The sequence below is a fragment of the Mizuhopecten yessoensis genome, unplaced genomic scaffold, assembly GCF_002113885.1.
Source record: "Mizuhopecten yessoensis strain PY_sf001 unplaced genomic scaffold, ASM211388v2 scaffold11099, whole genome shotgun sequence".
NCBI lineage: Eukaryota > Metazoa > Mollusca > Bivalvia > Pectinida > Pectinidae > Mizuhopecten > Mizuhopecten yessoensis.
Genome location: NW_018408879.1, coordinates 1,136,470 through 1,208,558, shown reverse-complemented (window position 1 = coordinate 1,208,558; position 72,089 = coordinate 1,136,470). Strand labels below are relative to the sequence as shown.

General features: G+C 38.3%; 3 protein-coding genes across 10 annotated transcripts in view; 1 reads left to right on the top strand and 2 right to left on the bottom strand.

Moving 5' to 3' along the window:
* Nucleotides 1-11,749: 11,749 nt before the first annotated feature.
* LOC110465698 (forkhead box protein O-like) lies at nt 11,750-41,823 on the bottom strand. The gene is made up of 2 exons (XM_021521691.1): nt 41,244-41,823; nt 11,750-14,415 (listed from the first exon to the last, which is right to left on the bottom strand). The coding sequence occupies exons 1-2, from the start codon at nt 41,589-41,591 to the stop codon at nt 12,796-12,798; spliced, it is 1,968 nt and encodes a 655-aa protein (XP_021377366.1). The 5' UTR covers nt 41,592-41,823; the 3' UTR covers nt 11,750-12,795.
* Nucleotides 41,824-52,510: 10,687 nt separating this feature from the next.
* Nucleotides 52,511-72,089, top strand: part of LOC110465699 (testis-expressed protein 11-like) — a 36,312-nt gene continuing 16,733 nt past the window's right edge. Inside the window, exons 1-13 of one of the 5 annotated variants that reach the window (XM_021521693.1) lie at nt 52,512-52,835; nt 54,200-54,443; nt 65,762-65,904; nt 66,207-66,291; nt 66,603-66,682; nt 66,976-67,006; nt 67,356-67,405; nt 68,422-68,550; nt 68,921-69,001; nt 69,394-69,531; nt 70,016-70,111; nt 70,472-70,553; nt 70,688-70,769. In XM_021521693.1, the coding sequence (XP_021377368.1) occupies nt 65,833-65,904; nt 66,207-66,291; nt 66,603-66,682; nt 66,976-67,006; nt 67,356-67,405; nt 68,422-68,550; nt 68,921-69,001; nt 69,394-69,531; nt 70,016-70,111; nt 70,472-70,553; nt 70,688-70,769 (926 nt within the window). In that variant the 5' untranslated portion in view covers nt 52,512-52,835; nt 54,200-54,443; nt 65,762-65,832. Of the gene's footprint in view, nt 52,836-54,199; nt 54,444-64,307; nt 64,545-65,761; nt 65,905-66,206; nt 66,292-66,602; nt 66,683-66,975; nt 67,007-67,355; nt 67,406-68,421; nt 68,551-68,920; nt 69,002-69,393; nt 69,532-70,015; nt 70,112-70,471; nt 70,554-70,687; nt 70,770-72,089 lie in introns of those variants that run through there. The other 4 variants (XM_021521695.1, XM_021521694.1, XM_021521692.1 and 1 more) reach the window with 4 other exon arrangements.
* Nucleotides 56,335-64,212, bottom strand: LOC110465700. Of its 4 annotated transcripts, none has more exons than XM_021521697.1 (8): nt 64,080-64,212; nt 61,628-61,868; nt 61,111-61,479; nt 60,638-60,743; nt 60,361-60,485; nt 59,277-59,412; nt 58,617-58,656; nt 56,335-56,701 (listed from the first exon to the last, which is right to left on the bottom strand). In XM_021521697.1, exons 1-8 carry the CDS (start codon nt 64,187-64,189, stop codon nt 56,611-56,613), a joined length of 1,218 nt encoding a protein of 405 aa, XP_021377372.1. In that variant the 5' UTR covers nt 64,190-64,212; the 3' UTR covers nt 56,335-56,610. The 4 variants fall into 4 exon arrangements, with proteins under 4 accessions (XP_021377372.1, XP_021377373.1, XP_021377374.1 ...); XM_021521698.1 differs by having other exon boundaries at nt 60,638-60,740; XM_021521700.1 differs by having other exon boundaries at nt 56,678-56,701; nt 58,617-58,670.

Below are 72,089 nucleotides of genomic sequence, written 5' to 3'. Positions count from 1 at the left end.
TTAACTAAGTTTATCACAATGGTATCTAAAATAATTAAACTGTCACAGACACTCCCACACAAACATGCACAATTACTCTCACATTGTCACATTGTAAAACAAATCTTCTAAACAAATTCATTTTTTGAAAGGTTCCAAGCCTTTGATTAAAAATAAAACAAAAAATCACACTACAAAAATAAAATGATGCCTTGACTGAATGTCAACAAATGTACAGTACAACTAATTGTACAAAATATCATACGCTCCATTCATATTAAAAACGATTTTCAAATTCTTTAAAAAAGGCTAGAATTTTGTTAAAATTATTGAAATAAGAAACATCTTGACACTCTGAATGTATTGTCTCAGTACAATTTCACGGAAGTCAGATATGGGGCCTTCAAATGCATGGTGCCTCCAGCTGAATGGTGCCCAGATTTGGGGTCTCCAAATTAATGAAATTAAACATAGTTTGCTGCCTAATATCACATAACAAGAACACAATATAAGGATGAATACAATGAGAGTTGACAAGGCTGTTGACCTGTGTACTAGATGATGTGTGATAAGCTTTATGTACAGTACTATGAAACATACAGCGATAATGTATAACACACATTGTATTACAACTATTTATATTCTGTAAACTGTGATTATTTTGCCTTGCTAATAAAGTCCTTAGGGCGTTAACAAATGCTGCCCAGTATTTAATTTGTGCTACCATTAGAAAGTTCTACTTTACACAGGATCACACTCTGTATTCATCGTCTTCATGATGATGGAGAAAACAACAAAAATATAACTGGGGGTCAAATCTCATGTTTTGTAGTACATGTATATATTTCAAGCATGCTCATATCAGCATCCAGAGTTGAAAGGGGTCTTAACTTAAAATCAGTTTGTAAAATGGTGAATGTTTTAACTTACATTTCAGTCAAAGGCAGAGAATTATTGTGTAGAGTACACTCCAGGAATGTCAGTTCCTGAGGTGTATAACAGGGCCCTATGTAAGTCATCACTCCTTATACATAACATACAAAACAGGTAACCTTCAACATAACAAATCATCATTTCTTAACTAGCATGCCAACACAAATTGTCTGTAAACAAAACAGATTTTTACAAAGTTGAAGCATGAAAAATTATTCAAATCAGTATATTAGAATTAAAGAAAAATGTGTCACATTAAGAAAACAGCAAATATGTTTCACCTAGAAACCACATGCAACATAATATATAGATCAAACTAAATTTTATCATTTTGTTCAAAATACATTTTCACTTGAAATGCAAACATTACACTTTAATACTGCATATCCATCACAATCTTATCATCTACAGTAGCTAGTGCTTCTAAGCAGTCCTACACTACGTAGCCATTCTGTACATTTTTAACCAGCACTTTTCATATGCATAATTATGTGGAATAGTATTAACCTAAAATATTGCAATTTGATAAAAAAAAAAACCACTTTCATGTCATCTGCTGATGTCCTCAATCAAAGTATGTATTTGAGATTGTGTTAATTATGCCGGTCCAATGTAGACGATTGAAGTTGCCAGAAGTTAAAGGGAAATTCCTGTTCACCACTGCGACAGTTAGGAGCTATGTTACCTCACATACCATTGACACATAACATCTCTCAAAAAAACCAAAATCATCTGGTGCCCAACTTTTAATCACACTTCAAACTTGAAACAAACTGCAAATGTTACTATCGTTTTGTTTACTTAACAACGAAAATATTTGATTTTTTTCTTCATTATTTAACAAACATAGTTACATCAAGTCTATATTCATTTCAGAAAGCAATAAAACATTTGTTAAAGAAAAAACATTGACAGACTGAAATGAAATGATAACCAACCCCACAAGGCTTCAAGTATTTAGCCTGTACAGCCCCACTAGGCTAAACAAATGCTAGATTTACGTAGTGTTAGCCTGGTACGGCTATAAACTTTTTGAATTAGGAAGCGATGCTTGGCTACAAATATCTGGACCGAGGTAGCGATGCTTGGCTACAAATATCTGGACCGAGGTAGCTATGCTTGGCTACAAATCTCTGGCCGGACGTACAGCCATGTAAGGCTTTGAATATCTGAGATGTGTTGCAAGATGACAGAACACCTAATGTGATACCAGACAAGACCGTTGGTGTTTGTAGCCAGGTGACGCTACAAACCTGTTTTTAGCGATAAACCTTTGACGCATGTAGCTAGGTGATGCTATGAACCTCTCTGATGTGTAGCTAGGTGATGCTATGATCCTCTCTGATGTGTGTAGCTAGGTGATGCTGTGAACCTCTCTGACGCGTGTAGCTAGGTGATGCTGTGAACCTCTCTGACGTGTGTAGCTAGGGGATGCTATGAACCTCTCTGATGTGTGTAGCTAGGTGATGCTGTGAACCTCTCTGACGCGTGTAGCTAGGTGATGCTATAAACCTCTCTGACATGTGTAGCTAGGTGATGCTATGAACCTCTCTTATGCGTGTAGCTAGGTGATGCTATGAACCTCTCTGGCGTGTGTAGCTAGGTGATGCTATGAACCTCTCTGAAGTGTGTAGCTAGGTGATGCTATGAACCTCTCTAATGTGTGTAGCTAGGTGATGCTATGAACCTGTCTGATGTGTGTAGCTAGGTGATGCTATGACCCTCTCTGATGTGTAGCTAGGTGATGCTATGATCCTCTCTGATGTGTGTAGATACGTGATGCTATGAACCTCTCTGACGTGTGTAGCTTGGGGATGCTATGAACCTCTCTGATGTGTGTAGCTAGGCGATGCTATGAACCTCTCTGACGCGTGTAGCTAGGTGATGCTATGAGCCTCTCTGACATGTGTAGCTAGGTGATGCTATGATCCTCTCTGATGTGTGTAGATACGTGATGCTATGAACCTCTCTGACGTGTGTAGCTTGGGGATGCTATGAACCTCTCTGATGTGTGTAGCTAGGCGATGCTATGAACCTCTCTGACGCGTGTAGCTAGGTGATGCTGTGAACCTCTCTGACGCGTGTAGCTAGGTGATGCTATGAACCTCTCTGATGTGTGTAGCTAGGTGATGCTATGAACCTCTTTAGTGTGTAGTAAGGCAAAGTAATGAACATGTAGCTCAGAAGGTAATTAACCCCTGGCCATGTAAAAATGTCTCTAAACAGTGACCACAACATGATGCCTAGTCACTGAGCAGCGAGCACTGAATATATACAATAGAGATCTGACATATCAAAGATGACATTTCTTCAAATACAACAAAACAATCTTAATAGATTACAACTAACAATCTCCATCCACCTGTTGTTTATTATATAAAACACAGGGGTCAGAGGTCAGATGCAGAATGACATTAAAAGTGAAATTAAGAATAATGAGATATGATCAACAAAGGCAATACATCAAATTATATTGAATATATTTTAATCTTACATAAAAATTACATCTACAGTTTAACAATCTCACATACACAGATACAGGTAGTTTTAACAATCTTACATACAGGTACGGGGAGTTAAATAATCTTACATACAGGTACGGGGAGTTTTAACATATTCACACACAAAGGTATGGGGAGTTTAATTGTCTTGCTCACAGATACAGGAAGTTTTATAAACCACAGATACATAGGTACAGGGAGTTAAACAATCTCGCACACACTGGTATGGAGAATTCAGTCTCAAAAACACAGGTATGGGGAGTTAGGCCGTCTTCACACACATGTACGCAGGTACTGGGAGTTTAGCTTTCTCATACACACATGTGCGGGGATTAACAAACTTGCATGCAAGTTAACACTAACTATGATATACTTCTATGAAAAACACTAAATTCAACAAACGAAAATATTTAACCATTTTTGTAATTCTAAAGAAGCCACACTCATAAATGAGATTGTTTGAGCAAAACATTAAAATATATACATTTAGCTGGTAACAAATATTAATGAAGACTATATATATATATATATTTCCTCAAGAACTATGTACAAGCACAAAACATCCCAAGAACATGGTTTAACAAACAAAGGCAGTCTTTGATTGATACAATTGTAAATTAAGAATTCTCGCAAAACAAATGTAGGGAAATAATTCCCAAGGAAATACATATTAGTACCTATACTGTTCTAACTATTTTCTTCCTAATTCACTGGTATTCAAATGTTGTAGTTCTTCTTCAGCTTGCACAGCCATTTTTATTATTCTTACTCCATTTGATGTTGAATAAATAAATAGTTCAAATAAGATTTGCCTTGCATCTCCTGTGACTCCCAAGTAATTACACATACCAACACACACGGACCATTCTACAACAGTAAATTCCTATCCATAGCATTCTTATTCTGTACATCTCTTACACTATCACTGCATTAAACATTCATATATTACATAATATGAATGACAACCCTTTTGAATGATAATCCCTGATTATTTTGTGTGGGTTGGTAACTACCATCAACCTTACTGGAGACAGTACATCTTAAGTTACCAGTAAAAAAAATCCTCTCTGACCCAAGTCCTGCTTACTGAACCCTTCCCTAAACCCTTCCCCAACACTAAACCCTTCCCCAACACTAAACCCTTCCCCAACACTAAACCCAAACCCTTCCCCAACATTCCATCTGGTCTACAGGTACCTGCCTGCTATCAAATCTACATCTTCTGTAAATATGGGTATTTTTTTTCTTTATTTTTAACAGTGCCAAGCCAATTCACTGTTCATCACAGCTTTTATCATTCAACAGTGATAACAAAGTACATTGTCTCTTTTACCAATATAAAACAGTTTTGCCCTTATTGTCTTCAGAACAGAGAATATTTTATGTAACAAAAGAGTTAACAGATTCATAAAATTTATATATTTCTACAAATAAAGCTCAATATAAAATTTTCAGCTTAAAATAACAAAGTTTTAACATTTTTTTTCTCCGTGGCAAATCTAAATCAAGTTTACCGGGTTTATTCCACCAGGTAACCCTATATCATGTTTATTCTACCAGGTAACCCTATATAGTTTTTTTCTTATCATTTCTTAACATTTATGATACCACATTTAAGTACATAAATGTTTCTGTAACTTGGAAGAAAAAACTTCTACCAAGTTACTTTTTTAATTAACAATTTGTCATGAAATTGCACATAGCTGCCTTATTTTCATGAAAATAGCCTACATCAGCAACTACCTAGTAACTTAACACTGGCCTTGAGTAAGCAGTTCAACAATTAAAATCACATCAATTTTATAATGGAAATTAGCTCATGTGATATATATTTCCAACGTGCAAATAATGACAAGATATTATTAACTACTCCGTCAACATGCATTGGTGGTAAATCTACTGAGATAAGTTGCATGAGTCGTTACAGAATCCTGTCTAGAAATCGTTTCAAGTTCTACGTGAAATCATCTTTGATCCTCGACAAGTTGAATTTAAACAATTGTTACTACAAACTTAAAAATAATTAAGTTTTTATCAAACAAAGTTGTACAGGCAGAACAACACTGGTACCCTGAGATTTAAAGTAACAAGCCAAGTACTTAACTGATCTCCGTAAACCTCCCAGTCTACAGATCCATATGCCTCAATTATGAAATCGGGTTTAATTCAAGAAAAATTAAACTAATTTCCTTATAAAGCTTAGGTGTTCACCCTAACTTTGCCTTTACTTGCCACCTGCCCCAATGTTAGATTGGATAAAATAAAAAATTGATGAAACATCCTGTCTCAACTAAACTCAATGGTTACCTGGTGAACTACATAGGACTAGGCTTCTAAAATGCCAATCATTTAATAAAGAATTCTACAATCTTTCATCACACAAAAAAATGTTTCAACAGAGGTTTAACAAACTGACAACTAAGAGAAGGTGAGAGACAGTAAGATAGTTGACAAAAGGCTAGCAGCATGTCTGTGGTTGTTACTAGTTAGGTATTGTGTTGACTGTAGACACCTTTCCCAAGCCTTCCATTTATAGCCAGTCCTATTTTTCAGCTTGCTGGAGAAACATGAGTCCCCGAACACCCTAGCTACACGAGGCATGTGATAACTTCTTATTAATGACAATTATCACACCACTTTCCGCTGCCCTCTATAGGAATAACAGTGCCGCGTGACCCATGTTGATATCCATGCCACTGCTGTCATCAGCCACAGGGCAGTTCTTAACCATTCAAATCAAAGCACAAATTCACTTAAAAGGAATAAGACATGGCAAGTTCTATAAAACTAATTCACATACCTCCCTTGACAGTAGACCTAATCAGAATAATGTTGATACCACTGCTCCCTAACGGGGAAACAACAGTAATGCTCGACTCTACAAAGCAGCTACTGCATCACCTTATCTGGGTGTCTTTCAGCACTGAACCCATAATGTACCTAGAGCCCATATTTGGTTGAAAACCATATTACAAAACTATACATTTCTACCTTGTGTTGCAGGCCAACCGACAAATTTAAACCAAACTACTTATTTCTACCTTGTGTTACAGGCTGTAGCCACACAAGGTTAAACCAAACTATTCCTTCTATTGTGTTACAGGCTGTAGTCACACAAAGTTAAACCAAACTACTTGTTTCTATCTTGTGTTACAGGCTGTACCCACACAAAGTTAAACCAAACTACTTGTTTCTATCTTGTGTTACAGGCTGTACCCACACAAAGTTAAACCAAACTACTTGTTTCTATCTTGTGTTACAGGCTGTAGCCACACATGATTAAACCAAACTATTCCTTTCTCCATTGTGTTACAGGCTGTAGCTAGCCATACACACATACACTGCACCGTTACATATACACTATATTACACTGCAATAATAACTACTAATCGTGTTGTCAATTATTTCCTGTCACATTATTTGCTGTACTAGCTTGATGCATTCACTATTATGGAGTACCTTCTGTGTCACTAGTTAAAAAATGTTTGGAACCAGAAGATATATATATATATGTATCCTGTTTTGTTTGACAACCAGATGTTTTGCAAGGATTGTCTGTTTTCTTCACTTGTTTGACGTCAGTTTTTCTGTCACCACATAATGAGCAGCTAGTTAAGTAGGAGTAACCTATCCTCAGCAGTTCACTCACTGTGAAAGAGTATCTTACATCAGTACTCCACAAACATGTACATCATTACTCTACACACATGTACATCATACATCAGTACTCCACACATGTACATCATACCTCAGTATTCCACACACATGTACATCATACATCAGTACTCTACACACATGTACATCATACATCTGTATTCCACACATGTACATCATACAGCAGTACTCTACACACATGTACATCATACATCAGTGCTCCACACATGTACATCATACATCAGTGCTCTACACACATGTACATCATACATCAGTGCTCCACACATGTACATCATACATCAGTGCTCTACACACATGTACATCATACATCAGTGCTCCACACATGTACATCATACATCAGTATTCCACACATGTACATCATACAGCAGTACTCTACACACATGTACATCATACATCTGTATTCCACACATGTACATCATACAGCAGTACTCTACACACATGTACATCATACATCAGTGCTCCACACATGTACATCATACATCAGTACTCTACACACATGCACATCATACATCAGTACTCCACACACATGCACATCATACATCAGTACTCCACACACACGTACATCATACATCAGTACTCCAGACATATGTACATCATACATCAGTATTCCACACATGTACATCATACAGCAGTACTCTACACACATGTACATCATACATCTGTATTCCACACATGTACATCATACAGCAGTACTCTACACACATGTACATCATACATCAGTGCTCCACACATGTACATCATACATCAGTACTGTACTCGACACACATGTACATGATACATCAGTACTCCACACACATGTACATCATACATCAGTACTGTACTCGACACACATGTACATGATACATCAGTACTCCACACACATGTACATCATACACCAGTACCTAGGTTGACTGTAGATAGAGATTACACTAGCATACACCAGTACCTAGGTTGACTGTAGATTGTGACTACACTAGCATACACCAGCACCCTAGGTGGACTGTAGATAGTGATTACACTATCATACACCAGTACCTAGGTTGACTGTAGATAGAGATTACACTAGCATACACCAGTACCTAGGTTGACTGGACATAGTGATTACACTAGCATACACCAGCACCTAGGTTGACTGTAGATAGTGATTACACTATCATACACCAGTACCTAGGTTGACTGTAGATAGTGACTACACTAGCATACACCAGCACCCTAGGTTGACTGTAGATAGTGATTACACTATCATTCTAGGTTGACAACAGAAAAGACTGTTATGAGCCTTAAATGCTACACGAATAGAAAGACTAACAGTGTTTTGGGATAAGATGGGTTTACTTAAACTATTCTAACCTAACTTACCTATATTAGTATTTGGGGAAGGTGATTAGCATACAACACACTAGGTTTTGGAGAGCCCTACATGGACAGCCAGCCGCCTGTGGCTAGTCGGATCAATACCAGGAATCCCTGGGTGACCTGCAAACTGCCAGCATCTGCAGCAAGCTGGCCTTTATAGGTCAGCTCCACACATTAATGAATTCCACTTACTCAGAAAAATCAATGGCAGTGTGGAAGGGACACCTGTACCATTGCTCTCTGCCAGCCATATAGCTACTCAGTCAGACATGGGGAAGCACCATAGTTCAGTCAGCCAGGGGTCAGCACCACAGAGTTTGGCAAGGAGAAGCACCATCCCAGTCAGCCTGAGGTCAGCACCACCTGAGTAAGGCAGGGGTCATCACCATCCATCAGTCATGCAGGGGTCAGCACTATCCTTCAGTCAGGCAGGGGTCAGCACTATCCTCAGTCAGGCAGGGGTCAGCATCATCTCCCAGTCAGGCACGGATCAGCACCATCCCTCATTCAGGCAGGGGTCAGCACTACCCCAGTCAGGCAGGGGTCAGCTTCACTGTTGTAACCAATCGGTCAGAACTGCCCTTTTCAGACAGGGGGTAGAAACAACCAAGGTAGACGGAGAGTAACTAGTAGCATCCAATCTTGCAGATACAAAAACATTACATTTACTCCAAGGCCAGTAATATCTTAAAAATTACAAGACAGAAAAGGAAGATAAACCTAAAAATGAAGTCCTATTTTGTCTTTGACTGTGATTTGATAATAAGGACTCTCAAATATTTTGACTGCTGGTTGTGGGCTCAGTAAAGGCCATCTGTTAACCCTTTCAACACTGCAGACCATAATGGACTCATCCAGATCAAAGCATGATAGAGTCCACTAAAGTTGCATAGGGGTGAAAGGGTTAATAAGAAATTCATTTAATTAACTTTTACAATGATAGAATTCATATTTATAACATACAACATTGTATTTTTATAGTGAAAACCTTAATCTTTTTAAACCATGCACACTTCTGTTTCTTTTTCAAATATCATATTGCATTGTGAAATGATGGAAAATTTTACCATAAAGTAGCCTAATGTGATGACCTACAAGTCAAGCCTAGCTATACAACACAGCAGTCAGCAGGGAAAATCAATAAGTTTTTATATATAGGCAAGTCAGACTACTACCGCTGCTATTGTCATGTAAATATACTTACCGGTAGTTGTGTATGCAGCATTTAGTATTGATGACTTATAAATAGTAACACATTCTTTCAAAAGCAGACAATCAGGCCTATCTAAAACCACTAACTAGGGCAGTACTCATACAGTGTCACCAGTGACCTGTCATAGGCTAGCTGCACTAGAAATAAGTCTCTTACCACCCAGAGTTCAGCTTTCGAATCTCAAAGCCAAACTTTACGGAAATGGATACATTTTGAAGTTCATTATATCAGCGTCGGTATGGATTATGGCCATAACAGCAAAACCAACAATTTGCTCACCCTCCATTATGAGTGTGAATTGATAGCAAATACAAGTATGCAGCATACCATGTATGGCAATTTCAGCTGATTGGGCGAAATGAACACCCTGGGCAGACATGGATGTTACTACTGAAGAGTGAAGACTTGACTGATATACAGTAATCCTACAGCCACCCTCCTCCAAATGATAAAAAGTCCATCTTAGTCAACTAATAGGTGTTTTGTTTAAACCAGTAACGCATGCCAATCAAGGATCAACTAATAGATGCTTTCACCAAAACCGTCTCATATTCAGAATATTCAAAATAATTCTAAAATGAAAAGAAATACTTATAATCAAAATAATTAAAACCATGACCAGTCATTCAATGGCCATGCTTTTTCATCATTTTCAAAATAAATAAAAAATATGTAATATTTAATAATCCTGGATTCGAACACCGAGCTAGCACACATGGCACACACCTAGCACAAATCTGAGACAAGATATACAACAGCTAACATTACTCTCAACTTCCATATATACAGTATATATAAATTTCATGAAAACTTTTAATTTGAAACAGGTATCATTTTTCTATAGCATGATCTTAAATGTGATCACATTTCACATTTATACATATAAGACATCCAAGCAGTCCATTTGGATGAAGATGATTGCAAAGTGTGAAAAATATATTTTCAATTTGATACATCTCATGAAAGCTACATCATGTGTGAGTATGTGTATGATACATGGATGACATGTGTATCAGTATGTGACGTGACCCTCCCAAGGGATGCCATGTACCAGTATGTGATAGAGCTGTTCTGCCCTCCCCAGGGATGACATGTACCAGAATGTGATAGCACTGTTCTGCCCTCCCCAGGGATGACATGTACCAGTATGTGATAGCACTGTTCTGCCCTACCCAGGGATGACCTGTACCAGTATGTGATAGTGCTGTTCTGCCCTACCCAGGGATGACATGTACCAGTATGTGATAGTGCTGTTCTGCCCTCCCCAGGGATGACATGTAGCAGTATGTGATAGCGCTGTTATGCCCTCCCCAGGGATGACATGTACCAGTATGTGATAGTGCTGTTCTGCCCTCCCCAGGGATGACATTACCAGTATGTGATAGCACTGTTCTGCCCTACCCAGGGAGGACCTGTACCAGTATGTGATAGTGCTGTTCTGCCCTCCCCAGGGATGACATTACCAGTATGTGATAGCACTGTTCTGCCCTACCCAGGGAGGACCTGTACCAGTATGTGATAGTGCTGTTCTGCCCTGCCCAGGGATGACATGTACCAGTATGTGATAGCACTGTTCTGCCCTACCCAGGGATGACCTGTACCAGTATGTGATAGCGCTGTTCTGCCCTCCCCAGGGATGACATGGAGCAGTATGTGATAGCGCTGTTCTGCCCTCCCCAGGGATGACCTGTACCAGTATGTGATAGCGCTGTTCTGCCTTACCCAGGAATGACATGTACCAGTATGTGATAGCGCTGTTCTGCACTCCCCAGGGATGACATGTACCAGTATGTGATAGGGCTGTTCTGCCCTCCCCAGGGATGACATGTACCAGAATGTGATAGCGCTGTTCTGCCCTCCCCAGGGATGACATGTACCAGTATGTGATAGCGCTGTTCTGCCCTTCCAGAGATTGATGAGTGTAACAGTATGTGATAGTGCTGTTCTGCCCTACCCAGGGATGACATGTACCAGTATATGATAGTGCTGTTCTGCCCTACCAGAGATTGATGAGAGGAACAGTATGTGATAGTGCTGTTCTTCCCTCCCCAGGGATGACATGGAGCAGTATGTGATAGTGCTGTTATGCCCTACCCAGGGATGGCATGTACCAGTATGTGATAGTACTGTTCTGCCCTCCCCGGGGATGACATGAACCAGTATGTGATAGTGCTGTTCTGCCCTCCCCAGGGATGACATGAACCAGTATGTGATAGCACTGTTCTGCCCTCCCCAGGGATGCCATGTACCAGTATGTGATAGCACTGTTCTGCCCTCCCCAGGGATGACATGTACCAGTATGTGATAGCACTGTTCTGCCCTCCCCAGGGATGACATGTACCAGTATGTGATAGCACTGTTCTTCCCTTCCAGAACTGGTAGCAGGACCATTAAAACACAGATCTCAGAGTAAAGCATGATGTTGTACAGTTGCAGCACAGGTCTGTAATACAATAGAAGTTAGAGTACCGGATATATTAGAATGTATTTATGTACTATCGTACTTCCATATGTTGGAGTATAAACCTATGTGGTCAAAAAACATATTTTGTCCTAATTAGTAAAAACACGATGTGGTTATACTTATTTTGAATCCGAGCTTGAGCTTACTTGTATCTGACAGAAATGAACACTGTGACAATGAAGTGCCGAGCTAGACACTGAAGTACTACACCACTATACAGTATGCACCTACAATAAACACTCCTCTTCACAACATATCCCTTTCCAATGTTAACACATTATAGACAACAATTGTCAATCTGGACCCCCGGGATACCAGGGATCACAATAATGACGAGGCCACTTTTACCAGTATACAACATGATTCTGTATCAATACACATTATTTCTGAACTCCAACCTCAACATACATATATGTATTGTACATATAATATGTATTGTATATTGATGCTATTCGTGGCAAGGAGCACAAGACAGATTCGTCAGATGACGTAGGGTGAAATCGCCCCACCAACAGGACTGGCCCACTTTTGGAGTTCCCCACAGTAAGGCTCCATTGGTACAGTATCCTAAAGCACAACACGCGAGACTCGCCAGGTGAGACTGGTCTCAACACACACAGGTATGCATGCATTTCTCCAGTTATCACCACAACTGGCGAACCACTAACTACAGAAGTTCTAAACCTCAACCATCATTATCGTACCAAATTCTGAGCGTCTGTTCCAGAGGAAGCTGAGGAGCTATTATTCATGGTATCGAAGTTGAAATCTAGATTGCCCTCAAGACTGAGTTCATGTTGAAGCACCTGTTCCATGTCACATCCCAAATCAAAGAAGTCGGCCTCAATTTCATTAAGGGAGTTGGAGCTTGGAGCAGTGGGTGGCATGTTGGCCATCCCTTGCTCCTGAGGTGATATGTTCTGTCTGTTGGATGAAGATAGCACAAGTTGAGGACTGTTAGAGGACTGACGAGGAACACTTCCGATATTACCCAACAGACCATGACTCATTTGCTGCGGCTGTTGTTGTTGTTGTTGTTGGCGCATTGTGGATGCAATATTATTGTTGATTCCATTAATACCTGGAGCAGGTTGTTGTGGCCTCATGTTGAGCTGCGTGCTGCCATAGCGCACATTGAACTGTGGCTGCGAAGAGGGTGATGATGACATGGGCATCTGTTGGTAGGATAGGGTTTTCTGCTGGGTCAGACCTGAGTTCTGTGTGAGGGCTGCCCTTAACAGTGAGTCTGAAGGTGCCTCAAGACACTGCTGCAGGATAGAGTGCTGCTGGCGACTGGTGAGCTGAGGGGACAGTTGCTTGGACTGTGGGGAGGGAGAAAACCCCACCCGACTGTCATACTGGGAAGGGCTGATCTGCTGGCAACCTTGGGGAGATCTGGCTGGGGAGGACAACTGTTGCTGTTGAGTGTTAACACTGAGCTGACTGGAGCTGGGGCTAATACGGGCCTGCTGCAGCAACATGTCCCCAGTAAACAGACCTGCATCAGATGTCTGTGCATAAATTCTCAGGGCATTCTGCTGGGACAGACTCAGGTCTGAAAAGTTCCCATTCTGTGGGAGCTGGTCCACACCCTGCTGTTGTGGGCTGCGGCGCATGGCATCCCTGTAAGGGGGTGGGGCAGGCATGTTCCTGTACTGAGCATCATCATAGTTGGCACTTTGATCACTATACTGGGAAAGATTTATATTGTCACTTGGAGGCATGAGCTGTTGTTGTAAGCTGGACTCTGTCAGCATTTCTATATCACCTTCACAGACCCCCAGTCCCACACCATTGTCAATACCTAAGCCCATGTTACTTTCCCCCAGCTTCATGCTGTCAACCAGAGTGTCGACCAGCTGGTCATACTGTCCCATCTGGTCATAATTAGGCACAGAGCCCTCCTCACTCCCCCACGGGATAGGGGACATGGGCGGTACCTGGTTGTCATGGAGATCAGGCTCAATGCCAGCCTGTATCGGGGAAAGCCGACCACAACTACTGGCATTTGAACTCGTCCTCTGTCGGAACTCTGGACTGAGCTGGAATCCCAGCGGAGAGTCAGTAAGATAGTCGTCCGTCGTGGACGATGGACTGTTGTTATTCTCGAGTGCTGCACGTAAAGCTTCTACTTTCTTCTTTACCCTTCCTCGCCGTTTCTCGTAGCTTTTTGTTTCCATGCTACCAGCCCGCCTTCGTGGCGTTTTACCAGGTTTGGCATCAGGGTTGATGACCCACCAAGAACTCTTGCCTGTGCCTTCATTTTGAATCCTCATAAACCGACTGTGTAGAGACAAGTTGTGTCGAATTGAATTCTGAAAAGAGACAAAAATAATTAGTTAAACAAATTGATAATAATATTCTCGCTTTTAGTAATAATCAACTGATTAATTTTATAAGAGTAAAATAGAATCATGAAAATATCAACAAGTATAGGTCAAGTTATATCACCTTGTTTCAGATTTCTCTTAAACTCACAGCTCTCATATATATACACTAATGCCTTTAAATTCAGTCTGCTTTTTTTCAGTCAATATGATGTATGTCAACATGAAATAGCTTATTGCATTAATTGCTTGCTGAATTTGTAACTAAGTGTATCATTATCGGTCATGGTTTATTAATTACTGTCAATGCCCTAGATTAACAAGAAGTCTATTGGACCTGTATTGCTCACCTGGTTTTTATGTATAAGTCATTACAACTGAATGCATTTTTATATGAAATTTCCTCAAAACCAGACAAGATCTATGTTCTAACCCAACTGGGACCACAATATCTGACTTTCAACTAATCAGGGGCCTCCATTGAGTTACCATGTTAACAGATTTTGTAATAAGTAATAAGGGTGTAATTAGACAATACTATAATTTTCATTCAACTATAAGCTTTTATAAACCTTGAAACCAATTTTTAACAATTTATGAAAACTACACCATAGAACATGATAATCTAGCTGTACCATTTCTTAGGACCACAGGGGTCAAATCAACCTCATTCAATTAAGAAATGTTTGTTCTTCCTCAATAATGTTTTTTGCCAAATTTTGTACAATCTACACAGGCAATTACCCGGGGATGGGGGATGGGGGTTATGAGCGTCTTAAAGCAAAATATTAGATAATTTTCCTCTTTGGAGCCCGGCCTTCCTAGCCCTAGGGGTCGAACCAGCTTCATTTATTTAGGAAATGATTGGATTATTTGCCCTCCCCCAATGAAGTTTCAGAGCAAATTTGGTTAAAATCGTCTCTGGTTTTAAGGAGGCTTTAGGTTTTAAATTTAAATCTGAGCTAAGTTCCCCTTTAGGGCCCCGCCCCCCTGGCCTCAGGGGTCGAACCAAACTCATTTAGTTAAGAAATGATTGCCCACCCCTACTGATGCTTCAGACTAAATTTGGTTGAAATCCTCTCTGGAGTTTAGGAGGAGATGGGTTTTTTAACAAATTTAGCTAAGTTCCACTTCAGGGCCCAGCCCCCCCTGGTTTCAGGGGTCGAACCAACCTCATTTATTCAAGAAATGTTTGCCCTTCCCTACTGATGCTTCGGAATTTGGTTGAAATCCTCTCTGGCATTTAGCAGGAGATGCGTTTTAAAGCAAATTTAGCTAAGTTCCCCTTCAGGGCCCCGCCCCCCTTGCCTCAGGGGTCGAACAAACCTCATTTATTTAAGAAATGATTGCCCGTCCCTACTGATGCTTCAGTCCAAATTTGGTTGAAATCCTCTTTGGCGATTAGTAGGAGATACATGTAGGTAAGGACACTGCGCCACAGCAGAAGCTCACTATGGTCCATTAATTTTTGGACCAGGTGAGCTAAAAATGAAGAAAACACCAAATCACAAGAGGTTTTATATGTATATTAATTTATCTTATGTCTGTCTGTCATCTTATGCTGCAAGATATCAAATATACACACTTTCATTTATGTTTACACATATTTCCACTATTGGTCCCCTTTCCTCTGCCTTCATGCATATGGGAGCCATACATGCATAGTCTCCATTTATAATGTTCAGTTACGGGATATTTCTAACAAACATTTTGTCAAAATATGTTATTGTATTTTTTATTATACATGCAGAAGTCTGGGTTTAGATGAAAAGTTTAAAAACAAGACAAGTGATGATGAGCTTAAAAAGAATCTTGATTCTCTGTTGTTACTTACATATATATATAGTAGAACTTATGTAAGCAAACATGCCCTTTGTGAGGTTGGACATGTCCACTAACAGGGAATTGTCTCCTGAACATGAAACTCTATAATACACTTTGTATATAACACACTATATAGTTTCTTTTAAAACAAGAGGCCCAGAGGGCCTGTATCGCTCACCTGAATATGTTTAAAATAATTGGTATGAAGTAAAGATAGAGCACTCCATGGTAGGTGCTGTAAGTACATATGAAATTTCAGAAAAATCCATCCAGTACTTGAGATATAGCGATAACAAACTTCAAACAGAGCCCCACCCCTATGCCCCTAGCGGGGTCATACCCACCAAGTATACAAAATTGAGTCCCCTTGACCCAAGGATGCTCCAGACTAAATAAGGATAAAATCTCTTAATCCTGAATCCTATTGGGACCCCGCCCCCTGGGAGACCACACCCACTGCCTATACAAAATTGAGTCCCCTTGGCCCAAGGATGCTCCAGACTAAATTAGGATAAAATCCCTGAATCCCTATGGTAGAAGAAGGATTTTAAAGGTTTTAACTCTATTTCCCCTATTGGGCCCCACCTCTCTGCCTCCAGGGGGCTCAGACATACTGTTTATACAAAATTGGTTCCCCTTCACCCAAGGGTGCTTCATACCAAATTTGGACAAAATCCTGTCATTCTTACAGAAGAAGAAAGGATTTTGAAGAATTTGCTATGTTTTCCTTATTGGGCCCCTCCCTTCTGTCCCCACGGGGGCCACACTCGCTGTTTATACGAAACTGAATCCCTTTTGCTTAAGGATGCTCCAGACTTAATTAGGATAATATCCCTTAATCCCAATGGTAGAAGAAAGATTATTAAGGTTTTACCTATATTTCCCTTTTGGGCCTCGCCCCTCAGGCCCTTGAGGGGCCAGACCTACGGTTTATACAAAATTGGTTCCCCTTCACCCAAGGATGCTTCAGACCAAATATGAAACAAATCCTTTCATTCCTATAGAAGAAGGATTTTAAAGAATAATTTGCAATGTTTCCCCTTTTAGGCCCCGCCGCTCAAGCCATTGGGGAGCCAGACCCATGGTTTATACAAAATTTGTTCCCCTTCACCCAAGGATGCTTCAGACCAAATATGGAACAAATTCTTTCATTCCTACAGAAGAACAAGGATTTTAAAGAATTTGCTATATTTCCCCTATTAGGCCCCACCCCTCAGCCCTCAGGGGGGCCAGACCCCCTGTTTATACAACTTTTGTTCCCCTTTATCCAAGGATGCTCCACACCAAATATGAACCAAATCCTTTCATTCCTACAGAAGAAGAAGGATTTTAAAGAATAATTTGCGATGTTTCCCCTATTTGGCCCCGCCCCTCAGCCCCCAGGGGGGCCAGACCCACCATTTATACAAAATTTGTTCCCCTTCCCTAAAGGATGCTTCTGACCAAATTTGGTCAAAATCTGCTCAGTCGTTCATTTTAAAGTTAAAGCTGTATTAATCATGAAATATGTTTACTTACACACTTAAACATTAAATTGCAAATGGAATTCACTTGTTTGATCTTAATAAATCCAGTACAAAGGCTAGACAACAGGGTAGGCATCCTTAACTATAGCTGTCTTCCCAACACCAAAGGATAGGCATCCTTAACTAGCTGTCTTCCCAACACCAAAGGTAAGGCATCCAAAACGAGCGTCGCCCTAACACCAAAGGTAAAGCATCTAAAACTAGCTGTCGCCCCATCACCAGGCATCCTAAACTAGCTGTCGCTCCAACACCAAAGGAAAGGCATCCTAAACTAGCTGTCGCCCCAACACCAAAGGTTAGGCATCCTCAACTAGCTATCGCCCCAACACCAGGCATCCTAAACTAGCTGTCGCTCCAACACCAAAGGAAAGGCATCCTAAACTAGCTGTCGCCCCACCACCAAAGGTAAGGCATCCTAAACTAGCTGTCGCCCCAACACCAGGCATCCTAAACTAGCTGTCGCCCCAACACCAAAGGATAGGCATCCTAAACTAGCTGTCGCTCCAACACCAAAGGATAGGCATCCTAAACTAGCTGTCGCCCGTACACCAAAGGTTAGGCATCCAAAACTAGCTGTCGCCCCAACACCAAAGGTTAGGCATCCAAAACTAGCTGTCGCTCCACCACCAAAGGTTAGACATCCTAAACTAGCTGTCACCTCAACACCAAAGGTTAGGCATCCTAATCTAGCTGTCACCCCAACACCAAAGGATAGGCATCCTAATCTAGCTGTCACCTCAACACCAAAGGTTAGGCATCCTAAACTAGTTGTCATCCAAACACCAAAGGTTAGGCATCCTAAACTAGCTGTCACCTCAACACCAAAGGTTAGGCATCCTAAACTAGTTGTCATCCAAACACCAAATGTTAGGCATCCTAATCTAGCTGTCGCCCCAACACCAAAGGTTAGGCATCCTAACTAGCTGTCACCTCAACACAAAAGGCCCCGCATCCTAATCTAGCTGTCACCCCAACACCAAATGTTAGGCATCCTAAACTAGCTATCGCCCCAACACCAGGCATCCTAAACTAGCTGTCATCCAAACACCAAAGGTTAGGCATCCTAAACTAGCTATCGCCCCAACACCAGGCATCCTAAACTAGCTGTCACCTCAACACCAAAGGTTAGGCATCCTAAACTAGCTGTCACCTCAACACCAAAGGTTTGGCATCCAAAACTAGCTGTCGCTCCACCACCAAAGGTTAGACATCCTAAACTAGCTGTCACCCCAACACCAAAGGTTAGGCATCCTAATCTAGCTGTCACCTCAACACCAAAGGATAGGCATCCTAAACTAGCTGTCACCCCAACACCAAATGTTAGGCATCCTAAACTAGCTGTCACTCCAACACCAAAGGTTCGGCATCCTAAACTAGCTGCTGTCTAGTACAAATTCTATACACTTAAAACAAATCAAATCAAACTTTCATAATGAAATTTTCAAAGCACTTAATATATATATAGCTACCAGGTAATCTTTGCTAACAGGTAGTTAATTATGTTACTATATATCTACATACAATGATGTTAGCGATACAGGTAGGTGTATATACACAAGCCACATCTGGCTTAGGTGTAATTATGTATGCCATGGAATACACAAGGTATGTATATATATACCCACATGTGTAAGTCTATATTTTGTAGGTAAGGTTCTATATGCCTCAAGACTTGTAACCTTCACTCCAGCAGAAAGTTCACTGTGCTAGGTCATCACTTCAAACCTTATCTACAAACGCTATTTATAAACTCTTGCTCCTGCTCGATCCACCACCAATACCTATAGTATATATAACATTACAGATAGAGGGCCAATTATACCCCCTGATAAGGTGGTCGCCATTGTGTGCTCATGGCATTGTGTGCCCTGTCAGATCTGACAACTGGTGTGTCGGATCCTGATCACATTGGACCATTGTCCCCACAACTTCATGTCTGTAATACATGTCAGAGCTGTGGATATGTGTGTGTAGCTTGTTTTATGAGTATACTGTGTGTGTAGCTTGTTTTATGATTATACTATGTATAATACAAATGTACTTGAATGTTTACCTGTAACTTGTATGCAGCACATGTATAGGTACCACTCACTGGCCAGTGACCGGACAGTGGCCTACATACACTGGCCATAGTCTAGAGTACCCTTGCATTGCAATTGGTCAGTGACCAGATATGTAATATTTTACCATCCCTTTGCCTGTGTACATTTTATCTAAGATCTAGCTGATTTATGAATCTGTGATCACTAAACAAAACCCTCTGACAAATGTCAGCTTTGGCCAGATATTTACAGTCCCTACAGACTGATCATGACCAGAGAGTGCCATAACTATAGCCAGGCCTTTGATCGGTTACATTCCAGACTGACCAGACAGTACTCTGCCCCAGGCCTAGGCCTGTGATCAGTCAGTTTAATTTGCAGTCCCTTTAGACTGACCATGACCAAACAGTACCCTACCCCAGGCCTGTGATCAGACAGTTTACAGTCCCTAGAGACTGACCAGATGGTACCCTGCCTCAGACCTGTGATCAGTCAGTTTAATTTGCAGTCCCTTTAGACTGACCAATCAGTACCCTACCCTAGGCCTGTGATCAGACAGTTTACAGTCCCTGTAGACTGATCATGACCAAACAGTACCCTGCCCCAGGATTGTGATCAGACAGTTTACAGTCCCTGTAGACTGACCAGATGGTACCCTGCCTCAGACCTGTGATCAGACAGTTTACTGTCCTTTTAGACTGATCTTAAAGTACCCTGTCCCAGGTCTGTGATCCGACAGTTTACAGTCCCTGTAGACACAGTCCCTGTAGACTGATTATGACCAAACAGTACCCTACCCCAGACCTGTGATCCGACAGTTTACAGACAGTTTACAGTCCCTTTAGACTGACCAATCAGTACCCTACCCCAGGCCTGTGATCAGACAGTTTACAGTCCCTGTAGACTGATCATGACCAAACAGTACCCTACCCCAGGCCTGTTATCAGACAGTTTACAGTCCCTGTAGAATGACCAGATGGTACCCTGCCCCAGACCTGTGATCAGACCCTTTAGACTGATCTTAAAGTACCCTGTCCCAGGTCTGTGATCAGACAGTTTACAATCCCTGTAGACTGATCATGACTAAACGGTCCCTTACCCCAGGCCTGTGATCAGACAGTTTACAGTCCATATAGACTGACTAAACAGTACCCTACCCCAGGCCTGTGATCAGACAGTTTACAGTCCCTGTAGACTGATCATGACCAAACAGTACCCTATCCCAGGTCTGTGATCAGACAGTTTACAATCCCTGTAGACTGATCATGACTAAACGGTACCTTACCCCAGGCCTGTGATCAGACAGTTTACAGTCCCTATAGACTGACCAGATGGTACCCTACCTCAGACCTGTGATCCGACAGTTTACAGACAGTTTACAGTCCCTTTAGACTGACCAATCAGTACCCTACCCCATCAGGTTTGTGATCAGACAGTTTACAGTCCCAATAGACTGACCAGATGGTACCCTACCCCAGGCCTGTGATCAGACAGTTAACAGTCCCTGTAGACTGATCATGACCAAACAGTACCTTACCCCAGGCCTGTGATCAGACAGTTTACATTCCCTATAGACTGATCATGACCAAACATTACCTTACCCCAGGCCTGTGATCAGACAGTTTACAGTCCCTGTAGACTGATCATGACCAATCAGTACCTTACCCCAGGCCTGTGATCAGACAGTTTACAGTCCATATAGACTGACCAGATGGTACCCTGCCTCAGACCTGTGATTAGACAGTTTACAGTCCCTTTAGACTGATCTTAAAGTACCCTGTCCCAGGTCTGTGATCAGACAGTTTACAGTCCCTGTAGACTGATCACGACCAAACAGTACCCTACCCCAGACCTGTGATCCGACAGTTTACAGACAGTTTACAGTCCCTTTAGACTGACCAATCAGTACCCTACCCCAGGCCTGTGATCAGACAGTTTACAGTCCCTGTAGACTGACCATGACCAAACAGTACCCTATCCCAGGTCTGTGATCAGACAGTTTACAATCCCTGTAGACTGATCATGACTAAACATTACCTTACCCCAGGCCTGTGATCAGACAGTTTACAGTCCCTATAGACTGACCAGATGGTACCCTACCTCAGACCTGTGATCCGACAGTTTACAGACAGTTTACAGTCCCTTTAGACTGACCAATCAGTACCCTACCCCATGCCTGTGATCAGACAGTTTACAGTCCCTGTAGACTGATCATGACCAAACAGTACCCTATCCCAGGTCTGTGATCAGACAGTTTACAATCCCTGTAGACTGATCATGACTAAACATTACCTTACCCCAGGCCTGTGATCAGACAGTTTACAGTCCCTATAGACTGACCAGATGGTACCCTACCTCAGACCTGTGATCCGACAGTTTACAGACAGTTTACAGTCCCTTTAGACTGACCAATCAGTACCCTACCCCATCAGGTTTGTGATCAGACAGTTTACAGTCCCAATAGACTGACCAGATGGTACCCTACCCCAGGCCTGTGATCAGACAGTTAACAGTCCCTGTAGACTGATCATGACCAAACAGTACCTTACCCCAGGCCTGTGATCAGACAGTTTACATTCCCTATAGACTGATCATGACCAAACATTACCTTACCCCAGGCCTGTGATCAGACAGTTTACAGTCCCTGTAGACTGATCATGACCAATCAGTACCTTACCCCAGGCCTGTGATCAGACAGTTTACAGTCCATATAGACTGACCAGATGGTACCCTGCCTCAGACCTGTGATTAGACAGTTTACAGTCCCTTTAGACTGATCTTAAAGTACCCTGTCCCAGGTCTGTGATCAGACAGTTTACAGTCCCTGTAGACTGATCACGACCTAACAGTACCCTACCCCAGACCTGTGATCCGACAGTTTACAGACAGTTTACAGTCCCTTTAGACTGACCAATCAGTACCCTACCCCAGGCCTGTGATCAGACAGTTTACAGTCCCTGTAGACTGACTAAACAGTACCCTGCCCCAGGCCTGTGATCAGACAGTTTACAGTCCATGTAGACTGACTAAACAGTACCCTGCCCAAGGCCTGTGATCAGACAGTTAACAATCCCTGTAGACTGATCATGACCAAACAGTACCTTACCCCAGGCCTGTGATCAGACAGTTAACAGTCCCTGTAGACTGACTAAACAGTACCCTGCACCAGGACTGTGATCAGACAATTTACAGGAAAAACAATTGTCAGATTGTATTCAGGAGTAGGGTACCGGTATTAAGATTTAGTTTTATTTTCCCTATGAGGCCCTTTCTCTTTCGCAGAAAGGGGTGCAAAATATCATTCATCTTCTTAGCCAAAGAATGCTCCATTTATGGCTTGTTCAAAACCCCTACAACTATTCTGGACTGATTTGTGTGGGTTTTTTTTTAACAATTAACAGACTACAGAAGGATTAATACATACAATGAATCAGCTCATCACAATCAGGCACTTAAAGACATATTTGTGCCAGGTCATCATGAGTGAATACAAGTTTCAGTGTAGTTTTTTAAAATAACAAATGCAATAACTTGCATCTTAAATTCAATATCAGTCAGAAAGCATATTAATGTTTATATTGGGACAGCAAATGTGAAAACCTTAAATTTTCCAACATTAGAAACAGCCAGCTACAGTAAGTTGTTACAGTTGTATGTACACATGATACCAAAGTACATAATCAGTCTTGTTTCATTCATTGATGTACATGTGTTCAATGAGGAATTTGAACAAGACATATGTTAATATGTATGAAATTTAATTACCTCATTTCTACACCACTGAACCTGATACCTATCAGAATGAGGTCAACAGGATAAAATATCAAACAATGTCGTCTCAGAATTTTGTGACACTTACATAGATCAAATGAGCAATACATGTATAAACATAATATAACCTGGCATGGTATTGTACTGATGTGTTATTCTCTACAGAAGGGAGATAATGGAGTAATGGGTAGCACTGTTACAGCTACTGTGCCCCAGCTTCCTCCTCACTAATCAACTGACCGGTGATCAATACTGTCAGTAGGAGGTACACATGTACACACTAGTCATTCCCACGGAAACGGGATAAGCTAATCAATGCTGGTAATTACATTTTACCATGTATAATTGATGTCAGGGGATGGATGGAAACTGTTTTTTGTCTATATGAACACCAGGAAGAGATCTAGTCTCCATGGGAAGGAGCATACAAAAATGTACTTGTCAGTCTATATAATTGCGGTAGGGAAATCACTAGGTATCTAGTCTCCAGGGGAAGGGGCATACTTGGTTAGCCTGAATACGTTTTGCAGGATTAGGTCTAGTCTCCAGGGAAAGGGACATCCACTGTACTTGGTTCATCTATATAATTGTGATAGGGAGAGGTCTCTCGTCTCCAGGGAAAGTGCAACCAGAGGTCTTGTCTCCAAGGGAATGAGCAAACTTGGTTGGTCTATATTATTTTTGGTATCATCTCCAGGGGAAGGAGCATACATGGTTGGTCTATATTATTTTTGCAGGTACAGAGGTCTGGTCTCCAAGGGAATGAGCAAACTTGGTTAGTCTATATTATTTTTGGTCTCATCTCCAGGGAAAGGAGCATACATGGTTGGTCTATATTATTTTTGGTCTCATCTCCAGGGGAAGGAGCATACATGGTTGGTCTATATTATTTTTGCAGGTACAGAGGTCTCATCTCCAGGGGAAGGAGCATACTTGGTTGGTCTATATTATTTTTGCAGGTACAGAGGTCTGGTCTCCAGGGGAAGAAGCATACTTGGTTGGTGACTATGTAATTGGGCAGGGAGAAATCTAGTCTCCAAAGAAGGGTTATATGTTGTGGCAGGGAGAAGCCTATCATTGGTGGGGGTTAGGATACTCTACTGCCTATATTTGTACCACAGATAAGCTTAGTGCCCTGAGGAAAAAGGGACATCTCTTGTCCTCTCAGACATATAACTAATGTCAGCAGTTCTTATACACCCCAGCTCTTATAGCCAGCCAACACTTCCAATCAATAAAGAGGCCTCTCCTAGTACAGTATAACAAGTCTCTCCCACTGCCTTACTCATCGAACATCTATAATGGTTTCATCTTACATCTTATTGGCTTTTGACTTAATAATGCTAATATAAGATCATCTAACATGATTGGCTTCCAACTTAAAATGGCTACTAATTAAAGATAATCTAACACCTGATTGGCCTCGGAAATAATAAGGCTACTCAAACCATCCAATACTTGATTCAGATCATTTAACGTGGGCCAGTAATTATAAATCATGGCCTACTTCATCTAACAGAGGCTACAAAATAAATGATCAACTAACTGACAGTAGGTACTAAATCATCTAAAAGTTAGTACTACAATCATTTAAAAGTTACTAGTACTATCATTTCGTACCGGAGGCACGGTAGTCCAGTGGTAGGACGCCGGGCTCGTGACCGAAGAGTTGCGGGTTTGCGCCACGGCACAGCAATGTGTTGTATCCTTGAGCAAGATACTTGACTGTTCCAGTCTACTCAGCTGTAAATGAGTATGTGGTTGGGCAGTGATAGATTTGTTGAATGCTAGCTGTTAGCGCCGAAATGGCAGCCCCGGCTGTACGCTCCCCATGGAGTTGAGAAATGTACTGGCTAGTTGCAAAGGCCCTAAAACCACGGATAATAATTAGTGAACCGTTTTGAGACGACCAACGAACTAGGTTGTGATAAAGCGATATATATTGAGAACCTCCAATTATTATTATTATTATTTAAAAGTAGCTGCATGCAGTGGTGACTATAATCACCTATCATTAACATCTATTGTAATTATATTACATTAATTTCATGCAGACACGAAACTCTGATCTTTCTGCTTAAACATTTACTCATCAGAGTACCTTGTTATAGGACTAATGGCCATTGATATAAGCTCCAGACATATAATAGTCCTGCATACCTATTTCTTAAATCAAGAAGTAAGCTGAAATCAGAACTGATAATTCTGCTTAGCAAAGTAAGGTAACGAGTTCTTATTATGCATTTAACATGTTATAAATGAAAAAGAGGTATTATCCATGTACAAGGCTAATAATCTGATAACAAGTCTATAATGTACTTGATGTCACTTACATGCCAAGACCCTATACACAGTACATACTGCAGCACTTATCATTGCAGTGACTGGTGCCTACTTCCTTCCACCTAAAGTAACTTCCTGGGGCCACCAGGAAATACTTTCAGGCAACAAAAAATTCCCACGTTACACTTAAGCATGAATACACATTGCAGTAAGATCTCATAGAATATATACGATTACTGAATACTGCTGAGGAAAAATTAATACAATAGCAGTGTCAATATATAACATCGAAACGTGTACTAGTACACAATAATGGATGGTCTTTAAGATATAGCAAAGTCAATATTTGCATGCATAACCCACCGATGGATAAGAAAAAAATAAAGCAATGTTTAATAAAAATCTTGATATTGTATTTCATGATAAGAAGCCAGTGTGTGTTTGATCCGATACAAGTAAAGCGACCTTATATACTAACCTGTTAACTAAGTTCCAATCCACTTTGTTATAGGTGTGTGTACCTATAACCTGTGTAGGTTATACTGTGTCATGGTTTATCATAACACCACATACATGTATATATCTTTACCAGAGTAGTGTCATATCTGCTTTACAAGTCTGACCATTGGGCTACAGATGTACTTATATCAATATCTACCTACATTTATAGATGTTTTATTTATTTATTTTTCTAAAATTTCACTTCTTATGAAAACAAAGCAGACACATAAACTTAAAGCTCATGGACTTTTATGATAATGTTGGCAACCAAGAATACAATATAATGTTCATTTTTAATTTCCTGCTCATGACTTAACATTTTTGGTTTCACAACATCAACCATTCACCCCTACCTAATAGTTTGCCTCATGATGCACAACCAGATTAATAAGAAATAGTCGGAGAGACGGTTCAAATCCTGTAAATATATTATCTTTATACCTAAAATTAAATTGCCTTATACTAGTAAACCTGCTGAATGCATGCTTCATTGAAGAGAAACGAGTGGTTAGACACAGTACAGATGCCCTGACATACATCATGTACTGTATGTATATTGACCTAGGAGAGCTGCCAATGTGTACTAGTCTACAACGTGAGGGCAATGGCCCGTAGCTATACACACAACACTTGTATAGATGGAACCATATAATCAATGTTTCGATGAGGAAAAAACCTAATCACAATCTTTAGCATGAAGCATACTACTGATTGCTGCTATTAGAAATTGCTTCCATCATGTCCCATCAATTGACAAATTTGTCTGGCTTCTATTCAACCAGCTTCCTATTACAGTCCAAATAATATACGATCTATGCTGATTAACCACCATATACACATGTACATCGTACAGCTGCAGGGGTAACATAATATATAGCTGGTGTACATATATAATACCTGTCTAGGGTATTTGTATGAAGTCTACATATAATACCTGTCTACAGTATTTGTATGAGGTCTACATAATACCTGTCTACAGTATTTGTATGAGGTCTACATAATACCTGTCTAGGGTATTTGTATGAAGTCTACATATAATACCTGTCTACTGTATTTGTAGCTGGTGTACATAATACCTGTCTACAGTATTTGTATGAAGTCTACACTTAATACCTGTCTACTGTATTTTTAGCTGGTGTACATAATCCCTGTCTACAATATTTGTAGCTAGTGGATGTAATCTCTGTCTACAATATTTGTAGCTGGAGTACATAATCCCTGTCTACAATATTTGTATCTAGTGTACATAATCCCTGTCTACAATATTTGTAGCTGGCGTACATAATCCCTGTCTATGGTATTTGTGTAGCTAGCTAGTGTACATAATCCCTGTCGACTGTATTTGTAGCTAGTGTACATAATCCCTGTCTACAATATTTGTAGCTAGGGTACATAATCCCTGTCTACAATATTTGTATCTAGTGTACATAATCCCTGTCTACAATATTTATAGCTAGTGTACATAATCCCTGTCTACAATATTTATAGCTAGTGTACATAATCCCTGTCTACAATATTTATAGCTAGTGGACATAATCCCTGTCTACAATATTTGTAGCTAGGGTACATAATCCCTGTCTACAATATTTGTAGCTGGGGTACATAATCCCTGTCTATGGTATTTGTGTAGCTAGCTAGTGTACATAATCCCTGTCGACTGTATTTGTAGCTAGTGTACATAATCCCTGTATACAATATTTGTAGCTAGTGTTCATAATCCCTGTCTACAACATTTGTAGCTAGTGTACATAATCCCTGTCTACAATATTTATAGCTAGTGTACATAATCCCTGTCTACAATATTTGTAGCTCGGGTACATAATCCCTGTCTACAATATTTGTAGCAAGTGTACATAATCCCTGTCTACAATATTTGTAGCTGGTGTACATAATCCCTGTCTACAATATTTGTAGCTAGTGTATGTAATCTCTGTCTACAATATTTGTAGCTGGTGTACATAATCCCTGTCTACAATATTTGTAGCTAGTGTTCATAATCCCTGTCTACAATATTTGTAGCTAGTGTACATAATCTCTGTCTATGGTAATTGTAGCTAGCTAGTGTATGTAATCTCTGTCTACAGTACTTGTAGCTGGTGTACATAATCACTGTCTATGATTATTTGATATGTGTAGCTACTGTCTAGATATGATCGGTATAAAGAGGACATTGATACAAGCAACTATGTTTCGAATTGATTAGGATAAATATCTTTTGCAATATATGGATTTGGAAGGAAGCCATGTTTGGTATTTATCAATCTCTTTTACAGACACAATCTTTTTACCTGCAAAATAAGCAAATTATGAAATTTCAAGTGGTTTGTGTACACTTCCTTATAAGAGATTGTAATAGTGTGTATGTACTATGTACTCAAGGAAATGGTTGATGATCATAGAGATATATTGTTTGTAGGCAGGTATGGTCTGTCAAACACATGATAGACCAAGTATAAAGGTCACACACACCATGCATCACCTGCCACCGTTTACTTTTAGCCTGATGACAGATCTGGTAGGTATAAGCATGGTCACACCAGTACTAGCCCTGCTGGAAGACATTGTTTCATGATGACCACGACAGACATATTTATTATAATTGATTACATTCATTTGACAAAATGTTTTCTTTTGAATTCTTCATTTCTTTCCCACTGTGCACAAGTAATTTCTTTCCCACTGTGCACAAGTAATAACATCACAATTTATTATCACATTAACCATACAAAATTACAATACCTTGTGTTTATATTTGACAGGAATACATCTTCTCCTGAACTGAAACACTGAGTGACTGACTGATACCTCTTAATATCCATTTCCTTGTGTGGAAGACATTTATTGCTGTCTACATATATGATCACATCTTAATCACCTAAAGCCTTGAAATATCTCTAATTATGTCTATGTACAGTGACTGTATGTACCAGAATCCCATTTCAACAAGCTTCATTAAGTTTATAAATGTAGTTAAAAATCATGTATTACAACATGAAGAAATATCTACAACAAGAGGCCCAATGGGCCTGAATCGCTCACCTGGTTTTAATCTCACACTTGTAATCTTAAAAGTGGGCTAATTATAAAATACAACTACAGGCAGAATATCAGTGTTTGATTCATAAAAACTTATTAAAAGATTTAAACATATGACGCATGTGACCTTGAATGTCGAACAAGGACATTAGGTTGAACAGAGTTTATAGTCTTCAAACTCAGCATGCTTCTGGGAAAATATCAGTACCCTGGACCTTTTGGTTATACAGAACAAGTCCTTTAAAGATTTAAACATATATTGACCACTGTAACATTGAGTATGGGCGAAGGTCATTCATTTGAACAAACTTGGTAGCCCTTCATACCAGCATGTTATTGGCCAAATATCATCACCCTTGGCCTTTTGGGCATTTAGAAGAACTTGTTTAAAGATTTTAACATATTTGACCCCTGTCACCTTGATTATAAGTCAAGGTCATTTTTTTTAACAAACTCGATAGCCCTTCATCCCAGCATGTTACTGGCCAAATATCATCACCCTAGGCCTTTTGGTTATTCAGAAGAACTTGTTTAAAGATTTTAACATATTTGACCCCTGTCACCTTGAATATAAGTCAAGGTCATTTATTTGAACAATCTTGATAGCCCTTCATACCAGCATGTTACTGGCCAAATATCATCACCCTAGGCCTTTTGGTTATTCAGAAGAACTTGTTTAAAGGTTTTAAACATATTTGACCCCTGTCACCTTGAATATAAGTCAAGGTCATTTATTTGAACAAACTTGATAGCCCTTCATCCCAGCATGTTACTGGCCAAATATCATCACCCTAGGCCTTTTGGTTATTCAGAAGAACTTGTTTAAAGATTTTAACATATTTGACCCCTGTCACCTTGAATATAAGTCAAGGTCATTTATTTGAACAATCTTGATAGCCCTTCATACCAGCATGTTACTGGCCAAATATCATCACCCTAGGCCTTTTGGTTATTCAGAAGAACTTGTTTAAAGGTTTTAAACATATTTGACCCCTGTCACCTTGAATATAAGTCAAGGTCATTTATTTGAACAAACTTGATAGCCCTTCATCCCGGCATGTTACTGGCCAAATATCATCACCCTTGGCCTTTTGGTTATTCAGAAGAACTTGTTTAAAGATTTTAACATATTTGACCCCTGTCACCTTGAATATAAGTCATTCTCAAGGTCATTTATTTGAACAAACTTGATAGCCCTTCATCCCAGCATGTTACTGGCCAAATATCATCTACCTAGGCCTTTTGGTTTTTCAGAAGAACTTGTTTAAAGATTTTAACATATTTGACCCTTGTCACCTTGAATATAAGTCAAGGTCATTTATTTGAACAGATTTGGTAGCCCTTCCTCCCAGCATGTTACTGGCCAAATATCATCACCCTTGGCCTTTTGCTTATTAAGAAGAAGTCATTCAAAGGTTTTAAACATATTTGACCCCTGTGACCTTCAATATTTGTCAAGGTAATTCATTTTAACAAACTTGGTAGTCCTTCATCCTATCATGTTAATGGCCAAATATCATCACCCTTGGCCTTTTGCTCATTAAGAAGAAGCCATTAAAAGGTTTTAAACATATTTGACCCCTGTGACCTTGAATATAAGTCAAGGTCATTCATTTGAACAAACTTGGTAGCCATTCATCCCAGCATGCTTCTGGCCAATTATCATCACTCTTGGCATTTTGGTTATTCAGAAGAAGTTGTTTAAAGTTTTTAACATTTGACCCCTGTGACCTGGAAAATAAGTGAAGGTCATTTATTTGAACAAACTTGGTAGCCCTTCATTCCAGTTTGCTTCTGGCCAAATATAATCACCCTAGGCCTCTTGGTTATTAAGAAGAAGTTGTTTAAAGTAAAATATTGACGCCGCACCACACACAGCATAAGCTCACTTATAGGGCCAGGTGAGCTAAAAACACTGAGCATCATTCTTTTGACCTTGTAGTGGTCCCTTTGAATCGCAATTCAATTAATTCTGATTGTAGAATTTGTTGTCTCCAATCTCTACCAGTGTTATATGTATTAGCCTTTCACATGTACTTATAATTATTGAATCTTAGTATTAAGACAACAAACTTGACCTTATCACTTTCGTACCCATTTTAATAGATCTGGCTACGGATAGGAATATGTGGATTATTACACAAAAACATTAATGAAGCAAGTCATCTTCCAAATAAATCCTTTATGGAAGTCAACACTAACAACCAAACCAAAGCACGTCAAAACTAAAGACTGACATGTCACATCTGAAGATGTCACTGTCAATCTGAAAATTATAATTGATTTGGCCAAAGCATAGATTAACACTTCGTTGACAGTATTTATATATGCATACCAACAAATATCTTAACTGTTTCAATCACATGTCATTATACTAAACCAGAAAACGAAAAAAGTTGACTGAATTATGAAGATAATTCGATAAACTAGCTACATTAAATCACTGAAATATAATATATTTCTCTTTGGTATCAGTTCAAACTGTGTACACTTACATAACATGTATATCCTGTATGTGTATATATAGAACCCCAAACTGTCTAGATCTCGCCCAAGGCCAGGCCTCTATTATAACATATATATGTATATACATTACATACATCAAAAGATGAATCTGAAATTAACCAAGCTTCAAATTTATCCTATTTCAATATATATGGATGTCACACTGCATGTTAATTACAAGAAGTTTCTCTGTATAATAATTATATAAAATAGAAATATGAAATAGGTAATTAGAAAATGTTATGTCACATACTACTTGGGCACATAATAAAGTGTCTATGTTGATACAGTTCTAGGTGGAGCATGTATATCAAACACTGGGCTATGTAGCTCTATAGATTACTGAAGTAAAATTCTATCCCTGTACGGTACAACAGGTATATCAAACACTGGGCTATGTAGCTCCATAGATTACTGAAGTAAAATTATAATCCTGTACGGTACAACAGGTATATCAATTCAAACACTGGGCTATGTAGCTCCATAGATTACTGAAGTAAAATTATATACCTGTACGGTACAACATGTATATCAATACAAACACTGGGCTATGTAGCTCCATAGATTACTGAAGTAAAATTCTATCCCTGTACGGTACAACAGGTATATCAATTCAAACACTGGGCTATGTAGCTCTATATATAGATAACTGAAGTAAAATTATATTATATACCTGTACGTATTCGGTACAACATGTTAACAAACATTTGGTAAGTAAATTGCTGAAGTAAAATAATATACATATGTACAGTACAATGTATGTGTCAGGTTTTACACAGCATTTACCATTGTTCAGATTTTTATAGCTACTGCTTTATTTGGTAATACTTATATGCATATAACAATCTAAAGACATATTACAAAGGTATATGATACAATAACATGTCTATAAACCAAGTACACACCTGTACAGTACATTAAGTTATATACATAAAGGGCATGGAAGCGTACTGGATTGATATATAGTCGTTACAATGTTAACATGCATATACATGCTTATAGGAACAGCATACAAGGATCTCGACTCAAGCTAGATCAAGTGTGAATAAAATAACAGTGTCTTTCACCAATACATATTTATATTTACTGAAAAGGCTTAAAATTCACACCAATGTTGTTATGAATAAGAATGAAAAGCCTGCTTATTAAAGAATGTATTTAAACTTGAACCTTTCCGTCACATAACAGCTTTATATCCGTGTACCACAAAGAGCCTTTCAGGAATTGTGATGTGTTCTGAACAGTCAGACCACACAAAGTATATATTGTACAGATCAAGTAAAAAAAACTTGGGTGTATTTGAATCGACAGGAAGTACTAACACATTTTTTCTCAATGAAAACAATAATTTTTCATTTAGATAAATCAGCGAACCCAGCTTATCCTTGTCTAACTGGAATTGTTCAAATACAAAATTAGAGACAGAAAGTGAAGGCAATATTCATTGATTGACTTTGGCTATCTCAGTATCTGCAATGAAATACTCACACAAACTGATCATGATCAACTTTCACATCAACAGTGTATGTTTTTATTACCATATTCAATCTAATAAGAGCACTGCGCTTACAAATACACAAGAGGGGTACGCTTATCAACCCTTTCGATTGGTGCTCATTTTCGTATGTATTCAAACCAGTCGAATCCATCAATGTTTGTGTGTTCAAACTGGTCGCATTCAGCCATGTTTGTATGTGTTCAAACCAGCCGTGTCTGTATGTGTTCAAACTAGCCATGTCTGTATGTGTTCAAACCAGCCATGTTCGTGTGAGGTCAAACTGGCCGTGTCTGTATGTGTTCAAACTAGCCGTGTCTATATGTGTTCAAACCAGCTGTGTATGTATGTGTTCAAACCAGCTGTGTCTGTATGTGTTCAAACCAGCTGTGTCTGTATGCGTTCAACCCAGCCATGTTTGTGTGTGTTCAAACTAGCCGTGTCTGTGTGTGTTCAAACTAGCCGTGTCTGTATGTGTTCAAACCAGCTGTGTCTGTATGTGTTCAAACCAGCGGTGTCTGTATGCGTTCAAACCAGCCATGTTTGTGTGTGTTCAAACCAGCCGTGTCTGTGTGTGTTCAAACTAGCCTTGTCTGTATGTGTTCAAACCAGCTGTGTCTGTATTTGTTCAAACCAGCTGTGTCTGTATGCGTTAAAACCAGCCATGTTTGTGTGTGTTCAAACTAGCCGAGTCTGTGTGTGTTCAAACTAGCCGTGTCTGTATGTGTTCAAACCAGCTGTGTCTGTATGTGTTCAAACCAGCCATGTTAGTGTGTGTTCAAACCAGCCATGTTAGTGTGTGTTCAAACTGGCCGAATCCAGCCATATTGGTATGTCTTCAAACCGGCTGCCTAGACTTGAAATCTGTTGCCACATTATTGTCACTACCAAAGTGAATTGTGTTAGTGAAAGTATGCTAACTGGTTGTGTTTCAGTAAAAGATGACAATGTTGCAGGAGTTTTTCCACAATAATTGTGACTGACAACATGATCACTGAAGAACAAGGCCGAACGTACGTCACAGACTCTAGAGGTGATAAAAGTTTTTACAGTCAATTAAGATGATAATAACTTGAGGTTAATGACAGAAAATAAGTCAGAAACTTATGACAAGACTTTTTGAACTGTATGATGGAACTCATATTGACTTGTCTGATTTTGAACAAAGTGATAATGAAAACAATCATGTTTTGGATCAGTTGAAGTTGAAACATTTGTGCAATCTCTTAAAGGACAAATCAAAAATCTTCACACCAAGAGACAACTGGCCAAATTTTGAATCAGAAAATTCTGCTAAACCATTGGCATGTATATATATAGCAGCATTCTATTGGTACAGCATATCTCAAACAGATGACACATGCAAGGAGGTATAGCTGAGCTTTTAAGCAATTCTGAGACGTACTATATGACCTTTTTCCAATAACAACACTAACACTGATGTTTGTTGGGACTATTCTAGGGCCTGCAGGTGCTTGGCACTTTTCATGTGTGATTTAGTGCCGACTCACCTATTTCCTTTATATTAATGATTTTACAATACAAAGAACAGTTGGCCTTGGTGAATATAATGTCCAATTTGAATTCTTAAATTTCCACCACGAATGAATTATCAGGTTCTTGATCCATTGTAAATTAAACATGCATTTCCTGCATTCCTTCGGCTATATATAGTGTCTGCATAAACAAATAACAGGTCCCAATCAAGTTTGATGTTACCATGTTCTTAGTGAGAAGGTTCAGAAAGGCATATTCATGTACAATGAATCCTAGTGATTCAGCTAGTTGCTAAATCCTTTTGGAAACACTCCTTTGTTTAATATCGGCTAGTAGCGGAACCTTGATTTTGACGGTAGATGAATTAGGATGTCTTTCACTAAAAAACTATGGTAATTATATAAATATCAATAATAGTATTGAAATGGTCATCAACTGTTTAGTCCTAATCAATGTATTGCTTACATGGTGCTGACATTTTCAAAACATTAATAGTAAAATGCACATGTTGACCTTCAATTCCACAAACATGCAAAATGCATTTTATCAAGCCTAATCTAAACCTGGTTGGTTAATCAATGTATGACACATTTGAGGTTATTGTGACCTGTGGATTGAAAGTATTTTAAGGGCAGTAACTCTCAAACACAAATCACATGTACAGTGTAATATAAAATGTTCAAGGTATACACACATGTAATAAGGACTTAGCACTCCTGTACTTGGGTGAAAGAATTCAAAGTGTATGTAAAGTATACAAAATGTAAGGTGACTGCTAAATGTAGTCACAAGCCTAGATCACACACATACATGTAGCAGTCCCTATTCTGCTGCCCCCATTATTAATGCTCAGTGGCTAAGAACAGTTATGCAATAGAAACTCCAGCAGATTTGGCAAATATTCAAATTTCTGTCACTCCCCATTATGGTGGCCACTACCAGTGTGTATTGATGTGTACACATGTGTGTATTTATATTACTGCCCAGCTGTAGTGCATAAAGTGTATAAAGTTTTATATCTACTTAACCGTTTCAACCCTATGTAACTTGAGTAGACTCTACCATTCATTGATATGGATGAGTCGATTATGGTCTACAGTGGTGAAAGGGTTAACACAGGTACAATGATATCATTAGCAATTACTTAAACAGCTATCCGTCTATAAATATGCTATTGTGACCAAGTGTAAATATATGTCTTCAGGTGAAATTTGAACCCCTTAAGCCGATCCAATCATGAACTGATCCAATCTTTCTGGCAGCAGGAGAAATATCAACAGTGTCAAGATACTGTATGTTTACATAATACATTCAACTGGGTAGAGTGTTTTACGACAACAGGACAGCACTAAAAACCTTGTGGTTGGAATTAAAAAGTCTTCTGTACATGAACTTGCCCAGTATCTCTATTTTGGAGGGAAAATCCTATAGGCCTCTTGGTTTTTCAGAAGAAATTGTTTAAAGATTTTAACATATTTGACCCCTGTGACTTTGAATATAAGTCATGGTCATTCTAATATTTGAACAAACTTGGTAGCCTTTCATCCCAGCATGTTACTGGCCAAATATCATCACCCTTGGCCTCTTGGTTATTCAGAAGAAGCTGTTTAAAGATTTTAACATATTTGACCCCTGTCACCTTGAAAATGGATGAAGTTCATTTTTTTTAACAAACTTGGTAGCCCTTCATCCCAGCATGCTTCTGATCAAATATCATCACCCTAGGCCTTTTGGTTACTTTAAGTTGTTTAAAGTAAAAAATTGACGCCGGACGGACGCCAGACCATGCCATAAGCCAAAGGGCCAGGTGAGCTAAAAATCAAACGTTTGCAGTCTGGTATAAAGGAAACTGTATATATTTCCTCTATATATCACTTCAAGAAAGTTTCAATGTAATTGGTTGAATAGTTTTGAAAATTTGTCCTCTATATATCGCTTCAAGAAAGTTTTAATGTAATTAGTTGAATAGTTTTGAAGATTTGTCCTCTATATATCACTTCAAGAAAGTTTCAATGTAATTAGTTGAATAGTTTTGAAAATTTGTCAAGCACAAAAAGGGCAATAACTCTAGGATAAAATGTTGACTCTGAAATATGAATCTCAAGTGAGCAACTACCGGTACATAGCGTAGACTTCGCATTTTAGTATTTGTCCAAACAAACCTTTATGTAAACACAGCAGCTTGACATGAAAGTCAAGTAGAGTCAATATTCAGATTTTCATTTGGTAAATGACAAAGAATGTAGTAAAGAGGGGATGTTGTACATGTACAAAAGATGAATACATTTCAAATTCTTTTCTCCTTAGGGCTTTGGTTAAGGTTGTGCAGGAATTTGAATGTCGCGTGGCTGTCCACACAACATTCAACATTCACAACATAAAAAGCTGTGCAGTTCAAACAATAAACTCAGCAGCCATGTTAACTTTGTTATGTAAATTATTACAAGCATTTTCACTTACAATTATTTTTACACTTAAAGAGAGGGATCAAGCTATTGAAAGGTACAATACATTTTTCACTTAGGATTCTATTAAGAATTTTTATGAAAAGGAACAAAATTGTAACCCTTAGAGGCTGCTACACGCGACATATGTCGTTTTGAAAAGTCGGACTGTCAGTGCTACGCGCGACATATGTCGTTTCTCGGTCTGTAGGTTTTGATCGGTAGCCAGGAAGTGTGAAGTCGGGTTGTTGCTATACCAAACCCGAACGTGTATAGTAGAAGGCTTCCCTAGTGTTCCCTAGTAATAACCAAAGGTGTGTGTGAGAATTTCAAATCGAAAAAAAATCATAAAAATGGCTGACGTGTAGATTCACACATTTAACAAACAAAATCACACTACCAGAATTGGACCTTTGGTCTGCTCCTAACCCTGGGGACTTGATTAACTAATTTCTGAGCCAAAGTATGGAAATATTAAAGATCCCCACTCTAGAACCATCTATACAATTGCTTGGTATGACTACACTAGTGCATGCTACCAGGATATGCCCTGGGGTCAAGTCTGACCATATGGACTCAATTCCTGGTCTTTTCATGAAAACAATTACGATTCTCTAGTCATAACCATACCGCATACCAAGTACTTTCTGAAAATGTCAATGAAGAGATGAACACAATCATGATTGTATACATATTGGCCTGGATTTTAAATTATGAAAACATGATTAGATATCAAGGTGAGAAATACAGGCCAACTTCAATGACTTTATGTAAGGCCTCACTGTTGCAATACATTGTGAATACAATGTACTGTAACCGTATATGTAATATCAGCTCCATACAAAATATCAAAATATTCTTTGTACGCATACCATAAAAAAATACTGGGTGTTTATTCGTATATACAAGACATTTTTCTTGACATGGAGTTAATGATTATTACATGTACATGTATGGGCAAATAAATTCACTGGAAGTCTGGGATCATTAAGGATTAAGTGGTACATCACACTTTACCTCCAAGCCAGATATAACATATCTTGTTACCAAATAGAAAATACCTTCACGCTTTTTTCACTGTTTTGGTTTCATTTTGATTTTTTGTAGTTGTTAAAGGGAGATAACTCATAAGTTTTTATATCTATCTTGAAATGCAGTGCGACATCAATTAATGCATGACTAATTTCCTCAGCCTTTTGGCAAACTGCAGGTCATGATCACTTGAAAAAAGATAACTGACAAACATACACTAGAAAACTGATATTTCTTCAGTGTTGAGTTGCACACTTTAAAATATGTCTGAATTTTTCAGAGAAACCATTTTATACTGATACTGATACCACATTTTAATGAATTCACCTATGTAAATATCTTAATCCCTGTACAATACAATGTTCTTACTCTTTTGTCCCTAAAATGGAAGCACCAAAACTCTACCCGACTACACTACCGGTATACATATTTGTGCATAAATCTAATCCAGCTTCATTTTTATATTCAGGATAATTTTATGTCCGAGTAACCCTAGCTGTCCAGTATTATGTCCGAGTAACCCTAGCTGTCCAGATTTATGTCCGAGTAACCCCAAGCTGCCCAGTATTATGTCCGAGTAACCCTAGCTGCCCAGTATTATGTCCGAGTTACCCTAGCTGTCCAGTATCATGTCCGAGTAACCCTAGCTGCCCAGTATTATGTCCGTGTAACCATAGCTGCCCAGTATTATGTCCGAGTAACCCTAGCTGCCCAGTATTATGTCCGAGTAACCCTAGTTGTCCAGAATTATGTCCGAGTAACCCTAGCTGCCCAGTATTATGTCCGAGTAACCCTAGCTGCCCAGTATGGATATTTCTTTCGCAATCTGTTTCCAGAATTTGTAATTCAATATCATAAAACACATTTTCTTTGACACAAGCAGTCAATACACGCTACATTACTAGTGTAAAGTATGGACATTGTAAACATCCTGTAAGAACCAAAATCAAGTAATAAGGTACCCAGTCCTGGCACGAAAACATATCAGAGTTCATCTTCTCAGATTCAGGAAGATCTATTATGGTATATAGAGCTCAGCTCATGTAATTTTTTTGAAGAACAAAAAGGGAATAACTCAAAACAGCAAGGACAGTAGTAACTCCTGAAGACTAGTTCCCATAACGTTAATAACATATCATCCTTCAGGTTGCAAACAAGTTTTTGCCACCTTGTACTTTATGGAAACCAGACTTGAGAGGTTGAAACTCTGATTACCTTTATTTTATCAAAGATTTTTATAATATTACTGATAAAAGATCAATTGTTATGTAAAAGTTTCTTTTGATAATAACTGTGGTGGGACAATGATGAATAATATAATAAAGAAAACTTTGGCATTATCATATGTTCATGTAATTAATCCAGAAAACTATATTAACATGTTTCACCCCTAGCTATAGATATTCTGTAGCATTTGTAACCAGATCTGAAAAAGAAGTTAGTAAAATACTTCCCATATATTTATAAATGCATATATTTTGAATGCCTTTTTTACTTGTCCTGTTTTAAAGTAACTCTATGAGAACATTTGAAACCTACATGTGAATGAACCTAATCACTAAGTTGTAATATATGGTTGACCGAAACTGTACAAGTAATAATACATGACCTGGACCAGTAACTGTGCCATGCCAGTTATCATTCAAGTCTTTGTAATTATTATGTGGATGATGTTGAGATAATAGAACACTTAACATAATTTGAAGAACCAGTTTGTATAACTTGCACACAAATCACATGTCTACTTCAATCTAGAATTATAATGCCAATAACCATAGCACCAGAACACCCTGTATGGTTAAAGTATCCTCACAGCTATAATGTTTGATTATTGTACTATTTTAGATTAATGTCATACATCCAATCTCAATAACAAATTCTGTAACAACTAATGCTGTGAAATTGTGAATCTATGTCAAGGACTAACTCACCACACACTACAATGATTATATACGGAGCCAGGTCAACCAATTAATAACAATGCTCTGCATTAAAGCTATTTAGGTCTCTGTGGATTATAACATATAGATAGATAGATCCTCGTCAGTTCATAAATAAAATAAATATGTTCTGCATTTGGGGCAGAATATATTTAGGGACCCCAGGGAGTTGCTGGAATCTACCCCTGAGTGTTGAAGAAAATAACATTATATATGTGAAGTTATACTAGCACTAATGTAATATTACCTGTGAATTAGTCATTTTTTTATAATGTGTCGCTACCTGTATATCTACATATATATATAAGAATTTAACGTTAGCTACAATAAGGTAGCTTTCTGACAAGGAGATTTTTTTAATGTATTGCGTGGTCAGAAGAGGCCAGGTATTAAAATTAGTACTAGTAAGAATTATGTTATTAAACAAGTAAACTGTGCCCAGTACCTGAGATTTCTCCAAGTGCGTTTTGACTAATATTGAGCATGTGTATCACAGGTTATAGACACAACATATCCTATGCCTATATTCTAATATGTAATTACTAATTACATATTAGAATATAGGCATAAGATATGTTGTGTCTATTACCTGTGATGTGTATTGCATTGTCTAACCATGTAATATACAAGACCACGCCCCCTTCGCAAATCAAAACAATCTAGGAAACTTTATACAATGTCAACAACAATACTGATAAGTAAATATCAATTCACAGTTTATGCTATCTTATGATAACATCATCAAATGTAAGCGTCTTGCGTAGAAATGTGTAGCTTGCCAACCACGTGGTTGTTCCTTACCAAAACAAATCGATGTGTACAGTACAGTACACACATACTCGATGGTGGTACAACGGTTTCTGTCAGCTAGCGCCTTTGATGAACAAGCAATACGGGCACATGTCATGTTTAAAACTCACCTTCCAACCTGCCGAACTTGTATTGTCCCCTTTATCTTTAAAGTAGGGTACATTTTGGACCATCCAATCGTAAATTTGCGACAGTGTAAGTCGCTGCTCAGCCGAACTTTGTACAGCTTTCGTAATTAGGTCAGCATACGAGAGATTTCCCCACGCATTACGTCGAGATGATGTCTTCTTGTTTAAGCCGACATTTTCCTGTTTTATTGCATTTTCTGACGCACATTCGTCCGATGCTGGTGAACTCTGGGTATCGTTAATAGGCTCTCGTGGCCTGCATGGCCAAGTGTTGCTCCTGGCTCTCGTTTGTGGCTCGAAGTTCGGATCTATTTCTGGTTGTGCGTCCATTTTGGATCCAAAGCGAGCCACAGGGAGAACGCCAGAAATCAAGCAGATTTACTGCACTTTCGTATTACCGATGTATTTCCACACCATATCATTGATAAGTTAGTAATCCAAAATCACAAAGTCTTCAGAATATACTCCATGACAGCTTCAATTGCCTTATTCCACACACGTATCACAATCAAAACATTGACAGGTAGAAGTCGGCTAGTAGCTGCATACATAGGGGGCACCTGATGACGTATTTGTTGTCACGGGTGATTTGCATATTCTGCGCAATAGATCTTTGCGCATATTAGAACAGGGGTTGCCGTCCTTGATTATTAAAAAAGGAAATCACATCACCTGTTGTCATCATCAATTTTATGTGTAGGCTTAATAAATACATATACACGGAAACTATTAGGCCTAAAGGCGTCGAACGAGTGAAAGACTGTACAGAACGAAATGTGATTTATCGGGACAAAAGTTGAACTAAACAGCTTTTGTGAAATTGCTACTGCCTCGCTGGCACTAGTAATATACACATGTGCAGTAGTGTTTTCTTATCATAGAACAAATAAGGACTCCGACTTCATTCATTTAGTTTATTTATCATAAACATATTTATGTAAACACAATTTTACATTCATTATTTAAATAGTTTACACTTTATCAATATCCAGGTAACGAAGTTTTACATTTACTCACGTGCTTGATTACAAATCACGGACTACTGTCGGTTTACGAGACCATCAAATTGGAAACCAATATGGGACAAAAACAAATGACACTTAGTATCTTAAACCTGTTATTTCCTGTCTGAGGGCTAGGAGATGCATTTTTGTGTGCTTTTTCTGGTACTTACGACGCGTATTTTATGACGAGAATGGGATCTAAACAACGTTTAAAATAAGTCACAAAAATTGCCTGCTAATCTGATTATGATTGTGACTGACTTCAAAATTCAATTATTAGACATTTTACCGCTAAATTTATATCATATGATCAGACACAAAAAATGTATATAAAATTCAATAATAAGATCGTATTATATTCAGGCTGGTTCTTTACCCCCAGATTCCGAAAATTGAAAATCTTATATTGAAATCATTGTCACTTTATAGTTTCGAATACTTCCCTAATACTATTGTGAACAGATTTATTTTGTGTTTCTAATTACTGCTGTCATAGTTACGAGTTGAAATATTAAGTCAATATTGCCATGATTTTTTTTCTTTGAACTATAGAGCAAATGCTTGAATAAAATAATTCAAAGGAAATTGTGAAGACACGAGTAGTACATAGCGAAAACTCGATAAAATTGACTAACGGTATTTAAAAAAAAAAAAAGCAATATTAAACTAGTTACCATAAAAGCATAGCCGAAATTGATGACGAATATGAATAATGGTTCTCCAGCTGCACGTGCCTGTCATGCCAATACAGGTGTGTCACCTACAGGGCGAACCATCAGAGAAAACTATTTCGCGCTCATTCCTTGTAGTCAACCGCGCGAAATATGATATATTTTCGTAATAGCATCGAGGAATTATTCATAATATTACAAGCAATGATTTAAAAATTCAATTGAAAGGTTTTATTTTTTTTATGGAATCGGATACAAAACGAAAAACCCCAAATCTTGCATGCTGCGATGATAGGAGAGCAGAAAAAGATACGTACAGAAACTGTAAGTAGGAACTTGTATTTAGTATGTTTACCTTGCATTTTATGTTTTCATGGCAAAGCATGAATGTCGACCCCGGTTACATTTCTACTCGGCGGGAACCACGGAGACCATCATTTTAACATGTCACAGTTATGATACTTTGATATGGCAACCACCATTTACTCGTTGCTTCCATTTACGTTGTACTCTAAGGGAGTGTACGTTCGCGGTTCTCTGTCACTAAGACGGTGTAATGTTCTCAAGTAGAGAGGATCATATTTATGGTTCCATGCATCCCGACATCCAAGAGGTTACGCGCACTTACGTTCTCTTCACCCCTGGAATATGCCATGATAAATCCTGAAGGCTCTATATGCGCCACCTTAAAGATGATACAACTATATTATATTAAGCACAATAGTCTGATATTCTGTCAATGATTAATAATAATAGTCATTAAGAATATATATATATGCTTCTATTTTTTAATCATCTTATGACATTTTAATATTGTTATTATTACTTTTGATTATTAACAGAATTTCAGACTCCTGTGGTTTGGTCCTTTGACGTTCATCAAAAGAATCGTGCGACAGAATAACGGTAAGATTAGCCGACTTTGAAGCTGAGTATCGCTCCTTAGTAATATTCAAAGCACAGGTATCAGCCTAGCGATTGGTCAGAGTTTTTTTTATACTTGAAACCAATCAAGTCGCTAACTTTGTCATGATATATTCCAGGGGAACAGAGCATGTAAATGAGCGTAACCCCTGGACTAATGAGGATGGGTAGCTTGTAACGAAGATAATTCTAGTTACTCTAGTTTGGGAGAGGATCTTGATCCCCTGTTACAAAAACGATAAATGTACTTAAGGGTAAGAGATACTTGTGGTCCACAGTAGCTCAGACGATTCGATTTACTATTGTAGAGTGGACGTTCTTAGTTCGCTATAAGTAAGAGTGGATGTTCACAGGTCCCTGTTACTAAGACGATATGATGTACTCTGGTGTAGGGGAGCATTTTGTTCCTTGTATCTCAGAAGATAAATATACTCCAGCGGACTGGTTGCTCACAGTTCCATGTAACTTAGACAATATAATATACTCTAGGATTGTTGAGGCTCGTGATGGCCTGTACGAATGAGTAAAATTGAGAAATCGGACCTGCAAGAAAAGTTCAAGGCAAACAAAACTTCAAAATGAATTGCTGTCGAGTCGCATGTGGCTATTGGTCACGATACTACGCGAAGTTCCTTTGGTAACAGTGCAAGGACTGGAGAGATCTATTAGCTACCTGCCGAGGTGGATTCGAGTACCCCTCAGTGCATCCAGCATTGGGCTCTACAGCCGGACATCGCTGCCGCAACTCCACCTATCACCGTTGGTGGAGGTGTTCAAGACCACAAAAGACAGACTGGTAATGCTGCTGCAAGATTCGAAGAACGATCAGATAATATTTCAGGAATCTAGACCAGGACATGAAAGAAATTGTCCGCAAGTCAGTCTGTGGAACAGGCCGAAGGATCTCGCAAGTACCAGAATATCGACGGAACAGAATAGGGAGCAAGATGTGTAGCATGGTTGGCGCACATGACTGTTTCATTTGGAGGTTCCATGCAGAGGGTTCCCGCCAAGTTAAGCCTTGAAGACATTACAGGCTTTGGTCATTGTCGAGGATACACGCAAGACGGTGGTGCACAGACTAGTAGAGACTGCGGAACGCGTATCCTGCTGGCTGTGTCCGACTGTTTTGATACATATGAGTTTGTAATTAGTTCTCAAAGGTAACAGTTAACTATTTACAAAGACTAGAAACAATATCATGTAATCTGAAATTAAAAGTGACAATCCCTTATGTGTATGTAATACGTTCGTCTTGTTATGGCTGCTTTAGCTGACATGGAATTTTATTTTGATTTAAACTCGAATATGGTTCATGTACATCAAAAGAGGACAAGATGAATACGCCGAGAACATGTGACATGGAATAGGGGGTTTAACTTGTTTTGCCCCCGTATCATCACATTCTTTCGCAAGATTTATCCATTTTCCGATAAGAATTCTTCGAAGGAGAGTAATTCGAGGATGATCGGGATACCCAGTATTGTATATAAGGTTATATAGTGGGCATCGCAACTGTTTCCACGTCATGACGCAGGACGTAGGCTTTTAAGATTAAAATGACTTATTTTGTGGTGTTTTGAGCCCCTCTGGTCCCAAGGGTTCATACCATCTTTATTTATGCATTTCAGACATAATATGGTAATAAGATCCTTGTCCTATTGTTGTTAAATGCTGCAATAGACTAAAATCTGTCAATCTCTTCAAGAGGAGTAGTCTATTGAAGGCTGAAATCAACCAATTCCCCTCTTATTGGGCCATGCTACTCAGTCCCCTGAAAAATAAACCGGGAGAGAGAAGGGGATAAATTCTTCCACCTTACCACGTTTGATATTAGTCACAAGGATGCATCAAAGAAAGTTTGGTTGAAATCCGATCATTCGTTCAAGAGGAGCAAGATTGATTTTAAAAGAAAGGATGGATGGACGGATGACGAACGCTGCGACATGACATCTTTTCACAGGTCTTTTAGACCAAGTGATCATAACCATGTATTATATATTGACAGGCGTTTTCCCCTAAGCATTCCTATCCTGACTGTGTAAGATGAGAGTCACCCAGAACACTATATGAAAATTTAAAATTTATCTCTGTTTCTGTTTAAAGGGGATCTACATCACCATATTTGAACAGAGCAGGACTCCATGACTTATTTACACATAACGTATTAGATGTAGTCTCTTAATGGGTATTTCAGTCGTTATTACAGAAACTTGTAGAGCATAACGAGATCAGCACAAGATAATATCACTTATTAAATATAAACACCTACCGAAGAAATAATCCAACCGTTTACTTCCCGATAAAATTGACATAAGATAATTTAAAACAGTATTCCTGTATGACAAAAAATGCATCTCTAGTCCACAAATTAGATGTATAAATATTTTGTTTTGTTAATGTAAAACTAATTACATAGTTTCATAACAAAATATTGTATTTTTTATTGTCATTCGTAGTGCGGGTATAAAGTAATTTCACGTGGCAGTAGCTTGCTGACTGAACTGAACCGGGTAAAGCTGACAAAGGCTAGGTTATACGTACTTTTCTTCCAGGAAAGCTATGTTTTCTTCATTAATGTATAATTGATTAAGTATTCCTTAAAATGAGTAATGAAATATACCAAATCATTCCAAATGACGGAATCGATACCAAAGTCTATCCAAATGATTACAGTATCACCACCACATATACTAGTATATAATAGATATATTTCAATATACATGTACGATCATAACAAGCATGCAAAAGAACAAGCATGATCTCACAAAACATACACCCCTCACAAATAATAAGCATGATCTCACAAAACATACCCCCCTCACAAATAGTAAGCATGATCTCACAAAACATACACCCTTCACAAATAGTAAGCATGATCTCACAAAACATACACCCCTCACAAATAATAAGCATGATCTCACAAAACATACCCCCCCCCCCCCCCCCCCCCCCCCCCACAAACACACACACAAATAATAAGCATGATCTCACAAAACATACATATGTTTTACATATCATCACAAAAACTTACTTTATAGATCACCATAAGGTATACGTTACATGTCTTATAACAAACAAAATATGTGTTACATATTGAATACTAAGAACATGCTTTTTGTTACCATTTAAGATCTTGCGTTATATTTCATCACAAAGAACATGCTTTTTTTGTTACCATTTAAGATCTTGCGTTATATTTCATAAAAAAAGAACATGCTTTTTGTTATCATTTAAGATCTTGCGTTATATTTCATAAAAAAAGAACATGCTTTTTGTTTCCATTTAAGAACCTGCGTTATTTATCACGGAAAAAACATGCTTTATATTATAACATAGAAAATGCTTTATATTACATACACCGAGCATGCTTTATATTACATACAAAGAACATGCTTTATATTACATACAAAGAACATGCTTTATATTATAACAAAGAACATACTTTATATTACATACACCGAGCATGCTTTATATTGCATACACCGAACATGCTTTATATTACATACAAAGAACATGCTTTATATTACATACACCGATCATGCTTTATATTACATACACCGAGCATGCTTTATATTACATACAAAGAACATGCTTTATATTACATACAAAAAACATGCTTTATATTACATACCAAGAACATGCTTTATATTAATACACCGAACATGCTTTATATTGCATACACCGAACATGCTTTATATTACATACACCGAGCATGCTTTATAGTTCATCACAAAGAATATTCTCTATATTTCAGGCAAAGGATATATTGCTTACTTAGAACATGCTTTATGTTACCATTTGAGATCTTGCATTATATTTCATCACAAAGAACATGCTTTATATTCCAAAAAAGAATATATTTTATATTTCACCACAAAGAACATACTCTATATTTCATACAAATAATCTTCATCATTGATCAACAAAAAGAACATGCTTTGGATTTCAACACAAAATCCATCACCGGTCTACAAAAAAACACCATATTATCACGAAGGACATATCTATATATCAACAGAAAAAGTATGCTTTATATATAACCAACAATAACATAATTATATATCACCACAAAGAATATGATTTATATATCACCACAAAGAATATGATTTATATATCACCACGAAGAATATGATTTATACACCACCACTAAGAATATGATTTATATATCACCACAAACGAATATGATTTATATATCAACACAAAGAATATGATTTATATATCACCACAATCAGTATGATTTATACACCACCAAAAACAGTATGATTTATATATCACCACAAAGAATATGATTTATATATCACCACAAACAATATGATTTATATATCACCACAACTAATATGTATCTTCACAAAGAACATCCTTCATTTAAGGATTAAAGTTCCTTTTCCATCATCATTCAATCAAATTGCTTACAAAAACTACATATTTCAAAATACGCACAACTTGGGAAAGGTATTTTTAAGCACCTTTGGTTTGACCAATCATAAATATTGATAATACTCATTTCATTCCTTATACATGTATTTACGTTCAATACAATTAAGGGAATTCTATTTCTCCTCTCCAACTTTTGGTTCATTATACAATTCAAACAAGCTGTTTACCAGAAGGATCCTCCTACGCGTACAACATCTTCATCGCTGTACATCTCGGAATGCTTGTCCTTCTGAACTTGTGGACCGCCTTTGACTTTATGCTCCACGACATTCTGTTTAGACGGTATTTATATAGAGTAATACGTGATGTCCTGTGTAGGATCCATTTATATTTGACTAACAGGCAACAATAGGACTAACCACATCTGACGATAGCACGCTCAGTTTGGGGGTCCTAAGAGAACGGTGCTAGGTCCTTGCAATGGTTGCTGATATTCCAATGGACAGTTCTATGACACCAGGAATGTATTTAATGCCACTGCAAAGGCATGCTACTGAGAAATCCGAAACATGGCAGTTTCCACCATAGATGTAAAACCTTGAAACGTTTTGTATTAACATCTAGTCTGGACGTCTATGATATCTTTGAAACAATAACTATCTGTCTTCAGTGATTTTGAATTCTGCACAGCAGATATCACACCACACTGGTGATTAGAAAAGGAGTAAAATACTCAGAATTGAGCAANAGTAGTCTATTTCCCCATAGGTTACCTGTATGTTACAGATCACAGATTTGAGGACACATGTTATCCCCTATCAGCCTTGAAGACATCACTGAGGTAAGAGTCAGAATTCCAGCTATGTATCCAAGAATATCGTGACATAGTGTATCAGGTGTATCGCTAGTCGAGTTCAGGTAGACATAAACATACATTCGTTTTAATTTGGTTTTTCAATCCAGACTTCTGATTTTGATCCGTTAAATTAAGTTTCTTTACTTTTACGAACAACAGGAATTTTCTGTAATTGGCCTATCGTCATGTACATTTCATACAAAGTGATGATCAGCATTGCCACTAAATGCGAAGATGCTTACCATATGTTAAATAATGTACTTTTGATCTGACTAATTGTTAAACATTCTGTATGTAAAGCATTTTAGTTAATTATATGTGTAGAGGTACAATTAGAAAGCTTTTTTCATTGGCCTCTGAGACGTATCCAGATTATCACATTTATTCTATCCGGAAAAGGTTGTGTATGTTCTGCTCCTTAAGCATGAAAAAACGAAATCTTCATTTTTTTGCAAAATGCCCGAAGTGACCTCTGATTGGCTGAAACGACTGCAGTTTTAACTCGAGTTCTTTCGACTTCATTGTACATAGAAGCTATACGTAACATCGAATGATCGACGATTAAATGTTTAGGTATTCAAGATGCTGAGGTCTCAATAGTTGACCGATAAATGATTAGTTCAGTTTGGGGCTTTCTTTTGCGGCTGCATGGACAGTTTGGGGGACATTTGTAACCGTCCCTGTTACTGGTAAAATCTACGTTTGATTCTTACTACTCAATATAACACACATTCTTCTCCGAACGAAATTCAAATATACTTGTATGATAAGGTTCGATCGACTGCCTGCGCATTTACAAACGAGTCATTTTTGTAGTCCTTTACGTAATTTATAGACAGGGTCGATGTTACAAGTCGATGTTCTATCGCTTACTCCGGTCTGCTCACTTTTACTCTAGGCGCTTGAAACGACTGGAACATGGCAATGAGCAGCAAATCAGGGTCGATGTTACAAGTCGATGTTCTATCGCTTACTCCGGTCTGCTCACTTCTACTCTAGGCGCTTGAAACGACTGGAACATGGCAATGAGCAGCAAATCAACCGGTTGCGCTTTCACCGTTAATTTGTGGCTTTTCTCGTTCCTATCCGCCGTCTTTTTGGTGGGCTTCATCAGAACGCCGTACAGGGTCAAACGGTATTTACATTAGAAAAGGAATGACTTGGCGGAGAATGCCATTAGCTCCGTGGAATATTCATGTGTCTTCATGAATGGTTTTACAAAGCGATATGGTTTATGATTTGAATATGTATGCAGCTGCAACCAATCAGGTTTTATTAATTTATAGTCCAAAATGGCAATATAGGATATGTATATAAAAAATAACTTGATATGAATGAAACAGATTTAACGACTTGTCAGTCCATTAGAATGTCGCCTCCTTGACCATGGACAAATCTCATTCCGCTTCATTTCATCTCGATGACAACGCACCAACGGTAGGAGATCAATACTTGTATATCTGAACTATACTTTACAGTGACAAAGCCTGTAAGTTGTCGTCATTGGCTAGGCTGATGTGACACAGAAGAGACATTACCTCCAGGTCGATACCTGGCTCTCTTTCTGAACCGGACATTGTGGAACACTGATTATACACGGTCAAAAAGGGATAGGGGCATCATTACGCCGCAATAGAAACTAATTGCTAAGACGTGACTGCGATCTCGGAGCGACAAGTGAGGCACGATCAGCGTGTGGCCTTTCCCTTTCACGTTTTTTCATAACCTTTTGTTACCGGTCGTTGACCTTTCAGCCTCGTCTGGTTTACATCGCTTAGAAAACATCGTGTGATTTGACATAAGTGTACAGTAAAGGTCGCTGGATTAGACATATAATACCCGATGTCCCTCCTCCACTATCCGGAAAGCAAGGATAGGCTATAGATCCGCTATATAACGTTCTATTGCTCTGCTCTAATGAGTCGAGCAGAAGCAGGAACATTACACTTTAATAATGTATATATACTACATACTAAGGCGTCGCTACCCTGGAGTCTAGAACACATTTGCCGAGTTCATATTGTGTATACTTTATTTATTTTTGTATCTGCAATTTTATTATTGTAGGGGTTCAAGAAGGTAACGTAATGTAAGTAATACAAACGAATTATTATCGACACGATATCTTTTCTTCTTTTTGTCTCCCTTGATAAAGTGAATGTACCATATACATTACCATGGGCGACATTTTAGTTTGTTGGGCACTGGTCGTTCCTGATATATGTTTCTTTTGTATTTTGATAAAAAAAAAAATGAAAATTACCCTCACGACGATTGTGGAAATCGATTTGGGAACTGGACAAAGTCCTGACCATGAAATGGATACTTTAACGATGTGTTCAATGATATGTGATGGTGAAAAACATTTTCAAATTGAACCAGTACGCATTCAGCTGAAGTAATGAAATTAAACTCTTACAAACAAAACGATGTAGTATGTCAACACAAACAGAACATTTCCAATGGCTGGGGAAAAGTTTACAAGATTACGCTTCAAGAATCGTAAATGGTCTGTGGAGAAGATGCTGATATTTCAGCAACAAGGACACACCGAACAAAACTGTTTACAATTGCTAGAAACGTTTTAATGTAATTTTGGTAAAGTTAACTTATGAATCGAATGACGTTTCGGAACATATGTAATACTAAATGTGTTATCGCGCCACAACAAAAACATCCGGGTTCACTTAATCCGAGCAACTTCCTATGACAATAGTACATGTCATCGGGATCGAGGGCGTGCCTTTACTAACTACAACAATGTCTCACCGTTATACCAGTCTTTTTCTCATAAAAATTATGAGATTATGAAGTTTATCTGCAGGTTAAAAAAAATCATAGTAAAAAAAAAGGCGATTATTTTGAAACCAAGGATATGCAGTATTATATTCTAAGTTTTATATGATACTTATGAAAATGTCATGAATTAAAACGATAGTGCCCGACTATTGAGGTTACAGTGTACATTTCACACACGCTGAAAAGTGACAATGCAATGTCCGCACACAAATGTTCCACCCTACACAACCAAGATGTCCGGACTACCATGCATTCTCGATACTCCAAAGCGAATTAGAGTGGGCTTAACCCCCGGAGTACCGATGATGCTGGACTACGTAAGTTTACATACACACATAACACGGTCACAAACATGTGTTCTGTAAAATACTCCAAAAATAACAGATATTAAAATCTACAAGAATTACATGTACGTTACAATTACTTATCTAACAAGAAAACAAGAAAAATGTTCACAAGCTAGCAAAACGTTTCTCGTAGGTCCTGATTTACCACATATCATATCTGTACAACGGGCAATGTCAAGGAGATCTGTGTTAATATATTCTGTAGTGAATCAGCTGTTTACAAAAAAAAGTCACTGCGTACTAAAGGAATTACACACGACCTGGCATAGAAAACACGTGGTGACGTCACAGGACTATCCCAGTGGAATGAAGGTCACGCGATGTAAACAAACAGGCTGCAGTGTTGGACGAAGAAATGCACTCTACTTTGTGGAATATTACCGTCGATTGGTGATTAATTCACGTTTTTAAGTTTTTTTCCTCAATGGAAGATTTTGTATGATTTACATATTACTCGTGAGGCTTGACGATCTGTTTTCTGGGAGTTTCAGAATTTGTAAACATACCGCGGTCACGTGTATTTCAACTGCCAGATATCGCTGTGGTTTTTCGAGGTCAATAACGTAACTGACGACATAGACTTAGAGATAACTGTAAGTATAACCCCACGCTATTTTTGTACTTTGGCCACCAGTGAGTTTATACATGTAGGGGAGTTTGTAACTTGCGCGTACGATGTACTCGATGAACCCAGAGTCTATAGCTACGTCAAGTGTCAAAACCCGTTAGTATCAGGTTCACCGACCAGAAGTGTTTAACTCAGCTACTATAAAAGTTCGGAGATTAATTCTACACAATCAGATAGTTTTGTGTGGGCAGCGACCTTGATATGTTTTTCGTTTGTCCCGAGAAAGAACTCGGTGTACATGTGGGAGGGGCCACGCCCCCACACCACGTGTAACCGGAGTAAACTGTTGTTTTTCTCTAACTTGGTATAAATAGACTCGTATACAGATTAAGTAACGTCTTATAAGATGTACCTAATTTTCAAATGGACATGTCAGATCAAGGAACGTCGGTTGTTAAGTTCTTTTACATTTTGATAATTTGTTGAATTATATAAGCGATTTGGAGTGCATCTTGGTCTTGTGAAGTGACTTGGTATTGACACCTACTTTAATTTGTACCTGTTACTCCACTCCCATGCACTGATAACGAAGTAATGGAATTTGACATTGAGCAGATACATTGACATGTAATGTTTATAACGTTTAAACAAATGTGTAAGAAGGGGAAACGAATGTACTCAAATATACCGGCGGAAATTTAAAGACGGGAGTGTTTCCTTAGAACCCGTTGACCTTTCGCATAACTTTAGCTAGGTAACGTAAATTAAATGCATAGGTGATCAGGTATGTTTTCTGGTGTTTACCTATACACGTAACAATACCTCTTGTTTGTTTCAACTCATGATTTGTTTTATTGAAGAATTTGTTTTTATGATTCGGAAAACATATTTAAACCAAATTCAAAACATACATCTTTAATCAAATTCCAAACATGCCAGTTGTCTCAATCTGCTTACATACACTAAAATGCACTATTGAATGTGGACGTACAATGTAGGCATACAGTAATAAAATATAGCCGATTCGTTAACTACATCATCACAAATCCTGTTACCAGCCAGTGTGTTAGGAGATTATTTTTTTATACAAAAGTGTCCCAATAATCCAGCCGTCTTCCAATGCAGACACTTAATTAATTGGTCGGTGTAGCTTACTTATTATAAACGAACTAGTACTTCCAATCACAGGGACTGTGGATCAATATATGCGTCATGTTTACCGCTCATAAAACTTAGGGGGGGGGGGGGGGGGGGGGGTAGCTTAGCATGGCTAACAGAATCAAAATTTTATGTATAATATAAATCAGAACAAAAAATGTCTGTTACTTTGTTAAATACGATGTCCGCGACAAGGTACGTAAATCACATTAATTGATTAATTGTTTTCAGGCCTATCGCTACCTGAGCTAATTACTGAACCCACTGCCTGTGGGACCGACAGCTGTGTAGGCGAGCTAACACAGATAGAAGTGCCACTTTTATCACTAGTCTACAAAATGAAGCTAATTACATTTGGGTTTGGTGCACTTGTGTGACTCCCCGTCATGATTTCCAGCCCATTGATACGGAGGGTCACAGCCCGGACATAAGTGCTACTGGACCGATAGGCGAATAGCGATTTTCTTCTGTACTAGTTGAGTAACCGCATCCAGATGTATTTCCAAAACTAGAGTTAAAAATTTCGAAAATAACAAACAAACAAAATAGTTAACACTTTTGTCAATGAGACATTAGAATGACATTACACCATGTTCAGCTGACAACGCGAATTATTTCATTACTGCACACGCTGTAGCCCGAGTATAACTCGTGAATCGAACTGATAAACATTGAACAATTAAACTAGAATTTGGCAAAGCTAGTTTGAAATTTAAGGGATTATTAAAAACATTTTTTTCAATGTAAACAAATTCAAATATATGTAGGTGTATTCAGTGTCGCCATCCTTTAAAATTGTACTGGATTGTACCCCGATACAAGTATCTCGGTGTTCAATCTTGACTTGAAATGTATACCAATTGATTTTGTCTTTTGACATATATTGACAAACAACATTTTGCAGTCCTAGGGCCCACTTGTATAAAACATCTCAACTCTTGAAATTTCCTCAAGTCTAAGATTTCCCATAGACAATACATTGCTTGAGATTTTCCTTAACTTTGAGATGTTTTATACAAGTGGGCCCTAGTCTCTTGATATTTATTTATTTACAAATGTACTGCTGAGTGCATGCCCACCAACGAAGCATAGTATAATTGAACAAGTACATACTCATTAACACCATACCGAGGAACGGCTGGGACACACTATCTCTATATTTACTACACTAAGACTCCAGTAAACACGAACTACGTTGAACTTTAATTTTGACACAGGATAACGCTACATGATAGAGGGGACAGCACTCTAACTAACTCAAAGTTTGACATGGTATAGGTAGCAGAGTAAAAACCTCGATATAATGTCCCTCATTCCATGTCACCTCGATCACCACCGAAATATCTCAAGTTCTCCAGTTCCTTTTATTAGCGCCTCCTGTGTACGTCTCCCTCGATATATAATAAACACTTTTAACGCCAATATTCGCTGGCCAAAGATGGCAGTATAGCGAGGTTTTTCTATACATTTAACAGTGACAACAATATTGCACGTAGTTAACAAGAGGCCCGATGGGCCTGTATCGCTCACCTGGTATTAATCACACACTTGTAACCTTAAAAGTGATCTGAGATTCATGATTAAAATTCATTCAACAGAACCTGTTAAAAGATTCCAAAACATATAACCCCTGTGACCTTGAAAGTCGAACAAGGTAATTAAGTTGAACACATTTTATAGCCCTTCATCTCAGGATGCAACTTGAAAAATATCACCACCTTATCCCTTTGTTTATTGAAATAAGATCATTTTTTATGTTTATACATATTTGACCAAATGTGACCTTGAAAGTGGATCAAGGTCATTCAAATGAAAAAGCTTGATAACCCTTCATCCAATCATGCTACTGGTTAAATATTTTAAAACATCATGGGCCTCATGGTTATTCAGAAGTGGTTTAAAGATTTTAAACAAATTTGACCCCTGCAACCTTGACTATAGGTCAAGGGCATTTCTTTTATCAAAATTTGTCGGGCTTCATCCTGTATAAGAAGAACCTATCAGCCAAATATCACGCTTCTGGGCCTTTTGGTTAATCAGAAGAAGTCGTTTAAAGGTTTAACAAATTTGACCCTATGACCTTGAATACAGGTCAAGGTCATTTCTTCTTGCAAACTTTGTCGGGCTTCATCTCATTTCCCTTTCAGCCAAAGATCATTATTCCGGGCCTTTCAATTAATCAAGAGAAGTCGTTTAAAAGTTTTAACAAATTTGACCCCTATGACCTTGAATATTGGTCAAGGTCATTTCTTTTCGCAAACTTTGTCAGGCTTCATCCTAGGAACCTGTCAGCCAAATACCACGCTTCTGGGCCTTCTGGTTAATCAGCGTTTAAATGGAAAAGTTGACGCCGGACGGACGACGGACGACGGACGACGGACGACGGACGCCGCTCCACGGCATAAGCTCGCATGGCCCTACGGTCAAAATATAAACACTTTTGATTTCAAACCATAATATTCACGGAACATGCATGTGACATCTTCAATTATATTTCCTTGTCATCAGTACTGGTCGTAGGACTGAAGTCCTGTTGTATTGTAAAAACATGGCATGTACTCATGTGTCAAACACATTTCCTACAGCAAGAAAAGTGGTCAAGCCTTCATCACGACTATAGTAATTCACCAAACAGGACTTCCTCACGCGTGGAACTCTGGACGAAGTAACACCCCTCCTACAGCACAGGACGTAGCTAGGATCTTAAGTAGTAGTCTGGTTCTCTCATCATCTCTAACGACGAGAAAAGAAAAAAAATAGAGAATCGTGTAACGACAGTTAGCTTCATGTCAGAATGAAACGGCCTTATATGAGAGAAATTGTGAGTTTTATCATGCGCTTTGGTTGATACAAATGGTAGTGCCCAGTCACTAGCATTGGGTACTATAAGTTATGGTTGCTAAGTTGTGCCATTTAGTTGCTTTACCATTTAATGGCTCTATCAGTCCTCGTTTTACTCTGTATCACAGGTCCATTTTGCAAACCTCATGAACCTCCTTTATCGCATGATACTGCTTCAGAACAGCAAATACATGCTGGTGTCACAATATGACATAACCTGACTTTTTAACATATCATATCGGTACAAGCCCGAGTGGCTATCGCGCGGATATTGTGGTCTTGAGCTCATATACAGGTTGTGATATGGGAAAAGGCATGTTATGTTCTGGATCTAATACAATATTACCTTTGGTCACTTGCCGTAATCGACATTACATTAACGTCGCTAAAATGCACGCAATGGTTTAACCAAAGGAAGCATTGCTATTTAACGATAATATTTATATATACATGTAACGCAAAAAACGAAGAAAGGCAGTTGACAAGAGGTCCAGTGTATACGTATCGCACAAATGTTATTCAATGCTGTTGGCAAACACATCTCATGACGTTATAATAAACAAACTTGACAGCAAGCAGCGTTGAGTGTTATCCCATCATGCAATATGCCAAATATTTCTTTCTATGCATTGAGGACATATGTGAAAACCGTAAAGTTTGTTCAACACATTTAATTTACCTAACCAAGAAAATAGGCCAAGGGCATTTGAAACTTGACAGCATGTTGTACCACCATGCTACTGGCGAAATGTCACCGCCCCCGCACGGATATATTTGACATATGCTACTTTGAAAACAACCTTATTTTAAAACGTCATTCAGTTTAAAAAATTTCCATAGCCCTTAATCTCAGCATACAACCAGCAAACTATCATGACCATAGACATCTTGGCTATGCAGAAAAATATTTTGACACACTTGACTCCTTTGACTTTGAAAGTGTGTCAAGGTCATTCATATGAACAACATTGATAGCCCATCACCTTAGCATGCTACTGACCACAAATCATGACCTTCACCGCTGGGTTTTTCAGTAGAAGTCGCTTACAGAAAAATGCTGACGACGGATGACAGACTCGTCAGGGCATATACTTAGTTGACCTTCGGGCAGTTGGGTTACAAATGTCAATGCCACATATAGAATCTTCTGAAGTAATCCTGAAAATCTTTTTATTTAGTTATTATTTGTTAGTCATGCTACCAAGGATTCGAAACAAAGACCACGGGATTGCCAGTTCAGCGCTCTACCGATTGGGCTAAAGAAACGTTGCTCAAACACTTTGACCACTGGGTGCTTAGGGAAGATTCGATTCCGCCGGGGAGCATGTCTAACCACATTTGTGTGTGTGACCTTCATCTTCCGACGAGGAACATTTCTTAATTGTAATGAACAGGCATGGGCCTGCATGGCTTTTGTATTAATCTGTGAAATTTTAGCTCACTGTCAGGAACATTATTATATCTACGTAACCCATTGGTCTTTGAGGTGTATAAATAGGTAAAAGTCAAAACCTAGCCATTTTCGTTTGATGCTCAACACTTGCCTACTATACTGTCAAATGACAAAAGTGCTATATAATCCATTATTTGCGATCGAACTTTCTTGGAATGAACTTTGGTATTAACTTAAACTGTAAGTCTGATTGATATGTACTCCCTGGTGGGCTTGAATCTTCCAGTAACATCTGATATTTGACAGTCACATAGGTTCTCGCCGAGATATGAATAATTCAACAGAGATGCAATGGACAGTTAACAGAACGAAACTTAATGAAATGCATAGAAACTCAGCCTAATGGAAACTTACACTTGTGCCGATTTGTCCAGAAACTGTGGTGTCATCGCATCTGGAACAGGAATGCTACATACATTGTTATTTATATAGTTGTCTCTTAACAAGTCTGTTTAACACGAAAAACGGACCACTCCAATACATACTGATTCCTACACAACTGCACTGTTACTTGTCTGTGTAACTTTGCGCTAAAAATGTGGATTATATATATATTGCCAAGTAGTTTATATTTGTTACCGCAACACATTGTCTTGTCCTGATACAATAAATGTCGCCTACCACGACACTTCTATGTCATACAATAAAACAAAATCTGATGACCCAAGGTATAACGCACATGTAGGTGTTAAGGGCGATAACTCCCACTGACTGAATATCAACTGACGTGTTGCTTTCCATGTTTTTCTCGTGCAATCGAGGACACGGCATTTTCTTTCGGAAATTATCTTTCAGATAAGAGGTAATAAACCCATACAGATAACATTGATACATGTTATAGTACATATTACGTGCATAAACCTATAAACATATAGCTATAATAGCTCTAGCACACACAAGGTGAAGAACTAGAAACCTACCTCTTCACAATATTGGTCAATTTTCAAGTGTGTAAGCTTGAAACCCACTTCACGATTTGGAAATATTTATAAATGTAATGGTTTACATACTGACCATCAGACAAATCTACGTGGTCTGTGATAGGTGATGTAACCGCTAGACTATCCGGTCCTGTTTCACCGCTGGAGAGGCGGGTCATTTTTCGGACAGGAGATCCAAGTGTTGTGTCCTTTTCAACAGATACCCAAGTCTGAAATGATTCAAAATATGTTCTCTTTTTACTGCATAACTTCTTTTTAGAACAAGAGATTTTTCGACGGAAACTTCTGTCTTTGAAAGGAGAGAATCTGGCTCCTCTGGGAAAACAGTTGGATCCGACATAAGATGGCATCTGCAACATGGAGGGCTACTGACTAAGTATCCCATTGGGATATGTTCACGACCTACTTACTTCACACAAAAACCTCTTAAGGATCGTTTGAAACCGGCCACCAATCACAATATGTGTTAATTTTTTTTCATGGAAGCGCGATTTATCCTGGAGACGGAGGAACTTGAAAAGAAGGATAGGTCCATGGGTTCTGATGAACCAGCAGTTATACGTTTAGCAGCAGCACGCCGGGGAAAATAGGAGACGGTAATTCGTACATGACAGCGGGAGTAACTCCAAACAACAAAACCCAGAAATTTCAAGGATGACATCGGTGCGATTTGTTGTTGAATAAGAATCTGTTGAGTGTGCATTGAAGCCAAAATCAAGAAACTGAAAACGGTTCAACCGAGAGCTGTAAGTTAAGCATTGGGTGACAGGTACAAAAGTGTCTCTGCCATGTTGAAGAATCATGGATGACACACCTTCAGCAGCGCACGATTATGTTGTCTATCTAACTTTTAATTCTGTTTCGACAATATTATCAAGGAAGGGGTTTTCTTTCTGAACGAAAACGTTATAAATAGAGCACCGTGTAAAATATCAGATTTTTTTTGCAACAATATCTGGAATTTCTCACAATCCTATAATCAATGCACGACTATTTACCAACTCTAGATAGAAACTTTTAATGATAATACCTTGTACTAAAATGTAAGGATGCCTATATTCTATTATTAACATGAAATCAGCAAAACAATTGTCATTTTGCAGAGAAATGGTATAATACTAGTCATCTAGAATATAACAATATTGAGGTGACGTTACCTGACTGTTTGTGACCGCCGTGTTGACAATATATCTCACGTGGGTCTGCTGCTCCGTCATCAAAGAGTGTATAAAATCGCCCATCTCGCTAAGTTTATTGTCTATCTGTCCACGGAAAAACTTATCTGCAACATATTGTTAAAGACAGTTTATACTGCTTTCGCATTTATAGTATGATGCTCTTGTTAAATAACTCTTGTTAAATAATGTTTTTTCCCTTCATGTTTGAATGCTAATCTTATCTGCTGAATATTTACATGTCTAAATAGTTACTCACCAAAATGATATATGAGATCATCAATTTTGTTGTTTCCATGCAGACAAATATCTGCTTCTGCGTCTGACCAATCGATAGGAAAATTGTTCCAAGCACTACCGACCTGCTTGTCAACAGACAATGATTGTAAAAAAGTTATGTGCTCCATACTTATCAGTCACATACATTTGTACCACGTGGTTAATACCAACGAAAAACAAAACTGGACTAAGATAGCTATCGGGTAGGCATTTTTTTTTAAGAATAATCTTTTTAAGAATAGATTTCTGGTTTTATATGAGGACAGCTTCAGTTATGTGGGATAATGGTATTTTAATGCCAGGCAAGATCCGGTTACTAAATTGCATCTCTTGAATTTGATTTGGTTGTAAAGTATTGGCGGTTTAGCCATTGATGTCACTGTTGCCGAGAAGGAGATTTAATTTTCTATTAAGTATAGAAGATTTTACATTGTACTATAGGTTTAATAATACCTCTTGATCTGTGGGACTTGTTTCCAACTGACAACTACTACTGGTGCTGTGGCCAGAAAACCCCACATCTCGCTCACTTTCGGACTCTGTGGAAAACTGACCAGCCTCATGAACGAAATGGTCCATTCTTGCCTCATAGCTGGCTTGAGTAGAACTTGTTTGCGCCAAATTTTCTGTCGGTTCAGAGTTCATACTGACCATACTGTGTTCGTTAATACCATTACCAATATGGTGACAAAGATTGGATCTTTGGTGACAGCTGGCGTCTGTATCAAAATAACCTGGCACTGGATCTCCATGTGAAAACTGTGTCTGATCACTGATAGTGTTGTTGTCGGGGTGGAAATCCGCTTTGGTGGATTGGTCAGGCTATCACGGAACACATGAAATAGCGTCGCATAAGTTAGAGAAATAAAACACTAATATGTCAATTTGATCGAACGTGCAATTAGGACATCATTAGAACAATTCAATGAAATGACTAGAATTACGATTAGGTAAAAACAACATTACTCACCATGGGAGACAACCCGTAAACTATGTTTCCTGATGCTGTGGCAAGGTAACTCTGTACACTATTTTCTTCAATGGATCTGGATGTAAAACTCGGCTGTCGACCTCTCCGTCTAGCACAGGGATTTGAGTTAACATCAGACGATTTAGCAGATGGAATGAAAACATTACCGTTTGGAAGAAATGCTTCTGGTCCTAAGCCGGCTTCTGACACCATGTGATCTGATGTCATATCTTTAAAAACACTGTAAAAATACCTCTTATTTTTCAATATCCTTAACAATCGCGGAAAAAGGTCATGCCAAACAACATTTCGCAACCACTCATCCGTGACTTATAATATGTTATACGATAGACGTTATTCAGCTATGTCAGAAGAATTTTCACATATATAGAGAAGTCTATCCCTATTGAATCTCTTTCACATGTTTATGGTTATTATACATGTTTGCGTTATTCACTCTGAAACGTGCCCACAACATCTTTAAAATGTTAAGCAGTTCATAGTAACTTTATTAAAAGAAGTGTAGCGGAATTAGACCGGGTCGATCGTCGGCGACCAGGTAGCTCAATTGGTAGAGCGTCTGTCTAGAGTTCAGAGGGTCCCGGGTCCGAACCCCGGTCTGGCCGTGCATTTTCCCGCTCCTGTTACATTTTGCGCCCAACGAAATATACCCATAGAGGTGGTATAGGGTCTCGTGTCGAATACTTCGTTGAAGGAGGGGGGAACGTAGCAGAATAAGAGCGGGCCGATCGTCGGTGACAGGGTAGTTCAATTGGTAGAGCGTCTGTCTAGAGTTCGAAGGGTCCCGGGTTCGAACCCCGGTCTGGCCTAGTCTCGTTCAGCCAGACTCGTGTTGTCTGCGCAAGCTATGCCGAACGGAGATTCTGGTCAAACCCTTAGCCGAGTTTCCTCTGGCCCTGACAGTGACACCATACTTTTAGACATTTTGACAGATAGATGTCTGGCCAGAGGAAACTCGGGCTACTCACACCCTATGATATCGTTTTGTGAAGTCATAACGAGGCTTACCAGAATTCTGGTAAATGATTTCATTGGTCGAAGGTAGACACACCCTTTTCAACTTTTAAAGTCAGAATTTGAGTGGCGCAAAATTGCATTAAATATTTTATTTCATGAAAAAACTTACCTGTACATGCATTCCTGAAGTATCCGTGTTTTCACTTTTATCGAGAAAATGTAAGAAAATGCTTCAAATCTCAAGAATTATTGCATGTATTTTCATTGGATATTTTACAATAATTCAGGAAGCTAACATAGCTATTGACACAAGTCAAGCCGTTTTGAATGGTGTACAGCTAAAATCTCACTTGTTTTGCATACTTTTTTCCGACCTCAGCCAGCCTTGTTGGCTTTGTGCTCAGTTAATATTCTTACATTTTTCTCGATAAAAGTGAATAAACGGATGCACGGGTAAGTTTTTTTCATTAATTTCATTATTCTTTGAAATGTTTAAACGGCGTTGACATAACATATACATTTTATGCAATGTATTTAATTATGGTACATGTTTCACATTTTCATGACAGACATACGTTTTACGGAAATGACTTGAACACATAGCCTTACTGCAGAACTAGCTGTTTGGTGGCCCTAGTCTACCGTCACTGTACCCAAAACGGGACAGTACCCAAAACGGGACACTTATAGGAAAAAGGCCAAAGAAACTGTCATTCAATACAAAGAAGTACTTTCATGTATACAGTTTTCATTTGATAATACTTTTTTTTAACTGTATGTTAGCATTTATTGACCGTTGATTATCGTTACATGGACAATTTAAAGGTAAGAAAAATGACCAAGTCATTTTCAAAACTGATGCTAGTTTGGAGAAGAAATTTAGTGATAACCAAGTTTGACTCTAAAAATATTTGAAATATGTCTTCTTTTCTGCTCATATTGATCGTTCATCCCCAAATATTAGCCAAAATACCGAAGTGTCCCTTTCAGGGTACTCAGTACAGTTACAACAGTTCAAGGGCCTACGTAACCCTGATGGTATTTCGTGTTTTATTTATAGAACCACGCGCCCGAAATATCAACTTGTAATAGAAATGAAAAGTGGATCTATTTATGAAAAATCAATACATTGATATTTATCTAAAAAGTGTCCCGATTTGGGTACAGTGACGTTAGTGTCCTGGAGTGAAACAAAGTCGCATCGTAAAAAAAATCAGATCATTTTCATACCATTAGGCCTAACGTCTCTCGGAACTTTTCCCATGGTGGTAGTTTCACACCCTGACATAGGCAGTTTGTATTTAGAATGAAAATTGACGTTTAGAACGACGATATTAAAATTGGCACACACACACACACGGGCTCATGGCGTCATGCGCACCCTGCCCAGCTCATTCATTGTATCGTTTACAACATTCCAGTTTTCTTTTCAATGGATAACGTGTACTGTCTCGTTATAAGAACAATACCTTACCTCTTGATTTCTTTGTCATTTGCAATCGGCATTGTCCCAAAAGAACGGTTAAGCACATATAAAACTGTGTCCGTGTTATCTATTTGGCGGCTTATAACTTTTAAGAACATTAAGTTGACGTCGATAGGTTGCTTGAATAATTGTATTCACATGTACCTTCAATGCAACCGCTCAGAAGACGTAGATGGAAATGTCAGTATAATACGCAGGCGCGGGAAAGTGTAAACAGACGATTCCGAATTACGCGCTGACTTGTTTGATTCGTTAACCGAGTAATATTGTCACTTAGTAGATAGTGGATTGAATTACAAAATTGTGGGCAACATCCTGGATTACTGTTGATTCATTATATTTATTTTTGCTTGATAGAAACATTTTCTTGTTTCTGTAATAACGAAAAGTTGACAAGGACAATCACAATGTCAGTGACTCAAGAACTTAATGTCATCACTGCCCAGATTCAAGGTATGTTCCAACTTCCAAGTGTGCGATATTCTTTGACATTTCATGAATTCATCTTCATTGAAACTCGAAAGTTTGTTTGTAGCTTTGTTTTATGATTTTTTCCCTTAACAATAGTGTAACTCACCTAAATACGCCATTTATCATTGGAATTCAGATATATGTTATTTGGACAATTACACTATTGAATATCAAGACATAAAGGCTGATGTCTTCATAAAATATACATCAGCATTATAACATCTTACTAAGAGATGACTCCTACTGCAGTCGGCACCACCTTAACCATGATGTTTGTTCTTCTCTTCTCTGTTTTTGGGATTCAATTATACATTTTAGCAGATTGTGAATAAGAAACAAAAGTTACTGTTTGATGATATTGTAGTGGAACTGGACGGTCAGTTGTAGGTGACCAGGTCAATTGGTAGAGGGTCCTTCTAGAGTTGGGAAGGGTCCCAAGTTTAGGGAGTCCTGGGTTAGAACCGTGGTCTGGCTGTGCATTTTCCCACTTCTATTTAATTACAATATATATATATATAGGCCTATATATATATTGTGGTGTTATGAATATGAATAAGCAAGATATGATACAAACATTGTAAATGAAAACTACTCTAATGTTGATAGCATGTCCAGCTTTTTAATAACAGCACCAGATCTTATGAAAGAACAAGATTTATTCATCATAGTCACAAGGCCCTTGGTTTAACATTGATATGCATACAAAATATGATGCTGAAACATTTTACTGTGATTTTTGAGGTTTTACATAGCTACCTTAATTGGTTTGAAGTCGTCATGCCTCTCCACAGCTAGTAAAGGAGAAATTAAGCCCCGAATGGCCTAGGTATATACTGTATAACAACATGAAATCTTCGTTGTGTATAAACATTCGTGTTTTTTGTGGTTGTTATTAAACCACGAAAATAAATACAATGAATTTGAATGATATACGTGTCTACTGTTTGTTAATATAGGATAGTCACAAAAGTTTGTACCATGAATCGATCTAAATGACTTCAATGAGTTCCCATGAACATTTCGTGTTATACAGTAATTGAACATTGGATAATATGTTATTTTGTAGGTTGAAAATGTTTGGGTGACTGTAAACTTTTTGAGGAACTGTGGTAGTGTGTAAACCCCCTCATATCTAAAGTGCAGTTTTTGAAATTGTTATGACAGCATACTGATTGTACCTTATTCGGTTTCCTTTGCAGCATTGTTAAAGGAGATATGCAAAGGTGAAAATGGAGCCAATAAACAATGGCTTGACCAGATTGACAGAGTTATGTCCCTTGTAAATAGACTACATGAGGAGTCCACACATATGTCAGAGGAACAGAGAACTGTTGTCGCAATAGTAGGTTTTAAAATAATACTAATAAAACCTTATATTGGAATAATCTAAAATGATAAAATCACACTGTGTAAAATTGTTTGTATCCAGAAAAAAATCAGTTGATGAGCATCTACCTGACTATAGAGATACTTCTACATGACTCCAAAGTTCAGACAGGGCAAACTTGTTGGACCAATGATGATGCATGAACATCCACACATAGGGTTGAATAAAAATTGACCATCAAACAACATCAACTGAAATATGAACATATTCCAAAACATAAGCCAATATCGAACATGTGCCTTTTTCTTTTTTCTTAGTTGGAAACACATGCTGTTAATCTTTGGAATATAGCTGTAGCTCTGAAAACCAAAGATTCGCTCCCTGTTTTAGTAAATGCAAAATGTAAGTCTTGAATATGATTTTTTGGATCTATACCAAATACAATAGTACTGATATTTTTTTTTTGAATTGGAAACAAACACGTAAATGATCCAAAACAAACTTATTTATGTGAGATGATTTAGTTTTAGATGTTTGTTGCCTTTGCAATGCCATCTGAATACAAGTTGAGAATTTAAAAAAAAAACAAAAAAACATGGCTCTAGAAAACATGTTTAAAAAAATTGGACATTTTGGTTTTGTTAAAATTGAAATGTAAGCTATTGGTTTTTTTTGGTAGTTCATCAGTTAACTTTTATCAACATTTTCCATAGTGAGACACGTTGCCTTTCTTTTGGTGGACTGTTCTACATCCTCTGCATTCAATGAAAATACATGGAAAAAGAAAATTGTGGTAATGATTTTTTTCACTCTAAGAAACATATAGATGTGCCTTGTCATTCCTTATCATCTAGCAATTGCTGAAACAAGTTCCTATTTAGTATTACTAAAAAGTAACAAGAGAAAATATTACCCTTGATAAAAAAACAGATGACAGATTGACCGAAAATAATGCTGAAAAAAAATTGTGGTAAAAATTGAATTGTTTGGTTTTATGAATCATTTATCATGTAATTTAAAATTAAAAAAAGTTACACGACATAAAAATGATAAATTAGTATGTTGCTCATTTATATTGTATTTCAGATGGGAATGAAGGCAGGTAGGGCATGGTTAGGTGAGTATGTATACCCATAGTGTATCTCATCTATAACATGTCAAGTAAATTCAATACATGACCTGGTTGTTGCAAGCACCATATCTCAATTCTTTTCAACATGTATATCTCAAATATCCAATATTTATGTTATTGTATCAAATATGTATGTTATAAATCATATTTCCAACATTATATCTAAACCATCCTATATGTATGTTATTGTTATATATATCTTATCTATACAATATGTATGTCGTATCTCATCTATACAATATGTATCATTTTTTGTATGTCCTATCTCATCTGTACAATATTTTATCATATCTTATCTTGTACAATATGTATGTCATATATCATTGTCCTACAGATAGCAAAGACCCTGTGATGGCTGATCAAGTCTTCCTCCTAACAGATCAGGTAAGTTTCAGACTCTCACCAAGTCCGCACAGATCAGGTGAGTCTTACCCAGCCGTCATGGATCAGGTGAATTTCTTACCCAAACTTTACTGATCAGGTATGTCGCTTACTCTATCTTTCAGTCATCCCTCACAGATCAGGTAGGTCTCATACTCTGCCTCTTAACGAGCCCTCACAGATCAGGTAGGTCTCATACCATGCCCTCACAGATTGGGCAGGTCTCTTACTCTGCCGTGTAGCCAGCCCTCACAAATCAGGTTAGTTACATACCATGCCCTCACAGATTGGGCATGTCTCTTACTCTGCCTCTTAGCCAGCCCTTACATATCAGATAGATCCAACTGTCACTTACTCAGTCTCTTTGTCAGCTCTCAAACATTAGGAATGCTTACATCTCTCAGATCGGGCAAGTCTCTTAGCCTCTTACCCAGTCTTTTACACAGGCCACACAAATCAAGTGTCTTACTCAGTTTCCTCAGATTAGTTAGGTTACTAATCCAGTCATTTACTCTGATTAGGTTTGTCTGGTACCCAAGCTTTTGTTCAACCCTCAAAAGGTATGGCAGGTCAATAACCATTCCAGTGGGTATTTTTTTGTTAATTTGGGGTGGGGCCTTTTTGTCTCATTTTGGGAAGAAAATATACCTATTTGGTAGGAATTTTTCAGGAGTAAACTGCAAGTTTTGGGAATTTAAAGCATAAAAATGAAACGGTTTCAATTGGGAATGGGGTCCATTATTGACCCCAAAAATTCCACAGAAAAAACACTGCATTCCATAACATAAACCCAAATTTAAGTTGTCACTTGCGATGAAATAATTTCCAAGCAATCACCAAACAATTTAAACTCTGCGAGGAAACAAATTTTAATTCTTGTTGGGAATTGAAATATCAGTTAAAGATTCCAACCCAATATCGATATGTTTATGTTTATACTACCAGTTAATACTAATTTTGATATTAGAAATACAAATTAGTAATCTTAAACTCCTAATCCAGTGTGATAATCTTTTTAGTTTGTAGCCTCAGTACAGAAAGCTATTGTGGAGAGAAAGAATGATGGAGTTGCTACTGAAGCGGTAGATAAACAGAAGACAGAAGTACTACAGGATGTGTTTAAACTGATGTGCTACAAATCAGAGGCAGTAAGTAGATTGCAGTCTGTCCCGAAAAAATGGTTTCAGCTGTTAAAATATCATTTTATTTTAATGAAATTTGGACAGCATTTACAATATACAAAGGCTTAGGTTAAAGGTGAGCATAGTGTGCTCTGATTAGTCGACAGTTGCCACACAATATCTTAAACATACATGCATTGCCCAAATTCTGATGAAATTTGTTGAGCAAAATACATTACATAATTATCATACTGCACTCTGATTTTATCAATGGTTTCTGCACAAAAACTTAATCAATTATGACCAGATTTTGATTTGACTATTTATTGTTTCATTCCTGTGTTGCTCTCTGTTTTACAAGTCATTAAATGCAGAATGTTTATTATGTAACGCTAAGGCACTAGCTCAACAAAACCAACAGAAGGCCCTAGATCTGGTACTGCTGGCAAAGGAAATGCTGCCAAACTTTCCAAATGAGGTTTGTAACACATTACTCAATATCAATCAATTTTCAAGATTTTTTTTCTGTAGTACATGTTGATTTTGGGAAAATAAGTCACCATATATATAATATATACACATTTCACTTCATCCAACAAAATTATCAATATGTTTGCATGTTGTATAACAGGAACCGATTCATTGCAGCATTATACCTAAGAATATGAAACCACTGATTTTTAAAAATTGTAAAAAATAATTGGATGATCATATTCCAGAGTCTATTTTCTGAAATATCGAAGCACGCATAAGAAGGTTATCCTATACAGTGGATATGCTTACAATGAAAAGGGATTTATCAGCAACAGAATGAAAATCAGCTGAATACATTTTTAACAAAAATCTTTCAAACAATTTCTCTCTGATTAGGGTGGCTACCTTTCCATGCTGTGTTATAATTTTGGAGTGGACATGTACCAGCAGCAAAAGTATGAGCAAGGTGTCATGTGGCTGAGAGAGAGCTTTGAGTTAGGCAAAGTTCGACAAACTATTGGATCCCGAAATCAGGTATGAGAGTAATCTGTTGGGTATTATGTCCCATGCTAACATGATGAGGTATACTGTAATCACTGTCTTTCTGTCTGTGAACATACAGTTTCAGGTTGAAATTTAGGGATATATCCAGATATACTTTACAAATACATGTATTAAAACATGCACAGTTTGTAAAAGTTAAATGAAACTTTTACTTCAGGACTTAAAAGTCAAAAGTCACTATCAAGGTCAATATGATCTACTGTTTTAAATTACATTCAAGCTTGGGTACATTGTTACTTTCTTGTTACTGTCATTATGCTTCAACATACTATATTACATTAACAATTAATTATCAGTTATACCTAAGTATTATTCCAATATTGCTGATTGGAATAAAAGTTTTAAAATAAAAACTACTGCTTCCATCTAAAAAAGATTTTTTTAACAAATAATTTGAAATATGAACATTTTAATGGTGAATTTTAGTATTTGCAAAGACAATATTTGGTTTCAGGCACGCACATTGAGGTTGCTAGCCAATGCCTACTTAGAGTGGAATGCCAAAGAACATTGCCAGAAAGCTTTGAATGCTGTGACATTGGCCAACACAGTAAGTGCATACTGAGTGATGATTATATTTACAGCATCACTGTATATTTCATCTTTCTAATTGGAAAGACATTTTTGTGATTTTCTTATGATTGCATGTTCAACACAATGTCAGAACCTATGTCCTTGACGTTATGAATTAGATCAAAGTTAACACATTTCTATTAATTGAAGCAGTTAAATTAATCTTGTCAAATTTATTTTCCTTGTTTGATGTGCCCATAATTTACTAGATGTAGATAAGTGTTTTTTTAAAGCGGGATTTTTTTCCTTAGATAAACTTTTTTTTTTTTTTTTTCCGTGGACGACTCTTCAAACATCTTAAGATAAGGTACGGTAAGTTGTGCTAAATTTCTTTCAGGAACATCCACACCCAGCTGGTTTCTATTTAAGTCTGCGAGTGCTGCTATTTATTGGAGAGGATGATGGAGCGATACAGAAAGGTAGAGTATTCATTATATCTGTAACAAGACTTTCAATCATAGTTTAAATCAACAAAACTGTTCTACTGTTACTCATTTATATTTGATCTTATTTCTTTTTGCACTGTTTTATAAATAGGCATTTCTGGTTGTAGCCATTGAAGACATTCTGCATCAGTCTGATGTGACAGTTGACCTTGGACTGAATGTTGTACAGCTAGTGTCTCAACATAACAGGTATGTATGATGGGACATGGTGTCTCCTATAACATCCCTCCCCATCCCACCTGTGTGTCCCAGTGTAACAGGTATGTAGTGGTGGGACATGGTGTCTCCTGTAACATCCCTGCCCATCTCACCTGTGTATCTCAGTGTAACAGGTATGTAGTGATGGGACATGGTGTCCCCTATAACATCCCTCCCGTTCCCACCTGTGTATCTCAGTGTAACAGGTATGTAGTGATGGGACATGGTGTCTCCTATAACATCCCTCCCCATCCCACCTTTGATCTCAGAGTAACAGGTATGTAGTGATGGGACATGGTGTCTCCTAACATATCGCTCTCCATCCCACCTGTGTGTCCCAGTGTAACAGGTATGTAGTGTAACAGGTATGTAGTGGTTCGACATGGTGTCTCCTACCATATCCCCCCCCATCCCACCTGTGTATCTCAGTGTAACAGGTATTTAGTGATGGGACATGGTGTCTCCTATAACGTCCCTCCCCGTCCCACATGTGTATCTCAGTGTAACAGGTATGTAGTGATGGGACATGGGGTCTCCTATAACATCCCTCCCTATCCCACCTGTGTGTCCCAGTGTAACAGGTATGTAGTGTAACAGGTATGTAGTGGTTCGACATGGTGTCTCCTACCATATCCCCCCCCATCCCACCTGTGTATCTCAGTGTAACAGGTATGAAGTGATGGGACATGGTGTCTCCTATAACATCGCTCCCCATCCCACCTGTGTATCTCAGAGTAACAGGTATGTAGTGATGGGACATGGGGTCTCCTAACATATCCCTCCCCATCCCACCTGTGTATCTCAGAGTAACAGATATGTAGTGATGGGACATGGTGTCTCCTACAACATCCCTCCCCATCCCACCTGTGTATCCCAGAGTAACAGGTATGTAGTGATGGGACATGGGGTCTCCTATAACATCCCTCCCTATCCCACCTGTGTATGCCAAAGTAACAGGTATGTAGTGATGGGACATGGTGTCTCCTATAACATCCCTCCCTATCCCACCTGTGTATCCCAAAGTAACAGGTATGTAGTGATGGGACATGGTGTCTCCTAACATATCCCTCTCCATCCCACCTGTGTGTCCCAGTGTAACAGGTATGTAGTGGTTCGACATGGTGTCTCCTAACATATCCCTCCCCATCCCACCTGTGTATCTCAGTGTAACAGGTATGTAGTGATGGGACATGGTGTCTCCTATAACATCCCTCCCCATCCCACCTGTGTATCTCAGTGTAACAGGTATGTAGTGATGGGACATGGTGTCTCCTATAACATCCCTCCCCATCCCACCTGTGTATCTCAGTG

Bases quoted from the DNA above. Each gene is read 5' to 3' on its own strand.
- LOC110465698 (XM_021521691.1), bottom strand. From the start codon at position 41,591: ATGGACGCACAACCAGAAATAGATCCGAACTTCGAGCCACAAACGAGA. The intron at 14,416-41,243 runs GTGAGTTTTAAA...GTCTCTTTTCAG, and splicing joins CAAGTTCGGCAGGTTGGAAG to AATTCAATTCGACACAACTT.
- LOC110465700 (XM_021521697.1), bottom strand. From the start codon at position 64,189: ATGTTCTTAAAAGTTATAAGCCGCCAAATAGATAACACGGACACAGTT. The intron at 61,480-61,627 runs GTGAGTAATGTT...GTTCCGTGATAG, and splicing joins TTTACGGGTTGTCTCCCATG to CCTGACCAATCCACCAAAGC. The intron at 60,744-61,110 runs GTATTATTAAAC...TCTGTTGACAAG, and splicing joins CAAGTCCCACAGATCAAGAG to CAGGTCGGTAGTGCTTGGAA.